The 72,089-nt window shown below is 38.7% G+C and overlaps 1 protein-coding gene across 1 annotated transcript; it reads left to right on the forward strand.

The window, feature by feature from the left end:
• The first annotated feature begins 7,883 nt into the window (after window positions 1-7,883).
• On the forward strand, window positions 7,884-33,614 carry LOC140598730 (rho GTPase-activating protein 20-like). The gene is made up of 12 exons (XM_072757258.1): window positions 7,884-8,006; window positions 8,944-9,111; window positions 16,080-16,229; window positions 17,984-18,025; window positions 18,686-18,770; window positions 22,619-22,696; window positions 24,852-24,912; window positions 27,548-27,736; window positions 29,341-29,513; window positions 30,828-30,989; window positions 32,760-32,869; window positions 33,386-33,614. Exons 1-12 carry the CDS (start codon window positions 7,942-7,944, stop codon window positions 33,612-33,614), a joined length of 1,512 nt encoding a protein of 503 aa, XP_072613359.1. The 5' UTR covers window positions 7,884-7,941.
• Window positions 33,615-72,089: the final 38,475 nt, after the last annotated feature.

Genomic DNA, 72,089 nt, shown 5'->3' on the forward strand with positions numbered 1-72,089 from the left:
GTTAATACTTGATTTCTCCTTTTATCTTGTTTATCAACCTTAGATAGCATCTATTGGAAGATGAGAAACTTATTTCTTTGATCCATCCATGTCTACATTTTTCCAGTTACATTGCTTTGATATTTCTGGTGATTATCATTTTAAAGAGTATATTTAAACTCTATTTTGTTACATCAATTTTACACGGTATATAATTGATTTCTTGCTATATAAATAAATAGGTGAGAAAAATCTGTGACATTATATTCCATATCTCTCTGCTGCTTTAATATTCAGACTTCCAGTATTTCATATTATCAGTGTTAATATTAGTCAGATTCTCTTTTACACTTGTTGTCTTCCAAGCTTTGTTTGTATGTTGATTCTACCAATTAAAATAGCTTTTCTGTTATTCCAATGATTAATTTTCTCCTTACTGAAGGACTAAATAGGTCTAGTTATTGAGGAAAAAAAAGGGTAACCTTAGGTCAGGCAAACTGAAAGATGAATGTTCCAAGTGTCAAGGTCAAATAGGATTCCTTGAACTCAATCTTCAAGACTTTCTATTCAGTTTGGTCGATGATACCTTTAATATACAAGAAATATTTATCTGCCTTTGTTCTTATTTTGTAGCCACCTCTTTTTTGGCTTCTTGACTCTAAAGATGTTTGTTGGTTTTGTTTTCTTAATTTTTTTTTCCGTTCTCTTGTTTTTCTCAGGAGTCTACTGTTATAATATCTGTTCCACTTGCACCTTTTTTTTTTTTTTTTGGTTTATTCTAAATTTTCTGGGTCTTTTTCCCAAATATGCGAATGACGAAAAAGGTTCATCAGCGCTGGTAGCATGATTTTCCACTGTGGTATTAGACCTTTTTCTTGAATGAAAAATGGATGGCAGGGTCTTTGTACATATAAGCTAGTAGTACTGTTTTAGGGTACATTTCGGTATTTTGTTCATCATGTATTTTTTGAAAATTGACTTCTAAAAATATTACATTAAAATATCATATCTTCTTTACTTAGTTTTTTGGTGCATCTCAAATTTTGTGTGCCTGGTTTCACTCACTGCAGTATCTCTATCTGCTTTGGGACAAGGACCTGGAAGGTTAAAAGTAATTTCCAGATATGGTCAGTAGAGGGCAGCAAAGGGTAGTGGCGTGAACACTCAACTGCCAAGGCCTGGGCTTCCCTTTTTTCCCTCTTTATAGAGATCAATTAGTGGTAGTAGAAAATCCAGAGTGCCAGAATCAGGATAGAAATTACTCATAATACTGATCCAGGATGGGTATCAAGCTTAGAAGGCAGTGGAAATGTTTAGCCACAAATTCATAGCCTGGTATCTATCAAAGAGATGTGAACTACTGGACATTAGGAGGGGAATCATTAGACTTTCACAGTCCTGACTCTTACTCCCAGCCTGTCTAAAACCTAAGATCTCGTTCTGTAAAGTATCAGGAGTCTCCTACCCACATTGAGAGCTGATGCAAATTTCCTGTCATTATCTGATACGTCATTTGCAAATATCTTCTCCCACTCTGTAGGTTGTCTTTTAGTTTTGTTGACTGTATCCTTTGCTGTGCAAAAGCTTCTTATCTTGATGAAGTCCCAACTGTTCATTTCTGCTTTTGTTTCTTTTCCCTTCGTGGATGTATCTTGCAAGAAGCCACTGTGGCCGAGTTCAAAAAGGGTGTTGCCTGTGTTCTACTCTAGGATTTTGATGGAATCTTGTCTCACATTTATATCTTTCATTCATTTTGAGTTTATCTTTGTGTATGGTACAAGAGATTGGTCTAGTTTCATTCTTCTGCTTGTGGATGTCCAATTTTCCCAGCACCATTAATTGAAGAGACTGTCTTTCTTCCAGTGGATAGTCTTTCCTCCTTTATCGAATATTAGTTGACCATAAAGTTGAGGGTCCACTTCTAGATTCTCTATTCTGTTCCATTGATCTATGTGTCTGTTTTTGTGCCAGTACCACACTGTCTTGATGACCACAGCTTTGTAGTACAACCTGAGAATTCTCACAGAGGAAGACATAGACATGGCCAACAAGCACATGAGAAAATGCTCTGCATCACTCGCCATCAGGGAAATACAATCAAAACCACAGTGAGATACCACCTCACACCAGTGAGAATGGGGAAAATTAACAAGGCAGGAAACCACAAATGTTGGAGAGGATGAGGAGAAAGGGGAACCCTCTTACACTGTTGGTGGGAATGTGAAATGGTGAAGCCACTCTGGAAAACTGTGTGGAGGTTCCTCAAAGAGTTAAAAATAGACCTGCCCTACGACCCAGCAATTGCGCTGCTGGGATTTACCTCAAAGATGCAGATGGAATGAAATGCCGGGACACCTGCACCCCGATGTTTCTAGCAGCAATGTCCACAATAGCCAAACTGTGGAAGGAGCCTCGGTGTCCATCGAAAGATGAATGGATAAAGAAGATGTGGTTTATATATACAATGGAATACTACTCAGCCATTAGAAATGACAGATACCCACCATTTGCTTCGACGTGGATGGAACTGGAGGGTATTATGCTGAGTGAAATAAGTCAATTGGAGAAGGACAAACATTGTATGGTCTCATTCATTTGGGGAATATAAATAACAGTGAAAGGGACTAGGATGGAACGGAGTAGAAATGGGTAGGAAATATCAGAAAGGGAGGCAGAACATGAAGACTCCTAACCCTGGGAAATGAATAGGGGTGGTGGAAGGGGAGGTGGTCGGGGGGTGGGGGTGACTCGGTGGTGGGCACTGAGGGGGGCACTTGACAGGATGAGCACTGTGTGTTATTCTGTATGTTGGCAAATTGAACACCAATAAAAATAAATTTATTTAAAAAAAGAAATGAAAGAGGAGAAATAACAAACAATACCACAAAAATATAAAGGATTTTAAGAGAATATTATGAAAAAATTATATGCAAAGTCATTGGGCAACCTAGAAGAAATGGATAAATTCCTAGAAACATATAACGTCTCAATGCTGAGTTGGGAAAAAATACAAAATTTGAAAGACTGATTATCAGCAGTGAAATCAAATCAGTAATAAAAAAACTCCCAAGAAAACAAAAGTACAGGACCAGATGGCTTCATAGGTAAATTTCAGCAAACATGTAGGGACGCCTGGGTGGTTCAACAGTTGATCATCTGCCTTTAGGTTGTGATCCTAGAGTCCTGGGATTGAGGCCCACATCGGGCTCCTTGAGTAGACCTTGCTTCTCCTTCTGCCTCTGTCTCTGCCTCTGTCTTTTTCTGTCATGGATAAATAAATAAAATACTTAAAATTTTTTTTTTACCAAACATATAAAGAAGAGTTAACACCTACTTTTCTCAAACTACTTCAAAAAACAAAGAATGAAAGCTTCTATGTATTCTGTGAAGGCAGCATTACCCTGATATCAAAACCAGATGAAGACACTACAGAGAGAGAGAGAGAGAGAGAGAGAGAGAGAGAGAGAAAGAGAGAGAGAGAGAGAGAGAGAACTACAGGCCAATATCTCTGATTAACATACATGCAAAAATCCTCAACAAAGTATTAGCCAACCAAATCCACCAATACATTAAAAAAGTCATTTACCATGATCAAGTGGGATTTATTCTTAGTATGCAAATGTGATTCAATATTCACAAATCCATTAACATAATACATCTCATCAACAAGAGAAGGGTAAAAACGATGATCATTTTAATAGGTGCAGAAAAGCATTTAAAAGTACAACATCCATTCATGATACAAACTCAACAAAGTAGGTTTAGAGGGAACATACCTCAACAGAATGAAGACCATATGTGAAAAAACTACAGCTAATGTCATACTCAATGGTGAAAAAGTGAGAGCTTTTCCCCAAGGTCAAGAACAAAACAAGGATTTCCACTCTCACTACTTTTATTTAGCATAGTACTGGAAGTCCTAGCCCCAGCAATCAGACAAGAAAAAGCAATAAATGGCATCCAAATGGGTAAGGAAGATGTAAAACTTTCACTATTTGCAAGTGCCATGATACTATATGTAGAAAACCCTCAGGATTCTACCAGAAACGGACTAGAACTGATAAATGAGTTCAGGAAAGTCACAGGATACAAACCAATATACAGAAATCCACTGCATTTCTATACACTAATAATGAAGAGCAAAAAAAGAAATTAAGAAACAGTCCCATTAACAATTGTACCAAAAATAATAAGATACCTAGAAATAAGCTTAAACAAGGAAGTGAAAGACCTATATATATATATATACACACTAAAAAACTATAAAACATTGGTGAAAAAAATTGAAGACAACACAAATGGAAAAATATTCCATGCTTATTGATGAGAGAACAAGTATTAATAAAATGTTCCATACTCAAAATGATCTACAGATTTGATGGAATCCCTATCAAAGTACTAATAGTATTTTTCGCAGAACTAAAACAAGTAATTCGTAAGGATGTATGGAACCACAAAAGACCCCAAATAGCCAAAGCAATCTTGAAAAAGAAAAAAACTGGAGGTATCACAGTCCCAGATTACAAGATATATTACAAAGCTGTAATAATCAAAACAGTATGGTATTGACAAAAATGGACAATAGATCAATAATACGGTATTATGGGCATAAAAATCACCTTACAGTATCTCTTCTATTTGATATTTAGGGTGAAAACATAGGTGTTCGGTGAAATAGATGAAAACAGACCCGGGCAGCCCAGGTGGCTCAGTGGTTTAGCGCTGCCTTCAGCCCAGGGCATGATCCTGGAGACCCAGGATGGAGTCCCACGTCAGGCTCCCTGCATGGAGCCTGCTTCTCCCTCTGCCTGTGTCTCTGCCTCTCTCTCTCTCTCTCTCATTCTGTGTCTCTCATGAATAAATACATAAATAAAGTCTTTAAAAAAGAAAACAGACCCCATCATTATTATTCTCTTTAGAGCTCATTCATCAAATTAAAATAAATCACAATGGTATTATGGAAGAAATTAAGCTTTATTACTGCAAAGGTAACTGTGACATGGTAAAAGAAAGCTCCCTTTAGCTTTCTCAGGCAAACTTTTCTCTCCTTTGCTTTACTACAAGGAGAAGATGCTATCAAAAACTGTATCTTTCTCAATTAATTCCTTAAAACCAGTGACTCACCATCCTGGTTACATGTAAGAATCACTCAAAGAGCTTTTTCCAGATCGGATGAATCAGAAGCTCTGGGGGAGGCAGTTTCAGAATGAGTGCCTGAAAAGCCTCCCAAGTGAGTCTGATGCATATCAGAATTGATCAACAGGACGAGATTCTAAAAGGAGAGAAGTTTTCCTGGCCTCTAAATCTCTAACCTCTCTGAAGGGAGACGCAGAGAATGGGACATATTCTGAGAATTGGGGAAGGTGCAGAGAGAAGTCTGCCTATATTTTTTTACCTGAAATAGATTATTTTTTACCTGAAATAGATTTTGACAGGTGCTTGATGGGAGGCCAGAAAGTGTTGCCCAATGAGCCTCCATGGTTCTGAATACAGTCAAGCATGGCCAGACTAGCACTTGTCCTTTAAAAGTGGTGAGAAGGGGCGCCTGGTGGCTTACTTGGTTAAGTTTCTGACTCTTGATTTCCGCTCAGGGTTATGATCTCAGGATCATGAGAGAGAGCCCCAGGTCAGACTCCATACTCAGCACCATTTGTGCTTCTTTCTCTCTCTCTCTCTCTCTCTCTTTCTTTCTCTGCCCCCCCCTCTTGTGCCCATGCACTGTCTCTTTCTCTCTCTCTCTCTCTCAAATACATAAAATAGTTATTCTGTATGTTGGTAAATTGAACACCAATAAAAAATCAACTTATTTAAAAAAATAAATAATAAAAATTTAATAAAAGTGGTTTGAAGCCTGGAGGCCACTATCTACATGCCACTTCTGTGTTAGTTTGGTTTTAAGATGAGAAGCCTTAATAAAGTCTAAAAGGACTACCAGGACTTGTGCTCTCACCTCTACCTAATTTACAGGCCGATTTCACTCTCCTGTACCTTCTGCCTGTGTCTCCAATCCAGCAAAGTCTTCCATGTTTCTGAAACATCAGTTAGTCACATTCTGTCCCTTCAACTGACAAATGTATCTTCCCTCCCTTGCCCCTTTCTTCCTCTTTCTCTCTTCTGTGTAGTCCCAAGTCATTCTTTAAAGGTCATTTCAAATGAGCTCGTCAAAGAAGTCTTCCTCTCCATAATTGAAATCAGGTGTCAAGTCCCTCTCTAAATTTCTCATCTCACTCTTTAATTTTCCTCTGCAGTACTTTCCAGAGGCTGTGTTAGGCAGTTCTTGATGGCATTCTCTGTTTAATATCTGTCTTCCCCCCTCCTCACTTAAATCCTGGTTTTGTGAGACTTGGGCCTGGCTCCCTGTTGCCCAGACCTATCAAGTGCCTTTCTCCTAGTACAGGTTCAAACACTATCCGTTGAATGAATAAAGTAAATAAGACAAAGACTATTTTATGTCATGCCTTTTCCCCTGTCCATCCCTGCCAGAAAACTATTTCATTCACTTGTTCAATACAGAATTTTTTGATTCCTCTGATGCGTCAATGTTTGTGAGAATTTAATGATAAATCAGACATAGACTCCTTCCTTGAGGTCCCTAGAGTCTAGTGGGGCATAAAAGATAGGTTTTCACATGCCTGTTACAGGAGCCTGTAAGAGAAACCACAAACTTTGTCTGTAGGATCAAATTTCAGTCCTCCACAGTTGTCAAAGAAAGACACTGTCCATGTGGGAAGAGTGGGGGTGGGGGGTCCTCACAGGAAGCTGCGTGACCTCCTGAGTCAGCTGGATTTGAATCCTTCATGTTACGTCACGGCTGCTTGGATTCAGAGCCCAACCTGTATGCGCAGGAGCCTCATCATCTGTAAAATCATCAGTTTCCTAGTGGAAAGGGAACACTGTCTTCATGTAACATGTTTTTAACAGGCTCCTGTAGGTGCTTGGACACTGAAGGAGATGTCCAGGTGGCAAATCAATGGTTAGTATCACTAACCATTTGGGAAATGCAAGTGAAATCCACAGTGAGATATCACACTACACAGCTATCAGAATAGCTAAAATAAAAAATGACAACACCAAATGCTCGTGTGGATGGGGGGAAACTGAACGACTCATACAGTACTGGGGAGAATGTGAAATGGCACAGCCATTCTGGAAACCAGTTGGACAGTTCCTAAGAAAAAACTATAAAAACAACAACAACAACAAAATAGCTAGCATATGACCTGGCTCTTCCCGTCCTGGGCATTTAGCCCAGAGAAGTGAAGACTTCACACTGACACAAAAACCTGTACACAGATGTTTATAGTAGCTTTATTAGTGACAGCCAAAACCTGCAGACACTTCGAACTCCTTCAACAGGTAGTTACGCAAACTGTGATACATCCATATCATAATGTACTACTAAGGGACACCAAGAAATGAACTGTGAATCCTTGCAGCCATCTAGATGAATCTCCAGTTACACCAAATGGGAAAAAGCAAATCCCCAAATGTCATAAACTATGTGATCCCATCTGTATAACATTCTTGACATGGCAACCTTTTACACATGGAGAACAGATTTTGTGATTGCCCGGGATTAAGGAGGTGGTGGAGGGGGAAAGAAATTTGTGTGGTTGTAAATGGGGAATAGGAAGGACCCTTGTGGTGATGGAAGTGTCTCTGGAAGACTCCATCTGTAAAAAAAACTGATGTCATCTCCCTGTGTTATTTCTTATAGCTGCAAACGAATCTACAGTTATCTCAAAATAAAATGATTACTTTTAAAAAATCAAAACTTGGAGGCCAAGAAAAGGAAACCAGTATGTCAGTTTGGCAGTTACAGCATGAGCTTTGAATCTGTGACATCATAATGGCAGTGACCGCGGACCGCTGCAGAATCTTGAGGCTTCAAGCAGTTGACAGTACTCTGCCAAGTGCTGTAGACTCCCTTGATTTCCTGTCCCACGAATTGAAGAGAAAAGGATGTTCCCGTCAATCAGAAAGCATGCTGAGCTCACAGGTGGTCATTCAAGGCTTCAGCGCATGAGGTAGTCATCTGATACACTATTTCTGATCATCCAAACAGACCGGCAATAACAGGAACTGTTGTTTTCTTTTGTTTCCTCTAATACATAGAAACTAAGTAGTCACTTCAGCACCAGCTTCCTGAAAAGCTGCTCCTGTTCTTAAGATTCAGTGCTGCTGAGCAGAAGGGAGCAGGCTTTATACATCCTTGGGGGAGGCGGAGACACTTTCTTGGCTCCACGAGAGAGCCAACTCTCTCTCTCCATGAGACAGAATTTTCAGTGGGTCTATGAAAATACCTGTCCTAGTTATGAAAGAATTTTTACATTCTGTTCAATTGTGTTGTTTTAGTACCTATTTTGACCAGGAATTCCTGTCAGAGCTCAGCCAAGGAATAGCTAAACTCTTGTGTTCAGAAACTTTCTGAGGTTTCCAATATTTTTGCTGATCTTTGAGAATTTTTACCCCAATTTTGAATATTGAATTAGATAAGATGGGGGTCAACTTCCAGGATCTTCAGTTATCTTCATTTTATCTTAACATAAAAGCAATTTGTAATTGATTCTTCACACGTTGTTTTATTTTATATTAGGCCACAAGTTGTCCTGTTTATTGTTGTTGTTCATTCACCTTCTTGTAATGTGCTCTACCTTTGGCTTCTTGGCTTTTGCCTACCTAATGGCTCACAATGAGCTTTGCTTCTTTCTCCACCACACCTCTAAGTATTGGCAGGCCCAAGGGCTTTGTCCTTGAAACTGTCCTCCCTCTGCATCAGTTTCCCAAGTGACCTCACCACTTTCTATAGCTTTCGGTAACTCAGGAATCCCTGATTCTGAGCTCTGGAGCTCTGCTTTGGGGGTTGAGACTACATTTTAGTGTTGTGTGAACCTTGAAACTTGGCATTAAACTATATTGTGTATTTGACCAGTAACTAGCTGCTCTGTGTTTGATGTGTTGTAGGAAGAGCTCGTCTGTGGAGGTGGACACCCACAGCGAAAGCACTACATCATCTGAGGGTGCCACTCGTACCCTGCTCATCCATGGTCCCGTTGAGCTCAAGAAAGGCTGGAGGAGGAAGAAGTGGCAGCTTTTCTTGTACAGCGATTTATTACTGATGTCTAATACCAAGTAGGTGTACCATGTTTGGTGCTCTTGTGATTCTCCAAAAAATTGCATTCCCATTAACCCTTACTATACGAAAACATTACATTTTTTCCCTTTTGTGTTTGCCAATGCTTGAATCCTTCATTCCATGAGTACTTCTGGAGGTCTTGTTTTGTGTCATGTCCCTGCAGCAAATACAATTGCCAATGTGACAGGCCAATGTCTCTCCTGCCTGGGACTTACAAATGGCAAAATAAGAGGGGGAATGATAATGATTAGTGCTGCTGATAGAAGGTGGATAGGGGGCTGTGCGGAGAGGGTGGGAACGTGTTAGAGAGGAATAGTCTAGGAGGGCTTCTCTGAGGTGGAGCATTAAAACCAAATCTATGAGAAGAGAAGCAGCCACATTCCCAGACAATGTGCCTGAGCCGTCGAGGCTGAGGGACTTGCAGGCCTACGTGGGTACAATCTGACCCCTCAGAGAGAGGGGCTCAGGGAAGCCTGATTTGACTAGAGCCCAGAGCATAGGCCATGCTATCAGATATGATACTATGCTCAGGGGTCTAGTCACACAGGGTCTTCACAGGCCATGGTAAAAAAGTGGAAATATTTTGCCAAAGGATTTTTAACTAGGGGACTGACCAAATCTGATTTATATTTCTAGCAAATTTTTCTGACTGTTGCTAGATAATAGATGGATGGGTAAGCAAGAGTGGAAGCAGGGAGAGTAGTTAGGGGAGGCCATAGTCCTGATGGATGGTATCAGGGCTCTATCTTAGCAGTTTAGTAAAAAGGAAAGATGGAGCAGGTTAACCCGGGTGGCTCAGGGGTTTATCTTTGCCTTTAGCTCAGGGCGTGATCCTGGAGACCCAGGATTGAGTCCCACATCAGGCTCTCTGCAGGGAGCCTGCTTCTCTCTCTGCCTGTGTCTCTACTTCTCTCTCTCCTCTCTGTGTTTCTCATGAATAAATACATAAATCTTTTAAAAAAAAAAAGATGGAGCAGATAGATGGAATCTAGGAGAAAGAATCGACTGTGTGCACTTTCCTCTCAACCCTGAACACAAATGCATCGAATATCCAGTCTAGAACATGATGATTGCTCAATAAACGTCTGGGAGAAGTTCATGGAAGGTCACCTGTTTACTTACTCCATCTCTGTTTGCATTATTCACAAAACATGGAAGACAAAGAACACTCCCACAAACAAAATATCAAGAAGCTATGGTCTTGCGAAAAAACTAACTCCCTCTTTTTTTTACTGCTTTCACCCTAGATCCCAGTTATGCCATGTCATAGGTAAGACATGCTAGTAATAATTTGGCAAAATGCTATACTCATCTGAGTTACATTAATAGTAATTTATCAGGGGCTTACTACATGTCAGATACTATGCTAAAAAACTTTATGTACCTAATTTTGTCCAACCTTACAACGACCCTGTGAGATGGGAGTATTTTTATATTGGAGAACCTTGATGCTCAGAGGTCTAATGGATCTGCCCAGGTTACCATATTAGTAATGGACAGAGTCTACATTTGAAATCAGGTCTATTTATTTCAAAGCACAGGCTTTTATTCACTATGTGGTGCTACCATTTCTATTCTCTCTTTTTTCCTGAATTTCATACAACATTCCATGAACACCTAGATTCTTTCACTATTGAAAGCAACCCTTCCTTTACATTGAGTGAACAACTAACTCCAGTCTGCTTGGTAACAAATAGATCAGAACGCTTAGCGAATTGAAAAATGAAGGAAATATAGCTATCAAAAAATCAGAGGCAAAGATAGTAGTAAAATATATTTGAGACTAGGGAAATTGCCCATAGATGTAACTTCGAGGGTGGTGATGTCATAAGGAGGCCAAAGAGAAAAAGAATGTCCAGGCCTTGGCATGAGGTCCATATGAAAGACTCTCTTCCTCTTGATAGAGGCCCATGTCATTATTTTAAAAATGCAGACTAGTTACCATTCTCTTTATTTAACCAAAGTGAGTATGGGAGACCAAAATATGCGGGATGCATGCTGGGAACCACACTAGGAACATCACAGATGCCTCACCCACCTGGGTTTCTCAGTGATTGAGCATCTGCCTTTGGCTCAGGTCGTGATCCCTGGGTCCTGGGATCGTGTCCCACATCAGGTTCCCCACAGGGAGCCTGCTTCACCCTCTGCCTATGTCTCTGCCTTTCTCTGTGTATCTCTCATGCATAAAGAAAATTTTTCTCACAGCACTCCAAGGCCCATATTTTTTATCATCAACAGGCTGCAGAGATGAAAATGGGGACAGAGGAAGTCTCAGAAATGGTCCAGTCATACATAGGGAAACCATGCAAGAGATTCCTACCCAGGCCTGCCTTCATCACAAGGCCATGTTCTTCCTCACATACCATGTTGTACCCTTCCATCCTTAGCCCAAGAGACATGCTAACAAATAGCAAACTCATTTCCTGGTTGTTAGGACCTTGCAGACCACTCATATTCAATTTGTAAGGGGAATATGTTCTTTTTTTTTTTTTCATCTTTGTAAGTATTATAGCCTTTAGGGAGAGGAGAAGACTTTCCTTTTCTTACCAGAGCTATTTCTTCTCCTGGGTGCTGCCTACCTCTCAGCGGGTTTTACAGAGCCTACGATATTCTGCTAAAAAGATTTTTATATAAAGATAGTGTTGTTTTTCCACTAGAGAGTTGCCTCTATTGAAGGGCTGAATTTTTATTTCGAATAGTTCATTAAGACAAAACAAGTTGAACATTTTTCATCTTTCACATATTGCTTTTGAGATATGTCCTTATGTCTACTCAAGGGTTTTTATATGACAAAATCTTTATCAATTTATTTGTTAATGTTCTTTGAAAGGGACTCGGTTCCCAAAAGTTTATCTTATATACTTTATATTATACATTGGTAATATTAGAAAATGTAAGTGATCACAGGCATTTGAGTTTCATATTTAAGCCACGGTCTTTGATATAGAGAGAACACAGATTTTAGAATTCCGAGTTCGAGATATCATCATGGTCAGGTTCTGGTGAGAGCTCTTTTTCTGCTTGCACGTGGCTGCCTTCTCACTGTGTGCCCCAAGGCATTACCTCAATGCATGTATGTACACACATACAGATCTCTCCCACTTCTCACAAGACCATCCATCTTACTGGATTAGGACCTTACCTTGATGATCCCATTTAAACTTAATTACCTTCAAAAGCTCTATCTCCAAACATGATGATATTGGCAGAGAGGGCTTTATGGTAAGAAGGCAGGAAAGCAGTGGGAGGGAGACACCATTTCATCCATAGCAGTAGCAGGCAGCACTTAATGCCTGCCACAATCTTTAGAAAACTACTATGAGATCATTCCCATAATAAATATTTGGGTATATTTATGATCACTGTTAATATGAAAAAATTTACCTTTTTTTCTAGAAGGAAAAACTAAAAAGAAATAGCCCCTGAAATAACCAACATATTTAATCCCTGTCATGCCTTGGTCTTACATGGAGGAATCAATACCCTCCATCAATCTATTCAAATGAATAATCTGAGTTTAGTGCCTAATTTTTCCAATTAGCAATAAAAAGGGGGTAGGGTGACCCAGGTTCCATTTTACCTCAGCTCACCCTCAGGCTTCAGCTGGAGACTCTCTCATCTTTAGGTTGACACTACAGAATTTAACAGAAATTGAATAAATACTTGATTAATTTCTACCAATTTTTCGGTCAGAATTAGTGAATTTTGGCTTGTGTGTAACAATGAGGGGAATTAAATGTTTGTTTCTTCACAAAGAAATTCTATTTCTCTAGTTGTACAAGATGTTAATAATAGTGAAAATTGTTTGGGGATTTTTGTCACTTCTTTCATACACTAGAAAGTTGTGTTCGCAAGAATTGAAGTCAAATGGAACCTTCCTTATCACTTTTGATATTCATTAGAATGCTAAATAAGTTATTTTCAAATAAAAATTACTTTAAAAATTAAAGTACTTTAAAGTACTTTAAAAATTGAAATAAAAATTATTTTATTTTTAAGAACAGTATCTACTTGGGGCCCTTGGGTGACTCAGTGGTTGAGTGTCTGCCTTTGGCTTAGGTCATGATCCCGGGGTCCTGGGATCAAGTCCCCCACCAGGCTCCCCAGAGGGAGCCTGCTTTTCCCTCTGCCTATGTCTTTGCCTTCTCTCTGTGTGTGTGTCTCTCATGAATAAATAAATGAAATCTTTAAGAAAGAGAGAATAGTATCTATTTGATAAAATATTAAGATATTTGTACTAGTAGAGACCCGTGAATAATTTAGAAAAAGGGACTGAACTTAGATCACACCCTTTTTATACATCACATTCCTCATCATTAGTTATTAAGGAATGTAGAAATGAAATAAAAAATGAATTTAATTTGGTCAAAAGATGAAGATGACTATTAACTCACTGTCGGTGAAATGACGAATAGTTACAGAATAGACTATGACCCCTTCTCCCAACATTTGTAAGAGAATGCCTCTATCTTAGAACAGAGGAAATCTCCCTAGAATACTGCAAAACTCCACAGTTCACTGGGGCTTACCTTCTGGCATAAAGATTAAGGTAGTGGAAAGCAAGAAGGACATCATGTTAATACAACTATAATAAATGACTATTTTTAGAAATAAAAACTGCAGTTCTCCTCCTCTTCTTCTTGAGTCAGTTTACAGTAGATTAACACTTTCTAATTTCTGCTGAGATAATCCAATTGGGTCAGTGATTGAGAGTAAAGAAACACAGTAAGACCTTAGAAGAATCTATTGAAGTATAAAGCTTAGTTGTACACGTTGTAAATATTTCCAAGCTAGCAACTGGTTTTATTGATATAATGCCTTGAGATTTATCCTCTCACTCCCAGTGTAAATCCCACGAGAAAACCTGATGGCTCTGGGGACAGAAATGAGGATGAGGGTAGGAAAGATGAAAAGGTTACTTCACGGTCAAGTGGTTACAAACATGGGCTTAGGAGTTAGGCTGTCTGGGTTCAAACCCTGTCTCCTGCATTTGACAATTTATTTAAACTTTCTGTGAGTTTCCTTATTTGTAAAATGGAGCTAATAGAGACCATCTAGTGTAGTTGCTTGAGGATTAAATTTTTTATATTTATATTTATAAAATATTTAGAACAGAGCTTGGCATATGATAAGTGTTCAAAACGTTGTAGGAGAGTAGAAACCACACACTGGGCTCTAGGAAAATTCCTTGGTTCAACTAATCCTGGTGCCTTATTGAACTAAGGTTATTGGATGGATTTTTCCAGGTCAATGTATTTGGAAGTTTCCACACAGGATCTTAGGGGTCTGTATATACACAGATACCTATATTAGAAAGAAAAAAATGTGTAAGAACAAGCAGATACCTGTCTATCATTCCCCTTGGCCATATATTTTTGACGTGACAATGCCTTTGGAATTACTATCTAGAAAAATGATTTTATCTGTTAATTGACTATGTTCCATAAAAATCTCCAAGCACAGAGATACAGGCACTTGGGTGTAATGTTGAAATAAAAAAAATGTGGAAAGATGTTGGTATCCATCATATTTATATTCATTGTGTCCTAAGTTTGAATCTAGATTATCCTTCAAGTGGGCTTCCTAAAAGATTTTTTTTTATTTTATAAATCCCACTGAAGAGTTTAGCTCTAATTGTTCCATGAATCAGTGGAACCATAGGGATTTTTGCACATGAGGTGGCTTTCATCTCAGTTTAGTTCAGTGTTTTCCACATGTGTTTCTGAATAGTAAGGAGTTCCAGAGTGGAGGATCCACGTTCCCCAGGCATTCCTTATAGGACTTGTAACTATTTAAATCTCAAGCCCACCTGCGAGTCAAAGTTATGAATTAACCAAATTAATCAATTAATCAACCAAAATAAATCAATGGTGGTTTTCATCTTTGAGGTCAAAGAGGATTAGGCAGAAATTATCAAAAACCCATTTCACCCCTTCTTACTCCTCAGAGAAACGGGAAGTATCCATGACTTACATATAAGACCTCCGGACCACTGATCTTGGATTGATGGATGGACAGATGGATGGATGGATGGATGGATGGATGATTTTTCAGTTGGGCTCAGTCTGTAGGCTAACAATTTTTTTGTTTTAGCCAGAATCTAAGGGAAAATGGTATGGACAAAATTTTAAGAAGGGAAATTGAAAATAACCTATGCTTCAAAGGCTAGAAAATATTTTGTAAATTAACGTTGAAAGTAACTTTTAAATCTTTCTGATCCAAGCTTATGTTTTTGTTTCGATTTCATCTGTCTTCCTCACACTCTTGAAAAGATTATTTATTTATTTATTTATCTATTTATTTATTTATTTATTTATTTTAGAGAGAGAGTAAACATGAGTGGGGGGCAGGGCAGAGGGAGCGAGGAATCCGACTCATTGAATGGGGAGCCCTACACAGGGGCATGATCTCAAGAGCCTGAGGTCGTGGCCCAAGCCAAAACCAAGAGTTGGATGCTTAACTGACAGAGCCACCCAGGTGCCCCTGGTTTGTCTCTCTTAAGAAAAAAAAAAAGCATATAACTGTTTTTATAAGTCATGTATCAGGTACCATTCTTCAGCCCCTCAAACACTTTTTGAAGTATGCAAGTCATAAATGAATAATTAACTGCAATATTAGCCATAAAAATTATCTGTAATAAGTAACAAATCCAGCAATAGAAAATGAATGAATGGTTTTCCTACAAAGCTCTAAAATATACAGTGGTTACTCAATACTCACCATTCAAAAATATGGCTATTTGCTGCCTTTAGAGGAAGTGTTTTCAGGTTTCCAAGCCAGAGTTTGCTCAACACACACATTGCAAAGGCCCATCTAACCATTTTCTGTGTGTGCACAGAGGGTAATAGAGATGCGGGAGACATGATTTGCCCTGGAGCAGTGAGAACTGGTCTCTAAAGAGCACAGCTGCTCCCATAACATTTTTGAAATGAACTAACAGAGGTCTTGTTTGGGATCTTTCTAGGTATAAGAAAAACTTTAAGATAAAAAAGAAAATACCACTGAACACCATGTGGATTGCCAACTGCATGGATACAGTGGGAGATGCCAACATCCGTTCTGGGAGGTCCTTTGTGTTGGGCTGGCCCACGGTGAACTTCGTGGCCACCTTCAGGTAAGACCGATGCCTTGGTGTCCTGTATCTACATGGCTTGAAAAGGATAACATTGTAATCTATTGTCTACCAAGCTGGTGACTCACTTCTTGACCTCCCATGACACTTGTTTTGCCTTGTACTCTGCGTAAGAAGGTGCTTATATCCACAAGGAAACAAGTAGATAATGTATAGTGGGAACTACTGGAGTAATTTCCTTCGGTTTTGATCAATGGTTTTTCAAATTTTGTTGTCTTACCTTTATGATGACCTGCGAGATTTTGGTGGAGTGGGGTGAGGAGAAGAAAGCAGTGTGTTAAGTGCAACTGCGTAAAACAGGAATGAGGCTTGGGGTGTGGATGTTTCAAACAGAGATGCAAGTGTGGCATGATCCCTGTAAACTCAGAGGTGTCTGCTCAGGATATCCAGGGTCGAGAGCCACATTCCCATCCTCATGTCAGCCTAAGAATGTGTCTTACACAACTAAACTCTACTCAATGGAATCAAATGAATAATCTGAGTTTAGTGCCTCAATGGAATCATATTTTGTTTCAGATCGTTACCAACTAAGATAATCTGTACACAGCAATTCAGGCAACCTAGTATTCAATGGCATGATCAATTTATTTGTATAATTACATACTGTTGTTAAGGGAATTAACTTGGGAGTGTAAAAGCAATTTCTCAAATTTAATGGGACCCTTTAATAGTACTTGCTCAAGAAATCTATTCCGGTGATTTAAACATGCAGATACCTCCTGGGAATCAGAGGGCAGGATCTTGGAGAGGAGACCTTGAACCTCACTCTGTTGTAGTTGTCCCAAAAGAAAGAAAGAAAGAAAGAAAGAAAGAAAGAAAGAAAGAAAGAAAGAAGAAACCAAGTTTTTATCAACAATATACAAAATGTGGTACAGGAGCTAGGGACAGGAGGGAAGGGAGAGTGACTGCTTAATAGACACATGTTTGCTTTGGGGTGATAAACATGTTCAGTCACGATCGTTGCACAGAACGATGAATATAGTAAAGGTCACTAATGGTCAATTTTCTTTTATGTGTAATTTACCACAATAAAAAAGAATGCTGGTAAGTGATAAGTCCACGTGTGAATGAGCCTTAAGACATTTGCAACTTTGGATATTAAATGCTGTGAAAATTTTAGCAGAGAAAATATTAATCTTTAGTAATTTTGCATCAGGGGATTGATCTTTCTCAGAAGATCACAGTGATGAAGAATAAGGTTTTTAGGAACTAATTTAACATATTACAATCTGCCATATGCATAAGGAAATAAAACTATTACAGGTGTTTTTTTCCAAAAAAGATATTCTTGTTTCTGAGCCAAGACAGTTCCATCAAATTGCTAAATTTCTTAAATGTGATTTAATTTGAATGGTAATATTCTTTATATCTGAATAGCCCTTGCAGCTGCAGGAACACTCTGAGCTATAATTTAACCCCTTTCCAGTTCTGGAAACTAAATATCAGAGTGGTTAACAACATGCCCGTGATCTCATAGCTTGCATCACATAGTCACAATTAAGTTTTCAGATTTGAAATCAACTTTTCTCCCTCTTTAGGATCTACTTCCCATTGCTTTAATACCACTCACAGAAGAGTGGAGTCCATCAAAACCACTCTAAGGGGAGTACAATTTACACATCCACATCCCTTAACAACGGGCTGCTCATATTTTTAGTCTGGAGTGGTGATCTTAATATGTTAGTAGGAGTATCGTACGTTCCTCAATTTTTTTCTTCTCATTTTTTAAATTGCAGCTCTTCAGAACAAAAGGAAAAATGGCGTTCTTACCTTCAAAGGTATTTTGTCAGTGTAATATTATAAGTCTTTAACCCATGATGAAAAAAATGTAGATCTCTTCAAAGCAGTGCCCCCAAACTATGTTCCCTCCCCTTAGTAGGAATTGTTACACTATCCTCCAATGATTTCTTATTTAATTGTACCCTGCCCATTACTACAAATAACCTGCTCTCCTTTACATCCATATATTGCTTATTTTTTTAATGAAATTCTGGTTATTACTCTCATCTTCCCCCACTTTCCAACCTCATGATTATAGCTAACATTATTCTCAAAACATATATTAAATTTCCATAAGTGCAGTTTACCCTACCAAGTAATGCTCAAAGCAACTTCTCATTCCTACATTTGAAGGTGCTAGTATGACCTCCGGTCTAGGCAGGAAAGCTTTGGTGCCTGGATCTGCTGGTCAAATCTCACATGACGAGAGTGATCTATTGTTTTCCTAGTCACAGCTTATTTTCCTGAAATATTTTTGCATGTTTCCTTCCAACCCCCAATTTTTTTTTGCTGAGCTTATTTATATGCATTTAAAAATAACGAAGTATGTTGAAAATATGATCAACATAAATTGATTTGAAAGTAAGGTAATAATAAAAAAAAATGAAAGTAAGGTAATTTATCCTACTCTCTTTTGGGTTACTATCGAATTGGATTAGGTACATCATGCTAGCCAAAGAGAAGGAGCAGCCAAAAAGCATTCCCCTCAAAATCTTCACTGAGAACATCAAGAACTGTGCCTGTGTAAGTATTTTTAAGACCAACAATTAAATTCTGAGTTCCTAATTCTGACTGAATGAAAAAATGGGATAGAGGTGGAGACACAGAGAGGGAGGAAGCAGTGAGTTGGGGAGAGAGGAAGGAGAGAGCAAAAGGTAGGAAGAGAGAGAGAATATTTAGAAAAGTGCCATGAGGAAAAATGTATTTTCCCCCTCTCCATGTACTTCTTTATAGACCTAAAAACTGTGTCCTAGGTAACATGAAGCAAGAGGAATACATACTACAGTGCTTAAGCAAGGAAAGAGTATTGGATGTTATGTGTCTATGACATTTCTCTGGATCCTTCTAATTGCTTATAGTGGCTTGTAATACAGTGATTTAGAAGGAACCATCATTTTTTCCAAGGGCCACCACTTACATACAGAATGGTCTGGATTGTCTCCACAGTCCTTTTTCCCCTCCAGATATTTTATTTAGTATAACTATAAACTCAGAGAAAAGTTGTAAATATAAAAGTAATACAAAAAACACCCCGTATACTCTTTATCCAGATTCACCTATTGGTAACACTTTATTCCATTTGCTTTATCATTTATTTTCTTTCTCTGTGTCTATTACATGTATGTGTATACATACGTTTGAGGGTCATACATATACTATAGCCCTTTTTCCTTAAACCTAAGCATTTCTTAAGAATAAAGATATTCTACAGTTATCACCTTTAGTGAATTTAACCTTGGCGTAATACTTTACTCTGCCATTCCCATTCTCATTTTGTCAGTTGACCTCAATAATGTCTCCTTTCTAGTACAGGATCCACTTAAGGATCAGGTGTTTTATTGAGTAGTTATGTCAAATGCAGAGGAGTTTCAAAAAGTCTTTTGTTCCAAGGAATATCAGGATTGAATTGAACTAAGAGGGATGACACTTTTAAGGGATCAGCATATTTCTATTTCAATTTCTTTATACTGTGGGGAGGAAAAAATCAAACCAATTGGCCCAGTTTTGTGTGTAAAATTTGATTTCTGAAATTGTAGTACAGTAACCAAGACATTTACAGTGATGAACAAGATACTTTGGGTATCTTTAAATGGTATTTTTTGTGGTTGTTGTTATAGTTCGAAGTAGCTCTAGATCACACAAAACAGCATTTGAAGGTGGAACAAAAAAGGTATTCCTGGCTAAAGCAAAAGCCATGCAAATAGTTTGATCTGTTGTTAAGTGCCAGCTAGATGCACTGCATGAAGGAGAGAGAATTCTCTAGCAGCAGAGCACATTCTTGTCTCTGCCTTTGATATCAATTGTGGCAGTGGTTTACATTCAGAACTTTGCTTGGAAAATTACCTTGAGATTTTTAAAAATCAACTTTATTGAGGTATAGTTTTGGTGAAATAAACATTTCTGATGTTCTTCACCCATTCTTAAAGATCCAAGTTTCCCACTGCACTGTTTCACTTCATCCTAGAAAGATGATTCTTAGCATTCCTTGTGCAGAACTGCTGCAAACAGATTTACTTAATTTCTTTTATCTGAATAGGCTTTATTTCACACTGACTCTTGAAGGATATTTTTGGGGGTGTAGAATTTTGTTTGCAAATTTTTTTCCTTTTAGTCCTTTAGAGATGTTCCAGTCTTTTGGTCTTGATGCTTTCTGATGAGTAGTCTGTGATTAAAAATTAATCCTCAGTAGGTGATTTGTCATTTTTTCTCTAGCTGCTTTCAAGTTTTCTCTTTATTTTTGGTTTTTAGCAGAGTGGCTATGAAGTTCCTAAGCATGGTTGTCTTTGAATCTGTCCTATTTGACATATTCTGAATTTCTTGAATTTGTAAATTTATGTCTTCACCAAATTTGGGAAATTTTTTTTTTAAATTTTTATTTATTTATGATAGTCACAGAGAGAGAGAGAGAGGCAGAGACACAGGCAGAGGGAGAAGCAGGCTCCATGCACCCGGAGCCTGACGTGGGATTCGATCCCGGGTCTCCAGGATCGCGCCCTGGGCCAAAGGCAGGCGCCAAACCGCTGCGCCACCCAGGGATCCCAAATTTGGGAAATTTTAATCATTATTTCATCAAATATTTCCTTCCTCATTATTTCTCTTTCTCTCCTCCTGACAGTTCCATTCTTTCCATATCAGACACTTTCACATTGTTCAGAGATCCCTCAGGCTCTGTAATTTTTTTTCAATCTTTTCCCCCCTTTTCTTCTTCACACTGGATAATTTCTAGTATCTATTTTCAAATCACTGACTTCTTTTCATCATCTCCATTATGCAATGTAGCCTAGTCAATAAATTTTTTAAAAATATTTTTCAAAAAAAATAAATAAATAAAAATATTTTTCCGATAAAAATTTCTATGTTAAATATTTTTCCTCTCAAATAAGGAAAAGTCATTAATACTTCTTATTTCTATACTATGATGCCTCTATTTTTGTTTAATGTGAACATATTTTCATTTGTATCATTGAGCATTATTGTAATAGCTGTGTTTGGCTAATAGTCTAAGCATCGAGATCATCTCAGGTGTGGCTTCAGCTCTTGAAAATTGATCTCATTTTCCTGGTTCTTCATATATTAAGTAACAGTTTTGACTCATGAACATAACCTAAGTTTTCTTTTTCTTTTGAATTATTTCAAAAAATAGTTTATTTTTCTGAAGTTATTTGTTTAGAGAGAGTTCTATCTAATGGAATTTGTCTGTTGGGAGAACCTACAACATGCAGGAAAATATACATACATCCCTTAAATTACTATTTGAATTGCTATTTGAATGATTATTGAATTACTTTGGGACCATCTGTGATATCAAGCAATTGCATTCAATTCATAAGAAGAAAAATACAATGAAAGGACAAGGAGTGATTTATGAAAGAGTTTCTTTTAACTTTGCTTTTAATATTTTCAAGGCCTGTGGGTGTCCACTTGTGCTGTTTCTTCTTTATGCACTGTTTCCCGAAGGACACAGGCCCCATTGCCTAAACATGTTATAAAAACTGTATGCATAGTAAATGTTCTGGTTACATATTCTCTTATATGACTTTCGTAATTTTTGTAATTCAGATAGTTTGTAATTCAGATAGTCTTATAGATCCATCTCAGATTGCTATTAACCCCTTTCAGAAAATTTTCTTTAAACTTTTCCTAGTTGTATGGAGCAGTTTCTCAATGTATGGTCTGATAGAGAGCTATTAGAAGTACCTACTCGCTGGCAGAGTTGTGAATGGAACATCAACTTCTAACATTTCCAGTCTCATTTCCTAGATTCATCAGTCTTAAGAGATTGCAACAATGGAAGTCTTAGTTAACCATGATGCCTGACAAAGAAAATATGGACTAAATAGTAGTTTTTAAAAAGTGTCTTTCATAGCCAGTTCTTACCTGATTTTACTGAAACCGACTATGTAATTACAAAGGAACTAAGCCAAAAAAAAAAAAAACCCAGAAACAAACAAACAAAGGAACTAAGCCATACTATACAAACACAACTCAGTAAGAGAGGAAAGTATCTAGTGCCTTCCTTTAATACTATCCCCCTCCCACCATTTTGGAAATAGCCTTATGGAGCTGAGGGTCACCCCATGTGCCCTCTTAGAATTCTCAATTTTTCTCTTCCTTGCTTCAGCTGCTGTATTTTGTATGCCACAAATTCCTGGAGGGAAATATATGTTTTATTGACATGTTTCCTACTAGCTTCATGTTATATAAAAAAATGAAAATATAATTAAGGGTTCGTGTTCTACACGTGCTTTACTTTGTCATTACCTGGAAACAAGCTTTACTTTTGGAGTATGGATAATAATTTGACAATTATTTGGTCACATGCTTTAAATTTTTAAAAAATTGTAGCAATTTTTCTTATTTATTTTTTACAGTCCGTAACTGTAACAGTGACAAATTCCGACACAGCAAATGACACTATCAACATGTTACTAACAATGCTGGGAATAACCGTAAGTTGCCTACTATCTATTTTTAGTTTACGAACCAACTTTGACTTTTGAGTTTTGTGAGTGTGTGTGTGTGTGTGTGTGTGTGTGTGTGTAGGTGTTGTGCACCTCCCATCATAAGACAGCTGATTATTGTGGATAACATACTCATATTTTTCCTTCCAACTTTAGAAATTGAAGGCAGCGAAGCTATAGTATTAGCTTATACATGAGTGCTATTCTTATATTCCCATTTGAAATTTTCTGCAAATTCAAAGTTATAGCCTAAAATTGGACTATAATTTTAGAGTGCTAATAACAATATGCAGTTTACTGTATATATTTTAAATACAGACAATAAAGATGTTTCTAAGTTTCTTTTTTATTGTTGTTTCTAAATTTCTAAATATTTCCTCCTCTATTGGACTCTTCTTTCTGTGTTTTCAATTCTGATACGTCTCCATCCCTATTGACCCTAGTTATCACACAAGGAAGGACTCAATCCGCTTAATGAATCCTAAATTACATGTTCTGTTGTACATTTTGACATAAAGACTACATGGCTACAAGCTACCTCCTTTTGATGCAGATCCTGAGGATGAAGCAGCTCATACCCTTTAGCAACTGGTCAAGACAAAGACAAGTTCTGAATAAGACCATGGATCTGGGGCTGATCTCTTTTTATGAAAGAGAAAGATATTTGAGGATGAGGTTTTATAAGGGAAAAAAGAGGGACAGTGATAGATGGAGAGAACCAAAGGGAGCACTTGGAAAGCACAGCTTCTTATCCAAAATCCTCTGTAAATGTGATGTGACATAATCATAAGATGGTTTGTAAATTCTATCTGAGCCAATGGTATAATAAAGGCCTTTAAAATTTCAGAGCAACGAGAATTTGGCAGAAGAAATCAATGATTTCTGTACAAACAACATTTAATAATACATCCAAAATAAAATTGAATTTATATGTACTGACTAAAGCACATCTTTACATACGTTTCTAACCTGTATGATATAGAAACCCTAAGTAAGAATTAAATCCTGGAAAAGAGAGTGAGTGGTTTGAGGGATGAAGGTGGGGAGATTGACTAATGATTTAACTCATTTTATTTCATGTTTGTGATTTTCTTTACTTAAAGCGATCAATGTCACTAGGCAAAGAATTTCTATTTTAATGAAGAACTGGGCTTATTTGGCTTTATGTATACCTGATTTAAAGGATTCCAGCATGGCATTTCCAAACCCTACCCTACCTTATTAGCTCTTACTTCTTATTTGCAACACAATCTTGAGCAGATTTAGCTGTGTGTGTGTGTGTGTGTGTGTGTGTGTGTGTATCTGTGTCTGTGCCCATACCTATGACATTCCTTCATAAGGTGAAGGCCATGATTTTTAATCAGGAGTCAAGGGCACATGATAACTATTACCAATAATTCCATTTCAAACGTTTTTTTGCTTTAGTCTCCAGGAAGACTCTTTAAAATAGTTCAGCAATCTTTATAGTTTAGAATTGTTTGTTTCAAACAATTGGGATTTTCAGTATTACTGGGCAATAATTGTGCTGGGAGTAATCATTTTCTGCATCTGACATGCTGCCTAGAGTCCTCATACTTTCTCTCCCTAAAGTGGAGTTTGCCTGCCCCAAAGCCAGTGGCAGACTTCCGTCCACTATCTCCTCAATGTCTCTTGGGCATTTGTCTCCTTTGGCTCAGGGCTGCTGAGCTATTGATGCCTCTCAAGGTACTTTGCTCAGGATTAGTCATAGCAGAGTGTATGGCTCTCTGGACAAAATGCATCTCTGGGCAGGGACATTTGGAGACAAAGGCCAACGCTATCCAAGGAGTCTAGAGACAGCAGAAGAGAGGACTCTGAGATGAGACTTTTACTCCATAGTAAAGGGACACAAATCTCATTTCTTACACCATGGGCCACCCACAAAGTGAGGGGCTGGCTGTACTGTGGTTTCCCGGTCTTTATCAAAAATTACAAGAATCTGGGACAGTCTATTGGAAGCTGTGAGGGGAACTAGTTAACAACTACTATAGCTACCTCCATGGACCAAATACCATTTATCCTGGCCCCAATTCTTTCTTTTTGGAAACACAGATATGCTAAGGAAATGTGTTCTTCAAGTACTGTGAAAGATATGTTTTGACACGTAGTTCTTTTTGTTTCCAAGGGCTCTGAGAACGACTTCCAGCTGTGGGCGAGTTCTGGCAAGGAAAAACTTCCACTAATTGGTAAGTGTCAGGGAAAATCTAAGATGGGATTGATTAGGTTCAAAATTGTAACTCTAAGTTTCAAAGTAATGGTTGTTCTTTCTTAAGCTTCAAAATCCTTAAAAGTGAAAATCACATGCAATATTCACTCACATGTTTAATAAAGAATTACCAGGTACTGTTGCCCAGGCATTGATAACATCTCTTCATTCAGCAGCTATGATTTAGTGAGGGAGAGAAATGTAAATTTTTGTTTCTACTTCTTTTTACCTGACAAACAGAGCTGTCTTGAAAAAGTGTGATTATTTACTATTTACTTACTTATTTACTCATTAGGTATGAAAGCAAAATGGATTGGAATTTTTCCCATACATTTATTTTTCATATGTCAATTTTGAATTCTAGTTCCTAACTGCTAAGAAGCCTCTATTTGTGAGAATTCTCTAAAATCCAGTTATGTCTCTGAATCCAGGTACAGATATGTATTTAACACCCCTGCCCTGTGCCCAGTTTTCTCTGCATCATAAGGAAAATGAGATAATCACATTTAAACTCCTCTCATCTTCACTGATGAAATCGCCTGCACTTTGCTGTTTCTCAGGTTTTTTCCATCACTGTTCTTAAGGTTATTGATAAACAGATTGCACCTCTTCTAAAATAGTTATTAGCACAAGTTCTCTGAAAAAAAAAATCTTTGGATTAGCAAAATTGTTTAATGTTTCCAGTAATGGAAGGGTTTAAAAAAAAAGAAAAAGAAGACAGGATTGGTAGCAGGCCTTGAAGTATAGTAATGGATGGTAATGGTGACAATAATCTCTTCTAGAAATCTTAAAGCATTCCTTCTTACATGAAATTTTTTTATCCTTTTAATAAACCTGTGAAGCTATAACTCTTTTTCAAATAATCTGGAAATCTAAACAACCAATTTCCTTTTTTTAAAAAACAACCAATTTCTTTCTGCAAAATATATATTCCCAGTCTTAGACTATAGAGTCACAAAGCTCATCACTGAGAACAAAACCCCTCAGTACCACTTCCTGTTTTGAATTAATGTTGACATCTTTGTAAAAGTTGGACAGGGGCAGCCCTGGCGGCTCAGTGGTTCAGCGCTGCCTTCAGCCCAGGGTGTGATCCTGGAGAGCTGGGATCGACTCCCACGTTGGGCTCCCTGCATGGAGCCTGCTTCTCCCTCTGCCTGTGTCTCTGCCTCTTTCTCTCTCTCTGTTTCTCATGAATAAATAAATAAAATCTAAAAAAATAGTTGCTTAGCAGTAAAAAGGAAAAAAGTTAAATACTTATATATGTTTTAATAAAGTGCATTAATTTAGATAAAATGATGTAGATGGTAACTTTTGAGACTTTGAATAGCTTCACACACGAACGCAGCTCTAAGGAATCTGAAGAGCCTGTCGTTCATGATGATCCATTACAGCATTCAAAAATGCATTTTTTAAAACATACTCTCAATTCTCAATTGTGGATTAACTCCTGGTTATCTTGGTTTGGTTGTATTGCTGTCATAGAAGCTTCTTTTTCCTTAATGGAGCGAAGTCCCTGTGATTCTTGTGAACATTGCATTCATGACGGATGAAAAGAACAGCAAAAGCTCCTTTAGGTACATTCAGTAATAAATCTGGAATGACAGAATGAGAATTTTCATTCTATTCTTAAAAAACGAAATCCATATCATTTCATAGGGTCTTTGAGAATTCTCTAGAGAGGAAAAACAATTTAAAGCATAAAAGAGCAAAACAAATCACTTGGCAGGCAATTCTGGATAGCTCTGGGTGTGGTTTTCTATTCTCTAACCATCGTTTTACAGTTTGCTTCTGGGTTTCCCACTCTGCACACCCTTCCTTCTGATCATTGCCTGGCAGGACACCCCATAGAGGGAGGGCAGCAGTGGAAGGGAACCATAAAGCATAAGGGCAACCCATCCCATTACTCTAGAGTAGCTCTGGCTGGAGAATTGACAAAAGGAAATGAACAAAAAATCTGTTCGACTGACATTCTGTTGGAGAGAATAGTGAAGATAGCAATTCTTTATATATATACTCCAAATATTTAAAAATTTATTAACCAAAAAATAAAAGTAAAAAATAAGAATATTAACCACCAATGCTTATTAATATATTCACTCTGATAAGTTTGTGTGTGGACAAGCATTTCAAAGAATTAGTGTAAGGCTCGACGGGGTCAAGTAATTTGCCTAAGATGTATAGATGGAGTTAGTGTCAAGGCACAAACTAGAAAACCTTCAACATTCTCAGATAGTTACCCAGCAAAAGTCAGCATTGTTTATTGCACTCATGAATATATGTATTTCAAGCAAAGTAACATGCTTTCAATTGTTTTCTCTTCTTAAAATCTTTCCCTTGGGCACACGCTTTCTGTAAGGTGTTCCCACAAGGGTGCATATGATGCTCACTGAGGAGGCACAGCCTTCTTTATCTAGAAGTCCCAGAAAAATACCAACATATACAAATAGGGTGATGCTTACACTCAGGTTTGGTTTGATGACAAAAATACCAACATATACAAATTTTTTCTTGATGACAAGAATACCAACATATACAAATAGGGTGATGCTTACACTCAGGTAGTTTGATGACAGCCATCACCATCATCCTAAATATTCAGGTTTCTTTCCATACAGGACATGAACATCCCTATGGAATTAAAATGAGCCATCTTCCATCTACTAAAGCACTGCCAAAGGAAGCAGAGGACTCCATCTCTCCTTCCCCAACTCAGGAGGCCCTCCTTCTGGAGCAGAAGATCACAGAGATGCAAATCCATTTCATACTGAAGCCCAGGCACCCAGCCCAGAACAAGCAAGGGAGAGGTGAGCCGCTTGCTTTTCTTCAAGTGCCTTCCCTTGGCTCATGTCTCCATGCTTAAACACAATTCAGACACACAGTTTATTCTTTCTGGGTGAGCTTATTGTCATCAATGAGGAGGAACAGTATAGGAAAGAATGCAAAAACTACCCAAAATCAAGCTTAGAAAAATTCAAAAGTCTGACATCAAGACCCAACTCATTTCTATGAAGGTTGTTTCCTTGTTTTAAATCTTTTGGGAAGACCTTTAACTCCTGTCTTTCTCTATACCCTCAGAGCACTTTCAAGGCTGCCCTGAGCCATGCCTTGTGCTGAGTAGTATATCATATATTTAGTTTAACGAGTTGTAGGTAGCATCATTTATGTTAAAGTTGAGCAAACCGAAGCTTTAAAATGCTGAGCTTCATAAGTGGCAGGACCAGGATGCTTCTGGTGCAGTGCTGGCACCCACATGAGTGGAGGTGGTGATGCACTCACTACATCCCAGAAAATCCAAGTGGCCGGGTGTTCAAGGTTATTTGGTGAAATGTTCCTCATGTGCTTATCCTTCGAAACCTTGGCTCATCTCTGGACTCTTCAAAAATCAGTTATTTAAGCAATGTTAAGGAATCTTCAAAGGAAAACATTCACAGCTGAGCACTAGAAACTTTGAACTCAGCTTTTCACTGCTGGTCACCTTTTCTTTGGAAAGCTCTTCCTTCATAGGGAATGTTGAGTAATTAAAAATCATCTCTGGAAACTGGTGCCTTCGTATATATATATAATATATATATGCATTCATAACCTCTATAAGTGCATTCATAACCTCTCATTGTTTTTTTCGCTTCTATGATTTCTTTCAAGCCTGGGACTTGTGTGTAGATGTATATTTACATATATGTTTGAGTGTGTGTGTGAGGAAGTGGTTTCCACACTTCATTGTGGTTTAGGCTCCTTTCAGTAAATGTTAAACCTATTTAACCAAAAACATCATCTCTGGGTGGGTTAGTGGGATATGACAAGAAAACACAGCCACCACATAGCCAGCATGTAATGACAACATCCCAAGGACCCTGACTGCAGCAAGTCATCCTTGAAGATGGCCCAGAGCAGAGGAACATAGAATAGGGCTCAGGCAGATTGTGTCCTGAGAAGCAGATCCTTTGGATGGTAGAAACTTGAGCACTCAGAAACCAAAGAGGAAATCTGGGGCTGAGGGGAGACTGGCTGTGAAAGCAGAGGATTACCAAACTCAGCCTGATTTGCATACCAAATCCTTCTAGCTTTTAAAATCAGATCTGACACCTGAACCCACTGATCACTCCAGTAGAAAACACATCTACAGGTTCAGTGCCTCCTGATGCCTTGTAACTGGCAGTAACTGATGACACAGGGAGTACTCACCTTGAGTCTGATCCAGTCTCTAGGTTTAACCATCAGTCTGAAGGATATGAGAAGAACTTATCAATGCCATGAGGATGCTGTTAGCCAACATCAGGACGTGGAGAGTTCTACACAACAAATGACTCAGTTTCACTCTTCTAGCCACTACAACGAACACGCTGCAAAATGGCAATGGTGAAAATAATGCTAAGTGAATTAAAATACACTAATCTCCCTTCTTCCTTAGATTCAGGCCAGACCATGAAAAGCACTCCTTTCAGAGACTGGGCCTTTTGGCGGCGCTCTGGCACTTGCCAGAAAAACCAGTGCACAGTTGCACCATCTGCAATACCACGACAGCTCTTTGGGGTTTCACTCACAAATATATGTGATAAGGACAACTTGCCCTTCCCAATACTGGTAGGTCTCAGTTTGGTCTTTTTTTTACCTTCCTGAGGAGAGGGACCTTGGAGAGGCAAAGTGTTCTCATGCAAACCTACCCTCAAATGGAGAAATCATTAGACAGTCCCTGGCTTTGGCTGAGAAGCTTTGCTAGTGTCATTTGATTTACCTACTGAAGAGTCATTTGGCCAATACAGCAGAACAACGTTTTGCCCATTCCACTTGTTTCCACCGAGACCCATGTAGGCCTGTTCAGATCAGTCAAAATGGACTCTGTGTGCATGAATCATCTTCACATTCTGCTGTTGTCTTCCTGAACTCACAGTAGTCTCAGGTCTCCTTCAACGGAGTCTACTTAATCTAACAACTGAAAACATCTTACCTAAGCATAAAGACTCATCCTGAGGCATATATGAATCTGCTAATTCTAAAAGAGGATGTTAAATGACAGCCACAGAGTTTGCCCTTGTTATCTCAAATCGGTGTACTGAATTGTCAGTGTGGAAATTTCCTGAGTACCCAGGAACTCTGCAACCCTACACTAGATTTGGGAATGTTATCCTAGGTGTGAAGAAATTAACCACGTTAGTTCCATGCTTGCTACTACCCCGTCCTTGCATCACATCAATTTTAGGGGGTAGCTAGAACTATCATCCTCCATACTTTACAAATGAATTAGCTTTCAGTACAGTTCACATTTGCCCCAGGTCACACAAATGATCAGAAGCATAATAGGTTTCCGATCCCTTGGTCTATCAGACTCCAGCCCTTATTATCTTTCTACACTGCAGGGAGGGGACATGAAGATAGAGCAAAGGACAGTGAAAGACTCATGAAGGAAATGTAATCAGATAATAAGAAGAGAGCTTTTGAGCTTTTTTTTTTTTTAAGGAAGAAGGGAAATAGAGACAGTTGGAATGGAGGATACAATCACTTAAAGAGGAATCAACAAATGGGAAATGAGTATGGCAAAAAGATTTCCATACTGGGGGAAGAGCATCTATGTAAGAGAATAAGGAGCCAAGACTGGTAAAGTAGGAGACAGGCAAGGATTCCACAAAGGCCTTGAAACACAGAAGTTGGATTTAAAAGGGCAAATTCAATGAAAAAGCTGATTAAAATAAGTGATTACAATGTTTCAGTGTATGACTGTACGGTGGATTTTTGGGTAGAAACTATAGAGAGACATTGACTAAAGAATCTAAATTGACTTTAGTCCTTCCAGCTCTAAAACCGTACACCATCCAATAGCCTAGCTCTTTCTAAAAGGAAGCAAGCTTCTGCTCTGGGCTTGGGATACAAAATGTATATGCTCTTCTTTTTTTCCTACAGGATATGCTTTCCGTGATCAATCGGAAAGGACCACTCCTGGAAGGCATCTTCAGAAAATCAGCCTGTATAAAATCCTGCAGAATCCTAAAAGAGAAACTAAATTCTGGGGACAGAGTTAACTGTTACAGCAAATCTGTTCATGTGGTAGCATGTGTTTTAAAGGTGGGGAAAGTTCTAGCTTTACCACACATGGGTAACTGAAGCTGTGATGGTGTCTTTCATTGATTGCCCAGGAACCAACATAGGCATAACTGATTAAGAACTTGTCAAACTGGAAAACACTTCATGAAATCAAATTTAAGGAAGCTACTGTAGGAGTTAAAAGCCCCATACATTAGAAATACTTTCTGTTTTCACCACAAACAGCCTACCTGAGGACTCCATGCAAAATACTAATACTAATATGATACTATTAATACTAAGAAATTTCAAAATATACACTCACACATACATAATATTTACCAAAGCAAACATCCTGCTTTGGATGACATCCTCACCACGATCCTAATGAAGGCAGTTTCCAAAAGAAAAATCATACGAAAAATTTGAGAATAGGTAGGGAATTTCACAATAGTAAGCAAATGTTTACTTTATGAGGAATCCAAAAAGGCTCAGTGAGGTGACCAAATCATTCTTAACCATCATTGTCGCATTGTCTCCTGTTTCTTGATGCCTTTTACTTTATAAGTCATGGAGGAATGATTTTGCCATTTGTGTCTCCTTTCACCACATCCTAGGCATCCTTTAGTTAATATTTGTGATGTCTAGCCCACCATCCAAGGTTATAACGACATGTTAGCCAGCTCTTGCTACATGCCAGTTTTGATAAACCTAACTTTTGGAGTAGGTGCAACAGACAAAAGTAGATTGGAATTCTGAAAATTCAATAGATCAACTCAAGAACTATATTAATTTGGAAATTATACAGCTACATCACAGATATCCCATTCTATTGCTAAAATGGGAATGGAGAAAGAAGTGAGAACTAGAATAGAGAATTTAATCCATCTACCTTGGCACTTGCTATCAGCTCTCAACAAAACTAAGTTAAGGCAGTAATGATGACACTCTTACAATCAAGGTCCTATGTGGTCCTTCCTTGTCACATTTGGTCTTTTCTTGTCCCTCATTTTCGTTCAACTATATGAAAGATACCAATAGTCCCTGACCACTACTACACTGAGGTCCAGTAAAACACACCACTAAATATATATATAGGCATCAAGAGACAGGGGAAAGAATGATGATACATTAGGTACTCGAATAGCATGATAAGTGTTGCCCTCTTGAAGGTGCACACATGGAATTGATGTTTCTAGCAAGGTTTAATAGGGTCTTTTCTATTCCCGTGTTATAGGCACAGACTAGGAAGATGGTGACCACGTGTGCATAGAGTTCTTAGACATTCCTGAAGCTTTCCCTACTTAAAGTTGACTAATCTTTGTGGAGAATCAGACTCTGCAACCTTGGCCTGAATAGTATCATGCCAAACTATCTGGAGAATTGGCCTACACTAGAAATGAATACATCCTCAGGACCATCACGAGTTTGCCATTAGACTCTCTACTTTTGTATAGTTCAGGAAAGGAAGAATGATACAATTATGAGAGTAGCTTATGTAGTAGTTTGCAGAAAAGCACACAAAAGAGTAAGTGCTATATGATACAAGGGAGCTTTGTCCTCATTTACACTGAAGCCTAGGCTCTGCTTTGATGCTTTCATGTTTGTTGGAGAAAATCCACACACCTGCTTTTGCACGTACAAGTCAATGGAGAATCAGAGCAGAGTTCCATGTGGGTCACAGTTTGGGTATCTATGACGGAAGTAAGACTGAACTGAAGTTTGCAACTAAGTGTTTTCTCTGTAATATTTCCAATATATATTTTGTATATGTGAGTGTGTCTGTGTGTATTTTTCTTTTATCCACATAAGGATTTTCTTGAAAATATTGAAGGCAGTTTACTTTCATCGGACCTCTATGAAAAATGGCTTCGTGTTCTTGACGAAGTGACAGAGAAGAAAAAAATAAATGCAGCCCAGAGGTAATGATGCAATAATTACTCTACTCTGGTCATGGCTCAGAAATACAGCCAATATACTATTAGGAATATATTGGTTTACTTCTTGCCACTTTGACCACTAAAATAACATTCAATGCCACATAGTTTCAATTCTTGTCACCCATGGAGGGCAGTTTCAGAATACAGACATGCCTTATGGCTATTATTGTACTTCTCCTGACCTTATTAACATTGACTCATTAGTCATTGTATAACTTCTGAATATATGAAACTGGTAGACAAAAGTCAGTGGCCAAAGAGATGCCAGTGCATCAACAGCCAGTGGCATAACCTAAAGTTTGTCAAACATTTAAACGGAGTGGGTTAGCTCAGAAATTGAATTCGGTAAAACATTTTTGTATACGTTCATGCCTGGAACTCTGCTACAGCAGGCTGTATACTAGATCTAGAAAGATGTTCTCTGCTCTCCATCTCTATACTTCCAGCTGCTAAGTGCAGTGACTTGCCTTATTTAAAAGTGCATCTTTCTGACTTCAGGCTTCTAGCCCAGCTGCCAAAAGTGAACGTTGTTCTCTTGCGATACCTTTTCGGAGTGCTCTACAACATTGAGCAACAATCCTCATCCAATCAGATGACAGCTTATGAATTATCAGTGTGTATAGCCCCAAGCCTTCTTTGTCCACCTAATTCCTACACGTTGGAATTGGAAGAGAACTACAAAAAAAAGGTAGGGAGAGCTCTCATATGTGTCCCCTCGGGTTTATAATCCAGGCTTTGAATCTGAAATGTGTAGTAGTAAATTGGATGGATCAGTTCTGAAAAGTGCACATCTTCCTAGGCTTTCTTGGAATGGCAGGTTTGTTATGCTTCTCTGGTGGAATATGGGAAGGGGTCTTAACGTGGGAAACGCAGAGCAGTTGAGTCACTTATTTCCCATCCAGGAGATTCAATACTAGACTGACTAAACAAAAGAGAGAGGAGTGATGTAATATGGTAGAAAAGACCTGGGCTCCAGAGTTTGACAAGCCAAGGTTCAAATCTCAGCCTGATCCTTGAGGGAGAGCTTGTAACCTTGCGCAAAGACATGGTTTCCTCATGACACAATGGTAACAACCCCCAGTTCCTGTGGTCGTTACTGGCACATCCTAGGTGGCTTGGGCACTAAGAGCACCCATGGCTCCAAACACATAGCTTTGCTCTGCAAGTTGTGGCTCATTTAGAAAAACACTTGACTACTCTTTTGCCTCCGCTACATCAGACAGAAACTAGTGAGATATTCCAAAACATCCTGATGAAGCCACACATACCTAATAAGATGACAGCTTCCCCAAGCTCATGCCAAGAGCCAGCATTATTCAAAGTAAGACATGAGAAGGGACTGCGGCTAGACAAACATGTTTTCTCCCCAGCCCTGTGAGTTTTTACTCAAAAACAAAACAAAAGAAAACTTCAAAAAAAATCCACAGGAATATCCACTTTCCAAAAAATATTTGTCCATATTTAAGAAATGGATATCATAGGATTTTGTCACTGCTTTATACATCTAAATCAGATATTTTCCTAAGTTACAACCCAATATTTTCTGGAAGCAAAATTTTAGAAAATAAGTAAACTTTTAGAAAGTGGGTTAGTTTGAAAACTATCCTAGTTTTAAAGATGTAACCTTTGGTATCACAATGTTAGGTATTAAATTAGGCCACAAAGTAGGAGTTTAGCCCTCTGTCTAGTAGTATTTTAAAATCTGTACTCAAAGTACAATGGAAAGCATCACTCTATGTTATTTATTAGAGAACATGGGTTTCTATATATTTTTATCAACTCTGAATTTTTCATAGAAGTCTTTCACAGTTTTGGTTAGATCCAAGGTTTATAAACAAAATGTGACCTATAACTCTTCCATATGAAAAAGAGCACCCCACTGTGTTCTTTTTGCATTACAGGCTTCTCTCATACAGTTTTTGATCGAAAATTGCCTGAAGATATATGGCGAAGACATCACTTCTCTCTTGGGAGAGAATTCAAAGAGTTGTCATAACAATGGGAAGGCTGCAGGTACTGTGGATAATTTAATAGGCTTTAGGGAGACACAGGCAGCAAGGTTGCCAGGGGTCATGGCAGATACTTAGCCCTGTTCTGGAGCCCAGAGCATGCCCAGGGCAATGATTCCCAGCTGCTCCTTCTTCTGAAGGCTGGCTAGCAGGTCAAGGGAGGTTTCACACTGTTGGAGACCCACGAAAGCATAGAAACTTCAAGACGTTTTGGCAGTATTAGGAGATAGCATGGTATGATACAGTGTTTGGGGATATTTTTAAACACAATTTTAAATGGATCCCGCATCTATATTATATTTTGTATGTGGGTAAGCATATAATGCATAATTATTTATTTCTACTTATAATATATAAATGTGCTCTGGTTGAAACCATAGCACGGGGCTTTAATTCCTGCTCCATTCTCTTTTTGATCAATGGCTCTTGAGGCACCACAGGATTCCAGTGCTCTTTAAAATGAGTTGAAAATAACCAGCATCATTGAGAGAAAAGGACTTGACTTGATGTCAAACAACCTCTCCAGAGTACAAACTCCAGTGCCCCCATTTATCATCTACATGACCTTTGACCAATTACTCTAGCTCGGTATCACTTTATTCATGCCTAAAATGTGTATAAAAATAATGCCTAAATCTTAGAAGTGTTGTCAAGATTCAATAACATAAAGGATGTAAAAACGTTTCTAAAACACAATTAATAGAACTAGGAGAAGTTCCTCTGAGCCTAGTGCAAGTATTATTGGAGCCTAGCAAATCACAGCTCCCTGGCAACACCCCATTTTTTGTAAATTGGAGTTTAGATTCAGAACCTGGAGACACATATCATCAATCCCTCCATACTTTTGACATGTCTTCGTTTTACGACATATACCTCATTGTGTGGAGGGAAGCTTTTGGATAATCCGTGTCATCAGGAATTAAGATGAGTCTAGTACCATGTCTGAGAATATGCTGGTGCAAGACAAGTGTTTGTTTTTCATGTCGTCCGTGACAGAAAATCAAACTGTTGAATCCAAGCCAGTGAGAGTGATAGTGATTTCCAGAAGAGCACAACTGCAGAATGCTACCAAGTCCCCATGTGGTCCATCCACCTACATGTCTACAGTTTAGTAAGGCACTGAAGACTGGAATCTCCATAATGACCCTTGACACTTCTTTTTCTGTTTTTCCAATGAATGAGGAATGAACCCCTTCCAAGACCCAGCTATTTCCATTTAAAGTTTTTTCCTTGGTCCCATATATTCATATTGAGGAATCTTCCACAAATTATCTCCCCTTTTCACTGCCTACCATATCCTATGACCTACTTTTTGAATTGTATTGTACTGTGTTGTGTTGTATACTTTTATATGGATAATAAAAATCATTCCATAGCTCAGTACATTAGACAACCATTTCTTTGGTTACGATTCACATAACACTTCAGTGGAGACTCATCTGAGCAGTTCTGGTCTCAGACTGGATTTGAAACCAGAGGATTACTAATCTCAGCCTGATTTGCATACAAATCCTTCTGGCTTTTAAAATCATATCTGACAGCTGAACCCACTGATCACTCCAGTAGAAAAGAAACGTCTACAGGTTCAGTGTCTCCTGTTGCATTGCAAAGACAGTAACTGATGGCAGGAAATTCTGACCTTCAATCTGATCAAGTCCCAAGGTTGAACCATCAGTCTGAACGATAGGAGCAAGAACTCATCAATGCCATGAGGACCCTCTTAGCCACATTAGAACATGGAGAGTTTTACACAATAAATGACTCAGTTTCCCTCTTCTAGCCCCTACAATGAACATGCTGTATAATGGCAATGGTGAAAATAAGGCTAAGTGAATTAAAACACACTAATCTCCCTTCTTCCTTAGATTCAGACCAGAAGACGATGAAAAGCACTGCTTTCAGAGACTCGGCCGCTTGCCAGCGCATTGGCCCGTCCCAGAACAACCAGTGCACAGCTGTGCTGTCTGAAAAACCGGGACAGCTCTTTGGAGTTTCCCTTACGGATATCTTTGATAAGGACATCTTGCCCTTACCCATACTGGTAGGTCTCAGTTTGGTCTTTTTTTTTTTTTTTTTACCTTCCTGAGGAGAAGGACCTCGGAGGGGCCAAGTGTTCTCATGCAAACCAACCCTCAAATGGATAAATCATTAGACAGTCCTTCGCTTTGGCTGAGAAGCTTTGCTAGTGTCATTTGATTTACCTACTGCAGAGTCATTTGGCCAATACAGCAGAACAACGTTTTGTCCCTTCCACTTGTTTCCACTGAGACCCATGTAGGCCTGTTCAGATCAGTCAAAATGGACTCTGTGTGCATGAATCATCTTCACATTCTGCTGTTGTCTTCCTGAACTCACAGTAGTCTCAGGTCTCCTTCAACGGAGTCTACTTAATCTAACAACTGAAAACATCTTACCTAAGCATAAAGACTCATCCTGAGGCATATAAGAATCTGCTAATTCTAAAAGAGGATGTTAAATGACAGCCACAGAGTTTGCCCTTGTTATCTCAAATCGGTGTACTGAATTGTCAGTGTGGAAATTTCCTGAGTACCCAGGACCTCTGCAACCCTGCACTAGATTTGGGAATGTTATCCAAGGTGTGAAGAAATTGACCACGTTAGTTCCATGCTTGCTACTACCCCAGTCATTGCATCACATCAATTTTAGGGGGTAGCTAGAACTATCATCCTCCACACTTTACAAATGAATTTGAAAGCTTTCAGTACAGTTCACATTTGCCCCAGGTCACACGAATGATCAGAAGCATAATAGGTTTCCAATCCCTTGGTCTATCAGACTCTAGCCCTTATTATCTTTCTACACTGCAGGGAGAGGACATGAAGATAGAGCAAAGGACAGTGAAAGACTCATGAAGGAAATGTAATCAGTTAATAAGAAGAGAGCATTTGAGCTTTTTTTTTTTTTAAGGAAGAAGGGAAATAGAGATAGTTGCAATGGAGGATACAATCACTTAAAGAAGAATCAACAAATGGGAAATGAGTATGGCAAAAAGATTTCCATACTTGGGGAAGTGCATCTATGTAAGGGAATAAGGAATCAAGACTGATTCCACAAGGAATCAGGCGAGGATTCCACAAGGCCTTGAAACACGGGAGTTCGATTTAAAAGGGTAAATTCAATGAGAAAAAAATCTGATTAAAATAAGTGATTACAATGTTTCAGCGTATGACTGTCAGGTGGATTTTGGGTAGAAACTATAGGGAGACATTGATTAAAGAATCTAAATTGACTTTAGTCCTTCCAGCTCTAACACCGTATACCATCACATCGCCTAGCTCTTTCAAAAAGGTAGCAAGCTTTTACTCTGGGCTTGGGATATGAAATGCCATATACTCTTCTTTTTTTCTCTCAGGATATGCTGTCCTTTATCAATGAGAAAGGACCACTCACGGAAGGCATATTCAGAAAACCAGGTAGTATAAAGGCATGCAGAATCCTAAGGAAGAAACTAAATTCTGGAGACAGAGTGAGGCATTACAGCAAATCTGTTCATGTGGTAGCATTTGTTTTAAAGGTGGGGAAAGTTCTAACTTTATCCGCACATGAGTAAGTCAAGCTGTGATTGGTGTCTTTCATTATGATTGCCCAAGGAGCGACATAGGCAGAACTGATTGAGAACTTCTCAATTCGGAAAACACTTCATGAATTCAAAATTTAAGGAATCTACTGTAGGAGTTAAAAGCCCAATACATTAGAAATACTTTCTTGTTTTCACCACACACCACGCTCCTGAAGACTCCATGCAAAATACTAATACTAATATGATTACTAGTAATAATAAGAAATTTCAAAATATACACTGATACATACATAATGTTTACCAAAGCAAACATCCTGCTTTTGATGACTTCTTCACCACACTCCTAATGAAGGCAGTTTCCAAAAGAAAAATCATATTAAACATTTGAAGATAGGTATGGAAGTTCACAATAGTAAGCAAATGTTTATTTTATGAGGAATCTAAAAAAGGCTCAGTGAGGCAACCAATCATTCTTAACTATCATTGTCGCATTGTCTCCTGTTTCTTAGTGCCTTTTACTTTATAAGTCATGGAGGAAGGATTTCGCCATTTGTGTCTCCTTTCACCACATCCTAGGCATCCTTTAGTTAATGTCTGAGATGTCTATCCCACCATCCAAGGTTATAACGACATGGTAACCAGCTCTAGATACATGCCTGTTTTGATAAATCTAACTTTTGGAGTAGGTGCAAGAGACAAAAGTACTTTTGTATTCTGAAAATTCAGTAGAAGGACTCAAGAACTAGATTAATTTGGAAATTATACAGCTACATCACAGATATCCCATTCTATTGCTAAAATGGGAATGGAGAAAGAAGTGAGAACTAGAACAAAGAATTTAATCCATCTAGCTTGGCACTTGCTAACAGCTCTGAACAAAACTATGTGAAGGCAGTAATGATGACACTCTTAGAATCAAGGTCATATGTGGTCCTTCCTTGCCACATTTGGTCTTTCCTTGTCCCCCATTACTGTTTAACTACACAAAAGATACCAATAGTCTCTGACCACTACTACACTGGGCTAGAGTAAAACACACAGCAAATATATATATAGGCTTCAAGACACAAGGAAAAGAATGATAATCCATTAGGTACTTGAATACCATGGTAAGTGTTGCCCTCTTGAAGGTGCACACATGGAATTGATGTTTCTAGCAAGACTTAGTAGGGTCTTTTCTATTCCCGTGTTATAGGCACAGGCTAGGAAGATGGTGACCACGTGTGCATAGAGTTCTTAGACATTTCTGAAGCTTTCCCTACCTAAAGTTGACTAATCTTTGTGGAGGAACAGAATCTGCAACCTTGGCCTGAATAGTATCATGTCAAACTATCTGGAGAATTGACCTACACTAGAAATGGATACATCCTACACTAGAAATGAATACATCATGAGTTTGCCATTAGATTCTCTACTTTTGTATAGTTCAGGAAAGGAAGAATGATGCAATTATGAGAGTAGCTTTTGTAGTAGTTTGCAGAAAAGCACACAAAAGAGCAAGTGCCCTATGATAGAAGGGAGCTTTGTCTTCCTTTCCACTGAAGGCTATGCTCTGCTTTGATGCTTTCATTTTTGTCAGAGAAAAGCCACACACCTGCTTTTGCACGTGCAAGTCAATGGAGAGTCAGAGCTGAGCCCCATGTGGGTCACAGTTTGGGTATCTATGAAGGAAGTAGGAATCAACTGAAGTTTTCACCTAAGTGTTTTCTCTGTGATATTTCCAATATATATTTTGTATTAAATATACATATGTGTGTGTGTGTGTTTCTGTGTATATTTGTGTGTGTGTGTGTTTTTTTTTATCCACATAAGGATTTTCTTGAAAATATCGAAGGAAGTTTACTTTCATCGGACCTCTACGAAAAATGGCTTTGTGTTCTTGACGAAGTCACTGAGAAGGAAAAAATAAATGCAGCCCGGAGGTAATGATGCAATAATTATTCTACTCTGGTCATGGCTCAGAAATACAGCCAATATACTATTAGGAAAATATTGGCTTCCTTCTTGCCACTTTGACCACTAAAATAACATTCAATGCCAAATGGTTTCTTTTTTTAATAATATATTTAATTGTTATTTATTTGTGTTCAATTTGCCAACATACAGAATAACACCCAGTGCTCATCCCATCAAGTGCCCCCCTCAGTGCCCATCACCCATTCACCCCTACCCCCCACCCTCCTCCCCTTCCATCACCCCTAGTTCATTTCCCAGAGTTAAGAGTCTTTATGTTCTATCTCCCTTTCTGATATTTCCCACACATTTATTCTACCTTCCCTTATATTCCCTTTCACTATTATTTATATTCCCCAAATCAATGAGAACATACAATGCCAAATGGTTTCAATTCTTCTCACCCATGGAGGCCAGTTTCAGAATACAGGCATGCCTTATGGCTATTATTGTACTTCTCCTGACCTTATTAAGTAGAATCCTTAGCCATTGTACAACTTCTCTTATATATGAAACTGGTAGACAAAAGTCAGTGGCCTAAGAGAGATGCCAGAGCATCAACAGCCTGTGGTATAACCTTCAGTTTGTCAAACATTTAACCAGAGAGAGTTAGCTCAGAAATTGAATTCGGTAAAACATATTTCTATACGTTATTGCCTGGAACTCTGCTACAGCAGGTTGTATACTGGATCTAGAGAGATGTTCTCTGCTCTCCGTCTCTATACTTCAAGCTGCTAAGTGCAATGACTTGCCTTATTCAAAAGTGCATCTTTCTGATTTAGGCTTCTAACACAGCTGCCAAAAGCGAATGTTGTCCTCTTGCGATACCTTTTCGGCGTGCTCTACAACATTGAGCAACAATCCTCATCCAATCAGATGACAGCTTATGATTTATCAATGTGTATAGCTCCAAGTCTGCTTTGTCCACCCGTTTCCTGCAGCTTGGAATTGGAAGACAACTTGATTAAGAAGGTAGAGAGATCTCTCATATGTGTCCCCTGTGGTTTAGAATCCATGCTTTGAGTCTGAAATATGTAGTAGTAAATTCGAAGGAACAGTTCTGAAAAGTGCACATCTTCATTGCCTTCCTTGGAATGGCAGACTTCTTTATCCTACTCTGGTGGAATATGGGAAGGGGTGTTGTTAAATTGCGAAATGCAGAGCAGTTGAGTTGCTTCTTTCCCATCCAAGAGATTCAATACTAGACTGACTAAACAAAAGAGAGAGAAGAGTGGCATAATATGATAGAAAAGACCTGGGCTCCGGAGTTTGACAAGCCAAGGTTCAACTCTCAGCCTGATCCTTGAGGAGAGAGATTGGAACTTTGGGCAAAGCCATGGCTTCCTCATGACACCATGGTAACAAACCCCAGCTCCTGTGGTTCTTACTGGCACATCCTAGGTAACTCGGGCACTATGAGTGCCCATGGCTCCAAACACATTGGCCTTGCTCTGCAAGTTGTGGCTCTTTTAGAAAAATACTTGGCTACAGTTTTGCCTCTGCTACATCCGACAGAAACTAGTGAGATATTCCAAAACATCCTAATGAAGCCACACATACCTAATAAGATGACAGCTTTTCCCCAAGCTCATGCTGAGAGCTAGCATTCGGCAAAGCAAGACATGAGTAGGGACTGTGGTTAGACAGACAGACATGTTTTCTCTCCAGACCTGTGATTTTTACTCAAAAACCAAGCAAAAGAAAACATCAAAAAAGAAAAATCCACAGGAATATCCACTTTCCAAAAAACATTCTTCCCTATTTTAGAAATGGATTTCATAGGATTTCATGTATGTTTTACACATTTTAATGAGATATTATCCTAAGTTACAACCCAATATTTTCTAGAAGCAAAATTTTACACAATAAGTAAAGTTTAAGAAGGCAGGTTACTTTGAAAGCTGTCCTAGTTTTAACGATGAAACCATTGGTATCACAATGTTAGGTATTAAACTAGGCCACAAAGTAGGAGTTTAGTCCACTGACTACTAGTATTTTAAAATCTGTACCCAAAGTACAATGGAAAGTATCACTCTAAGTTATCTTATTAGAGAACTTGGGTTTCTATATATTTTTATCAACTCTGAATTTTTCATAGAAGTCTTTCACAGTTTTGGTTAGATCCAAGGTTTATAAACAAAATGTGACCTATAACTCTTCCATATGAAAAAGAGCACCCCATTGTGTTCTTTTTGCATTACAGGCTTCTCTCATACAGTTTTTGATTGAAAATTGTCTGAAGATATTTGGCGAAGACATCACTTCTCTCTTGGGAGAGAATTCAAAGAATTGTCATTACAATGGGAAGGCTGCAGGTACTGTGGATAATTTAATAGGCTTTAGGGAGACACAGGCAGCAAGGTTGCCAGGGGTCATGGCAGATACTTAGCCCTGTTCTGGAGCCCAGAGCATGCCCAGGGCAATGATTCCCAGCTGCTCCTTCTTCTGAAGGCTGGCTAGCAGGTCAAGGGAGGTTTCACCCTGTTGGAGACCCAGGAAAGCTTAGAAACTTCAAGACGTTTTGGCAGGATTAGGAGATAGCATGGTATGATACAGTGTTTGGGGATTTTTTTAAACACAATTATAAATGGATCCCACATCTATATTGTATTATATATGTAGATAAGCATATAATGCATAATTATTTATTTCTACTCTGGTTGAAACCAGAGCACGGGACTTTTATTCCTCCTCCATCCTCTTTTTGATCAGTGGCTCTTGAGGCACCATAGGATTCCAGTGCTCTTTAAAATGAGTTGAAAAGAACCAGCATCATTGAGAGAAAAGGACTTGACTTGATGTCAAACAACCTCTCCAGAATACAAACTCCAGTGCCCCCATTTATTAGCTATAGGACCTTTGGCCAATTACTCTAGCTCCGTATCACTTTATTCATGCCTAAAATGTGGATAAAAATAATGCCTAAATCTTAGAAGTGTTGTCAAGATTCAATAACATAAAGGATGTAAAAACATTTCTAAAATGCAAATAATAAAACTAGGAGAATTTCCCCTGAGACTAGTGTGAGTATTATTGGAGCCTAGCTAATCACAGCTCACTGGCAACACCCCATTTTGTAAATAAAGTTTAGATTCAGAACCTGGAGACACATATCATCAATCCCTCCATAATTTTGATGTCTTCGTTTTACAACATATACTTCATTGTGTTGAGGAAATCTTTAGGGTAATCCATGTCATCAGGAATTAAGATGAGTCTAGTGCCATGTCAGAGAATATGCTGGTGCAAGACAAGTGTTTGTTTTTCATGTCCTCAGTGAGAGAAAAAAAAAACTGTTGAATCCAAGCCACTGAGAGTGATAGTGATTTCCAAAAGAGCACAACTGCAGAATGCTACCAAGTCCCCATGTGGTCCATCCACCTACATGTCTACAGTTTAGTAAGGCACTGAAGACTGGAATCTCCATAATGACACTTGACACCTCCTCTTTATTTTTCCAATGAATGAGAAATGAACCCCTTCCATGACCCAGCTATTTGCATTCAAAAGATTTTCCATGGTCCCATATATTCATATTGAGGATATCTTCCCACATATTATCTCCTCTATCTTCAATGCCGACCATATCCTATGACCTACTTTTTGAATTCTATTGTACTGTGTTGTGTTGTATAATTTTATATGGATAATAAAAATCATTCCATAGCTCAGTAGGTTAGACAACCATTTCTTTGTTTATGCTTCACATAACCCTTCAGTGGAAGCTCATTTGATCAGTTCTGGTTTCAGCTGAGGTCACCTGTGCACTTACAGTTAGCCTGCAGCTCCTGTCGAGCTAACCTAGGTTTCTGTGTATTGGCGCTGGCTCTCGATTGGTCCCCATGTCTTCCATAAGGTAGCTTCTCCTCCTTTCATATGGTGGAGGAAGAGTACCCAGAGGCAAGAGGGACTTTTCAAGAGTTAATGTGGGAGAGGACTGTGCAAAGCACCACGCCAAAGGTGGTGGTTTTCAAGACGAGGAGGCATTATTTCTTGAGACCACACATCATAAAACTCACAGCAGCACCACTACCACACATATCCTTTCCTTCACTGGCTTTTCATCCTCAGTTCTGTACACCAGCATTTCCTAAGGGGTATTCCAAGTAGGGTAGGAAGAATCTTTGAAATACTAATTTTTTTTTTGCCTGAGATATTCCTTCCCTCAACCTTCTTCCTACCTTAAGCTGCCTTTAGAGACAATTAAATCACCTCCTCCGGGCATAGAAGCAAGAGGAGAATATGAGGAAAAGGGATCTCCATGTTGCTTATGAGTTTTACAGTGTTGGCTTTCTAGGAAACAGAAATGATTCATGGCATAGAGTAGAAGATTTGGGTGGCAATCTCACGGGAAAAAAGCCCAAAACCTTTGGTAGGTACATAGGATATCTGCACCATTTCCTGCATGGAAACCAAATGGAAGCAGAAAATCCTCACAGAATAGTGAGCTGACATGTCTAAGAACTATGGGGCCCTCTATGTCCATGCAGAGTTTCTAATACCTCAACATGGAACATGTATCTCCATCAGTCCCAGAATAGTATGGAAGAAATAAAAAGCCACTGGGTGTGAAAGACATGCCTCAGCAATAGGAGTACAGGCCAATTTCCCAGGACCAGAGAGCAGTTTGGACACCTCAGCAACTATTTATATACATCAATGACACAGAGCAATTAGATAAGTGGCACTTCACCATTTTACAACTTGTCCTGCACCAGACGACTCTGGAACATAGACACACTCATGGGGGCAATTAAGAAAACCTAAATCACTACCAGTCTCAGAACAGAGAATCAAACTAGGCATCAAGTGAGCTATTTAGAACTACAGAACTGTACATTTCTGAATCATGCCAGCGTGTAGATGGAGATTGCTATCAGTGCATATAGAATATAGGATCCATGCATTGTTTTCCCTTTCCCAGGAAGGGTTCCCTTGTGAAATAGGTCTAGGAAATTCTTACTTTCCTTTTGGAAGTCAAATGCCCCAGTTTTCTTCCACATATATTTCACATTATTCGACCCTTTTGAAGCGACCCCATTCATTAATGATCCTGGGAACATTTATTGCCTTGTGCCGAATAGTATCTTATATATTTAGTTTAACTTGGTGTAGACAGCATCATTTATGTTAAAGTTGAGCAAACCGAAGCTTTAAAATGCTGAGCTTGCTAAGTGGCAGAACCAGGATGCTTCTGGTGCAGTGCTGGCCCCACATGGGTGGAGGTGCTGATGCACGTACTACATCCCAGAAAAGCCAAGTTGCCCGGTGTTTAAGGTTATTTGTTGAAATGTTCCTCATCTTTTTATCCTTCGACAGCTTGGCTCACCTCTTGACTCTTAAAGCAATCGGTTATTTAAGCAATGTTAAGGTATCTTCAAAGGGAAACATTCACTGCTGAGCAGTAGAAATTTGAACTCAGCTTTTCACTGCTGATCTCCTTTTCTTTGGAAAGTTCTTCCTTCAATAGGGAATGTTGAGTAGTTGAAAATCATCTCTGGAAACTGGTGGTCTATAAATGCATTCCTAACCTCTTATTGTTTTGCATTTTCTATGTTTTCTTTCAAGCCTTGTACTTGTGTGTAGGTGTATATATACATGTATGTTTGAGTGTGTGTGTGAGGAAGTGTGTTTCCACACTTCATTGTGGCTTAGGCTCTTTTCAGTAAATGTTAAACCTATTTAACCAAAAACATCATCTATGGGTGGGTTGGTGGGGTATGACAAGAGAACACAGCCACCACATAGCCAGCATGTGATGACTACTTCCCACGGACCCTGACTGCAGAAAGTCGTCCTTGAAGATGGCCCAGAGCAGAGGAACCAGAGAAGTAGGGGTCAGGCAGATTGTGTCCTGAGAGGCAATTCCTTTGGTTGGTAGAAACTTGAGCACTCAGAAAGCCAAGGAGAGAATCTGAGGCTGAGGGGAGCCTGGCTGTGAAAGCACAGGATTACCAAACTCAGCTTGATTTGCATACCAAAAACTTATAGCTTTTAAAATCAGAAAAAAATAAAAAATAAAAAAATAAAATCAGGTCTGATACCTGAACCCACTGATCACACCAGTAGAAAGCAAACATCTACAGTTTCAGTGCCTCCACATCAGTGTAATGGCAGTAACTGATGGCCAAGGAAATAATCACCTTGAGTCTGATCAAGTCCCAGGTTTACCCATCAGTCTGAATGTTATTGGCAAGAACTCACCAATGCCATGAGGATGCTGTTAGCCAATATCAGAACGTGGAGAGCTCTGCACAAGAAATGACTCAGTTTCCCTCTTCTAGCCTATACAATGAACATGCTGTATAATGGCAATGGTGAAAATATGTCTAAGTGAATTAAAAAAACACTAATCTCCCTTCTTCCTTAGATTCAGACCAGAACACCAAGGAAAGCAGTGCTTCTACGAACTCGGCATTTTGCCACTGTGCTGGCACTTGCCAGAACAACCAGTGCAGAGCTGCACTGTCTGAAAAACCAGGACAGCTCTTTGGAGTTTCCCTCACGGATATCTTTCATAAGGACAACTTCCCCTTCCCAATACTGGTAGGTCTCAGTATGGTCTTTTATTGCCTTCCTGAGGAGAGGGACCTCGGAGAGGCCAAGTGTCCTCATGCAAACCTACCCACAAATGGAGAAATCATTAGACAGCACCTGGCTTTGGCTGAGAACCTTTGCTAGTGTCATTTGATTTACCTCCTACAGAGTCATGAGGCCAATACACAGAACGACGTTTTGTCCATTCCACTTCTTTCCACAGAGACCCATGTAGGCCTGTTCAGATCAGTCAAAATGGACTCTGTGTGCATGAATCATCTTCACATTCTGCTCTTGTCTTCCTGAACTCACAGTAGTCTCAGGTCTCCTTCAATGGAGTCTACTTAATCTAACAACTGAAAACATCTTACCTAAGCATAAAGACTCACCCTGAGGCATATATTAATCTGCTAATTCTAAAAGAGCATGTTAAATGACAGCCACAGAGTTTGGCCTGTGTTATCTGAAATCGGTATACTGAATTGTCGGTATGGAAACTGCGGAGTATCCAGGACCTCTGCAACCCTGCACTAGATTTGGGAATGTTATCCTAGGTGTGAAGAAATTAACCACGTTAGTTCCATGCTTGCTACTACCCCAGTCCTTGCATCACAGCAATTTTAGGGGGTAGCTATAACTGTCATCCTCCACACATTATAAATGGATTAGAAAGTTTTCAGTACAGTTCGCATGTGCCCCAGGTCACACAATAGATCAGAAGCAGAGTAGGTTTCTGAACCCTTGGTCCATCTGACTCCAGCCCTTATTATGTTTCTACACTGCAGGGAGAGGGCATGAAGATAGAGCAAAGGACGGTTGAAAGACTCATGAAGGGAATGTAATCAGAGAATAAGAGAGCATTTGAGCTTTTCTTTTAAAGAGGAAGGGAAATAGAGATAGTAGGATTGGAGGATACAATCACTTAAAGATGAATCAACTAATGGGAAATGAGTATAGAAAAGATTTCCATATATGGGGAAGTGCGTCTATGGAAGGGAATAATGAAAAAAGACTGATAAAGTAGGAGACCGGTGAGGATTCCACAAGACCTTGAATCACGGAAGCTTGATTTAAAAGTAAATTCAATGAAAAAATCTGATTTAAATAAGTGATTAAAAAGTTTCAGTGTATGACTGCAACGTGGATTTTGGGTAGAAACTATAGAGACACATTGACTAAAGAATCTAAATTGACTTTACTTCTGCAGCTCTAAAACTGTATACCATCCAATAGCCTAGCTCTTTCAAAAAGGAAGCAAGCTTTTGCTCTGGGCTTGAGATATGAAATGCCATATACTCTTCTTTTTTTCCTACATTATATGCTTTCCTTTATCAATCAAAAAGGACCACTCATGGAAGGCATCTTCAGAAAATCAGCCAGTATAAAATCATGCAGAATCCTAAAAGAGAAACTAAATTCTAGGCACAGAGTGAACTTGAACAGTGAATCTGATCTTCTGGTAGCATGTGTTTTAAAGGTGGGGAAAGTTCTAGCTTTATCCACATATGAGTTACTCAAGCTGTGATGGTGTCTTTCATTATGATTGCCCAAGAACCAACATAGGCATAACTGATTAAGAACTGGTCAGATGGAAAACACTTCATGAAATAAAAATTTAAGGAAGATACTGTAGAAGGAAAAAGCCCCTTACATTAGAGATACTTTCTGTTTTCACCACACACCTCCCACCTGGTGACTCCATGCAAAATACTAGTACTAATGTGACTACTATAATAATAAGAAATTTCAAAATATACATTGACACATAACGTTTACCAAAGAAAACATCCTGTTCCTGATGATTACCTCACCACACTCCTAATGAAGGCAGTTTCCAAAAGAAAAATCACATGAAAAATTTGAGAATAGATCTAGAAGTTCACAATAGTAAGCAAAAGTTTACTTTATGAGGAATACAAAAAGGCTCAGTGAGGCGACCAAATCATTCTTAGCCATCATTGTCTCCTGTTTCTTAGTGCCTTTTACTTTATAAGTCATGGAGGAAGGATTTCGCCATTTGTGTCTCCTTTCACCAGATCTTAGGTATCCTTTTGTAATATTTGTGATGTCTAGCCCACCATCCAAGGTTATAATGACACGGTAACCAGCTCTAGCTACATGCCTCTTTTGATAAATCTAACTTTTGGAGTAGGTGCAGGAGACAAAAGTACTTTGGTATTCTGAAAATTCAGTAGAATGCCTCAAGAACTAGATTAATTTGGAAATTATACAGCTACATCACAGATATCCCATTCTATTGCTAAAATGGTAATGGAAAAAGAAGTGAGAACTAGAACAAAGAATTTAATCCATCTAGCTTGGCACTTGCTAACAGCTCTGAACAAAACTACGTGAAGGCAGTAATGATGGCACTGTTAGAACCAAGGTCATATGTGGTCCTTCCTTGTCACAAGTGGTCTTTCCTTGTCCCCCATTACTGTCCAACTATATGATAAATAGCAAAAGTCCCTGACCACTACTACACCGGGCTACAGTAAAACACACCAGTAGGCATCAAGACACAGGAGAAAGAATGATGATACATTAGGTACTCGAATAGCATGATAAGTGTTGCCCTCTTGAAGGTGCACACCTGCAATTGATGTTTCTAGCAAGGTTTAGTAGGGTCTTTTCTATTTCCGTGTTATAGGCACAGCCTAGGAGGATGGTGACCACGTGTGCATAGAGTTCTTAGACATTTCTGAAGCTTTCCCTACTTAAAGTTGACTAATCTTTGTGGAGGAACAGACTCTGCAACCTTGGCCTGAATAGTATGATGTCAAACTATCTGGAGAATTGGTCTACACTAGAAATGAATACATCCACAGGAACATCATGAGTTTGCCATTAGACCATCTACTTTTGTATAGTTAAGGAAAGGAAGAATGAAGCAATTATGAGAGTAGCTTTTGTAGTAGTTTGCAAAAAAGCACACAAGAGAGTAAGTGCCATATGATAGAAGGGAGCTTTGTCTTCCTTTCCACTGAAGCGTAGGCTCTGCTTTGATGCTTTCGTTTTTGTTGGAGAAAATCCACAACCTGCTTTTGCACGTGCAAGTCAATGGAGAGTATGAGGTGAACTCCGTGTGGGTCACAGTTCGGGTATCTAGGAAGAAATTAGGGACTGAACTGAAGTTTTGAACTAAGTGTTTTCTCTGTGATATTTCCAATATATACTTTGTATCATATATACCTATATATTTGTGTGTGTGTGTGTGTGTCTGCGTCTGTGTGAGTGTGTCTGTTTGCATGTATTGATTTATTTTTCTATCCACATAAGGATTTTCTTGAAAATATCGAAGGAAGTTTACTTTCATCAGAACTCTACGAAAAATGGCTTGGTGTTCTTGACGAAATGACCGAGGAGGAGAAAATAAATGCAGCCCAGAGGTAATGATGCAATAAGTACTCTACTCTGGTCATGGCTCAGAAATACAGCCAATATACAATTAGGAAAATATTGGCTTCCTTCTTGCCTCTTTGACCACTAAAACAATATTCAATGCCAAATAGTTTCAATTCTTCACACCCATGGAGGCCAGTTTCAGAATACAGGCATGCCTTATGGCTATTATTGCTCTTCTCCAGACCTTATTAACGTGGTGGACTCCTTAGCCATTATACAACTTCTGTATATATGAAACTGGTAAACAAAAGTCAGTGGCCTAAAAGAGATGCCAGAGCATCAACAGTCTGTGGCATAACCTTCAGTTTGTCAATGATTTAAACAGAGTGGGTTATCTCAGAAATTGAATTCGGTAAAACATTTTTGTATACGTTCATGCCTGGAACTCTGCTACAGCAGGCTGTGTACTAGATCTAGAAAGATGTTCTGTGCTCTCCATCTCTATACTTCCAGCTGCTAAGTGCAATGACTTGCCTTATTCAAAAGTACATCTTTCTGACTTTAGGCTTCTAGCTCAGCTGCCAAATGTGAATGTTGTTGTCTTGCGATACCTGTTCGGAGTGCTACGCAACATTGAGCAAGAATCCTCACCCAACCAGATATCAGCTTATGATTTATCAGTGTGTATAGCCCCAAGCATTCTTTGTCCACCTAATTGTGGCAGCTTGGAATTGGAAGAGAACTTCATAAAAAAGGTAGGGAGAGCTCTCATATGTGTCCCCTGAGGTTTAGAATCCATGCTTTGAACCTGAAATGTGTAGTAGTCAATTGGATGGATCAGTTCTGAAAAGTGCACATCTTCATAGGCTTCCTTGGAATTGCAGAGTTTGTTATCCTTCTCTGGTGGAATCTGGGAAGGGGTGTTGTTAAAGTGGGAAACGCAGGGCAGTTGAGTTGCTTCTTTCCCATCCAGGAGATTCAATACTAGACTGACTAAACAAAAGAGAGAGAAGAATGATGTAATATGGTAGAAAAGACCTGGGCTCCAGAGTTTGACAAGCCAAGGTCAGATCTCAGCCTTATCCTTGAGGCGGGAGCTTGTAACCTTGGGCAAAGCCATGGTTTCTTCATGACACAATGATAACAACCCCCGGCTTCCGTGGTCCTTACTGGCACATCCTAGGTGCCTCGGGCACTATGAGCACCCATGGCTCCAAACACATTGGCTTTGCTCTGCAAGTCTTGGCTCATTTAGAAAAATACTTGGCTACTGTTTTGCCTCCGCTACATCAGACAGAAACTAGAGAGATATTCTAGAACATCCTAATGAAGCCACACATGCCTAATAAGATGACAGCTTTTCCCCAAGCTCATGCCAAGAGCCAGCTTTAGGCAAAGCGAGACATGAGAAGGGACTTCGGTTAGAGAGACAGACATGTTTTCTCCCCAGCCCTGTGAGGTTTTACTCAAAAACAAAACAAAAGAAAACATAGAAAAAACATCCACAGGACTATGCACTTTCCAAAAAATATTCTGCCCTATTTAAGAAATTGATTTCATAGGAATTTGTCTCTGCCCTATACATTTTAATCATATATTATACTAAGTTACATCCCAATATTTTCTGGAAGCAAATATTTACAAAATAAGTAAACTTTCAGAAGGTAGATTACTTTGAAAGCTATCCTAGATTTAAGGTGTAACCATTGGTATCACAATATTAGCTATTAAATTATGCCACAAATTAGGACTTTAGCCCACTGACTAGTAGTATTTTAAAATCTGTACTCAAAGTACAATGGAAAGTATCACTCTATGTTATTTTATTAGAGAAATTGGTTTTCTATATATTTTTATCAACTCTGAATTTTTCATAGAAGTCTTTCACAGTTTTGGTTAGATCCAAGGTTTATAAACAAAATGTGACTTATAACTCTTCCATATGAAAAAGAGCACCCCATTGTATTCTTTTTGCATTACAGGCTTCTCTTATACAATTTTTGTATGAAAATTGTCTGAAGATATTGGGTGAAGACATCACTTCTCTCATGGGAGATAATTCAAAGAGTTGTCATTACAATGAGAAGGCTGCAGGTACTGTGGATAATTTAATAAGCTTTAGGGAGACACAGACAGCAAAGTTGCCAGGGGTCATGGCAGATACTTAACCCTGTTCTGGAGCCCAGAGCATCCCCAGGGCAATGATTCCCAGCTGCTCCTTCTTCTGAAGGCTGGCTAGCAGGTCAAGGGAGGTTTCACACACTGGAGACCCACGAAAGCATAGAAACTGCAAGACGTTTTTGGCAGTATTAGGAGATAGCATGGTATGATACAGTGTTTGGGGATTTTTTTAAACACAATTTTAAATGGATCCCACATCTATATTGTATTATATATGTAGGTAAGCATATAATGCATAATTATTTATTTCTAGTAATAATATATAAATGTGCTCTGGTTGAAACCATAGCACGGGACTTTTATTCCTTCTCCATCCTCTTTATGATCAGTGGCTCTTGAGGCACCACAGGATTCCAGTGCTCTTTAAAATAAGTTGAAAAGAACCAGCATCATTGAGAGAAAAGGACTTGACTTGATGTCAAACAACCTCCCCACGGTACAAATTCCAGTGCCCCCATTTATCAGCTATAGGACATTTGGCCAATTACTCTAGCTCCGTATCACTTTATTCATGCCTAAAATGTGGATAAAAATAATGTCTAAATCTTAGAAATGTTGTCAAGTTTCAATAAGATAAAGGGTGTAAAACACATTTCTAAAACGTAATTAATAGAACTAGGAGAAGTTCCCCTGAGACTAGTGCGAGTATTATTGGAGCCTAGCAAATCACAGCTCACTGGTAACACCCCATTTTTTGTAAAATGAAGTTTAGATTCAGAACCTGGAAACACATATCATCAATCCCTCCATACTTTTGACATGTCTTCGTTTTACGACATATACCTCATTGTGTGGAGGGAAGCTTTTGGATAATCCGTGTCATCAGGAATTAAGATGAGTCTAGTACCATGTCTGAGAATATGCTGGTGCAAGACAAGTGTTTGTTTTTCATGTCGTCAGTGACAGAAAATCAAACTGTTGAATCCAAGCCAGTGAGAGTGATAGTGATTTCCAGAAGAGCACAACTGCAGAATGCTACCAAGTCCCCATGTGGTCCATCCACCTACATGTCTACAGTTTAGTAAGGCACTGAAGACTGGACTCCATAATGACCCTTGACACTTCCTCTTTATCTGTTTTTCCAATGAATGAGAAATGAACCCCTTCCAAGACCCAGCTATTTCCATTTAAAGTTTTTTCCTTGGTCCCATATATTCATATTGGAGAAATCTTCCCACAATTTATCTCCTCTATCTTCAATGCCTACCATATCCTATGACCTACTTTTTGAATTGTATTGTACTGTGTTGTGTTGTATACTTTTATATGGATAATAAAAATCATTCCATAGCTCAGTAGGTTAGACAACCATTTCTTTGTTTATGATTCACATAACACTTCAGTGGAAGCTCATTTGAACAGTTCTGGTTTCAGGTGTGGTCACCTGTGCACTTGCAGGTAGCCTGCAGCTCCTGTCGACCTAACCTAGGTGTCTGTGTATTGGCGCTGGCTCTCAATTGGTCCCCATGTCTTCCATAAGGTAGCTTCTCCTCCTTTCATATGGTGGAGGAAGAGTTCCCAGAAGCAAGAGGGACTTTTCAAGAGTTAATGTGCGAGAGGACTGTGCAAAGGACCACGCCAAAGGTGTTGGTTTACAAGTCGAGAGGTCATTATTTCTTGAGACCACACATCATAAAACTCATGGCATCACCACTACCACACATATCCTTTTCTTCACTGGCTTCTCATTCTCAGTTCTGTGCACCAGCATTTCCTATGGGGTATTCCAAGTAGGGTCAGAAGAACCTTTGAAATACTAACTAATTTTTTTACCTCAGGTATTCCTTCCCTCATCCTTCTTCTTGTCTTAAGCTGACTTAAGAGGCAACTGAATCACCTCCTCAGGGCATACAGGCAAGAGGAGAATATGGGGAAAAGGGATCCCCATGTTGCTTATGAGATTTACAGATTTAGCTTTCTAGGAAACAAAAATGATTTGTGGCATAGAGTAGAAGATTTAGGTGGCAATCTCATGGGACAAGCCAAAACCACAAGGTTGGTATATGGGATATCTGCATCTTTCCCTGGATAGATACCAAAAGGAAGCAGAAATTCCTCACAGAATAGCAAGCTGACATGTCTAAGAAAGATGGGGCACTCTATGTCCATGCAGTTTCTTATACCTCAACATGGAACAGATCAGTTAGTAAAAGTATCTCCATCAGTCCCAGAATACTTGGAAGAAATCGAAAGCCACTGGGTGTGAGAGACATGCCTCAGCAACAGGAGTACACACCAATTTCCCAGGACCAGAGAGCTGTTTGGACACCTCAGCGGCTATTAGTGTACATCAATGACACAGAGCAACCAGATAAGTGGCACCTCACCATTTTACAACCTGTCCTGCACCAGAAGACTCCGGAACATAGACACACTCATGGGGGCAATTAAGAAAACCTAAATCACTACCAGTCTTGGAACAGAGAATCAAACTAGACATCAAGTGAGCTATTTAGAGCTACAGAACTGTACATTTCTGAGTCATGCCAGTGTATAGACGGAGATTGCCATCAGTGCATATAGAATATATGATCCATGCGTTGTTTTCCCTTTCCCAGGAACGGTTCCCTTGTTAAACAGGTCTAGGAAATTCTTACTTTCCTTTTGGAAGTCAAATGCCCCAGTTTCCTTCCACATATATTTGACATTATTCCACCCTTTTGAAGTGACCCCTTTAATTAATCATCCTGGGAACATTTATTACCTTGTGCATAGTAGTGGCCAGGTGTTTATGGTTATTTGGTGAAATGTTCCTCATCTGTTTATCCTTCGACACCTTGGCTCATCTGCTGACTCTTAAAGAATTCAGTTATTTAAGCAATGTTAAGGTATCTTCAAAGTGAAACATTCACAGCTGAGCAGTAGAAACTTTGAACTCAGCTTCTCACAGCTGATCACCTTTTCTTTGGAAAGTTCTTCCTTCAATAGGGAATGTTGAGTAATTAAAAATCATCTCTGGAAGCTGTTGGTCAATAAATGCATTCATAAACTCAGGATACCTTATTTTCCTTATTCTATGTTCTCTTTCAAGCCTTGTGCTTGTGTGTAGGTGTATATATACATGTATGTTTGAGTGTGTGTGTGAGGAAGTGTTTCCACACTTCATTGTGGTTTAGGCTCTTTTCAGTAAATGTTAAACCTATTTAACTGAAAACATCATCTCTGGGTGGGTTGGAGTGGTATCACAAGGGAACACAGCCACCACATAGCCAGCATGTGATGACTACTTCCCAAGGACCCTGACTGCAGAAAGTCATCCTTGAAGATGGCCCAGAGCAGAGGAACAGAGAAGTAGGGTCAGCAAGTTTGTTTCCAGAGAGGCAGATCCTTTGGATGGTAGAACTTGAGCACTCAGAAAGCCAAAGAGGAAATCTGAGGCTGAGGGGAGACTGGCTGTGAAAGCAGAGGATCACCACACTCAGTTTGACTTCGTACCAAATCCTTCTAGCCTTTAAAATCAGATCTGACACCTGAACCCACTGATCACTCCAGTAGAAAACAAACATCTCCAGGTTCAGTGTCTCCTTTTGCATTGCAAAGACAGTAACTGATGGCACAGGAAATACTGACCTTCAATCTGATCGAGTCTCTAGGTTTAACCATCAGTCTGAAGGATATGAGGAAGAACTCTTCAACACCATAACGATGGTATTAGCCAACAGCACAACGTGGAGAGTTGTACCCAACAAATGACTCCGTTTCCCTCCTCTAGCCACTACAATGAACACGCTCTAGAATGGCAATGGTGAAAATAAGGCTAAGTGAATGAAAATACACTAACCTCCCTTCTTCCTTAGATTCAGGCCAGAAGACCATTAAAAGAAGTCTTTTCAGAAGTTTAGCCTCTTGGTGCTGCGGTGCTACTTGCTGCAACAACAAGTGCACACCTGAGCCTTCTGCAGATCCCAGACAGCGCTTTGGAGTTCCCGCTCATGGATATCTGTAGTAATGACAACTTGCCCTTCCCAATTCTGGTAGGTCTCAGTTTGGTCTTTTATTGCCTTCCTGAGGAGGGGGACCTCGGAGAGGCCAAGTGTTCTCATGCAAACTTACCCCAAATGGGGAAATCTATAGACAGCCCCTGGCTGTGGCTGAGAAGCTTTGGTAGTGTCATTTGATTTATCTATTGCAGAGTCATGAGGCCAATACAGCAGGACAACTTTTTGTCCATTCCACTTTTTTCCAGAGACCCACGTAGGCCTGTTCAGATCAGTCAAAATGGACTCTGTGCATGAATCATCTTCACATTTTCCCATTGCCTTCTGAACTCACAGTAGTCTCCAGTCTCTTTCAACTGAGTCTACCTAATCTAACAACTGAAAACATCTTACCTAAGACTAAAGACACATCCTGTGCCAAATATGAATCCATGAATCCTAACAGAATTTGTTAAATGACAGTCACAGAGGCATCTTCAAAAAATCAGCCAATATAAAATCATGCAGAATCCTAAAGCAGAAACTAAATTCTGGGGACAGAGTTAACTTGGACTGAGCAATTCATTTCTTAATTTTGAAGAGAAGATCCTGAGAATACTGATAAACTGTAAAAGGATAATTGCATAATCTAGAATGAATGACAGGCAATTAGGTGTTCCCCATTGGCCTTTACCATACCTGGGAGTAAGGTGTGTGTAATCATTAGTTAATATGCACTTAGTGATACAGTTAAGGTTTAACATGTCTAAAAGTAAAACAAAGGTACTTAGAATGACTATCTGACTTTATTCCAGAAAGAAAGTTACTCACAGGCTACCAGTATAAGAAAGCTAATTCTCATAATTGGTGGATCAATTACCATGATGAATCTCTCTCTCTCTCTCTCTCTCTCTCTCTAATAAGACTCAGTTTTTATTCATACGAGGAACATGTAAGAATTTGGTGAATGGAATATATATCAGTACAAGAAACCAGCTTTTTTTTCAGAGAGCACTGAACAATGCCTTTTATATTTTTCTGTAATTCTTTCTATGCTAGTCGAATGGGCCAATAAATACTCTGAAGATTTATAGTGGATGGTAAGTCTTTTCCAGTTTTGTTTTGTTTTACTTACCCATAGCATAACTGGTGCTACGAACAAATTGGTTTCTTCGTAGTCTTGGGCCTCAATGTCAGTATTAATTTAGTTGGCTTGCTCTTTTAAAGAATGAAGTCATTCCTTTGTCAAATAAAAGAAACAAGTAGAAAAACCAAATTGCCAAAGGAAAATTGTAATTTCTTAAAGTGGATAAAGAGAAACTGCTTTATAAGAATGGGAGGTTTTCCAAAATGTAAAAGTGTAAAACTAGTTGGGGAAAAAAAAACATAACAAAGCAACATCATCCTCAGGATAATAATTATCTCTGGGCAAGGAAAGACCAGGATTAGGAGAAAGGAGAAAGAAAGAAACTCCAAGTACACATACATCAATTTAAATTCTTGGAAGATTTCAAAATGCTTACACTTCACCATGTGCTTCATACTAATGAAGAACATGTTGTAGGTAACTTGATCATATAAATATCTACCACATACCCATGCACACACAAACGCACTCATTGAATTGTATATGTAAACATACAAAATACTGTTTAATGAATAAGTAAATAAACGACAGAAATTTTAAGATTTTCTATTTATTCATAAGAGACCGATAGAGAGGCAGAGACACAGACAGAGGGAGAAGCAGGCTCCTCACAGGCAGCCAGATGCGGGACTCGATCCCCAGACCAGGATCACACCCTGAGCCAAAGGCAGGCAGATGCTCAATCGCTGAGTCACCCAGAGGTCCCTAAAAAACAGAATTTCTGATCATTCAGCAATTTTGTCTGTGATTCCTCTGTATTGATGATCTGGTTCACTCAGTCCAAGTGGCTGAACAGTAGTATTCCATTATATGATGATACATTTATGTGTGGGCACATCTTGTCAAACTTTCTAGAGGCTTACCTAGTTTATTAGCTTTCAAAGAAATTGATTTTTTAAATCATCTCCATAAATGTTTTTCCTAGGCTCTTTGTGTTTTGTTTTTATAATTCTGTTGCTTCAACTTTCTTACTCTTTTGATTTCTTCATCTAGCTTCTTGGATTAAATGCTAGCTGATTGTAGTAAATATATTTAAGACTATTCAGAACTTCTAAGTATTGCTTTAGCTATACCTCACAAATTTATTTTTCATATTTTAGTTTGTTGATAAAGCCATTACAGTTTATGATTTTCCTTGTGAAGTCTTTTTTAACCTAGTCATTATTTAAGCATTTGGGTTTTTTTTTTCAGATTTTCTAACCTGTAGGATTTTAATTACTAGTTGTAATAGTTCATTTCTAATTAAACTGCACTGTAATCAGATAATATGGTTTGAATAACTATGACTCTTTGTGACTGAGAGTGTACAGTTGATTTCATAAATATTTACAATGTTGCATGCATGCTTTAGGAGAATGTCTATTCTCTGTTGTATCCTCTTTTGAGTGCAGGGATATGTGAACTCACAATTATGTCATACGTGTTACTCAAATTCTCTATATATTCTTCGAATGTGCAGTTTCTGAGAGAGGTGTTAAATTTTGCCACTATGCTTCTCTGAGCTTTTCACTTTTATTTTGTAATTCTGAGTTTTCGTAGTTGCTGGCTTTTGGTGTTTTATGGTTTAAGTCTATATTATTAGGCACATACAAATTTATAATTTCTATAGCCTTTTCATGAATTATATATTATAGCTTATTTGGTTTATTCACATTAATGCTTCAACTTCATATTCGACTTTGACAGATATTGTTGCACTAGCGTTTTTTTTTTTTTTTGGTTCATATATGCTTAGTCTATTTCTTTTTTTCCCTTTTTATATTTTCTGTTTTAGGTTGTGTGTGTAGCAGTGTCCTCTGTAAGCAGCATATAACTGATTTTTTTATATCCACACTGATAATTTATTTTTTTTTTATTTATGATAGTCACAGAGAGAGAGAGAGGCAGAGACACAGGCAGAGAGAGAAGCAGGCTCCATGCACCGGGAACCCGATGTGGGATTCGATCCCAGGTCTCCAGGACCACGCCCTGGGCCAAAGGCAGGCGCCAAGCCACTTCGCCACCCAGGGATCCCCACACTGATAATTTCTGATGTTTATTAAAGCGATTTAATCTATTACATTTATTGTCATTATAGTGTATTTCGAGTTATACTGACAAACCGTATTTTGTGTTTCTTTTTCATTGAAGATTCCTCCTGGTTCTTTTTTTCTTCTTTCCTAAGTTTTGTTAGATTCATAAATCATATTTTTGTATCCTCTGTGTCAATTTTTATTTATATTAGAATTTCTCAGCTATTATGTCTTTGAACACTTTGTTCCAATATTCCTCTATTATCTTTTACAAGAATCCATTAAAATTTTCTGAAACAATGATTCTCAAAGAACACTCGATACGAACAACCTTTTCACTTTTTCTCCTTGTACTGCATCCTGGGTAAAATTCTCAGTTCTTTTTTCCAGTTTATTAATTCCTTAACCTTGGTCATTCTAGAGTTTATTCTTTTACTTTCCTATTTTTTCTTTTCTCCACACCTATATGTTTTCTGGGATTACTAATCAGATCTTTTTCCTATTCATACAATTTTATATTTTTTCAGTAAAGATCATTTCAGGGGCATGTGAGTAGCTCAGTCGGTTGAGTATACAATTCTTGATTTTGGCTCAGGTCATGAGATGGAGCCCCCACATGGGGCTCCTCACTGGGCAGGGAGTCTGCTTGAGATACCTTCTCTTCTTCTCTCCTTCCCTGCTCTCTCTTGCTCATGTGCTCTCTCTTAATTAAATGAAAATCTTTAAAAAGTTCATTTCATTCATTTTCCCCTCTGATTTTGGTACCAAGAAGTAGGTCTTACTGTGACAAATACCTAAAAATGCCAAAGCAGCTTTAGAACTGGGTAAGGGGGAAGGCTGTAGAAGTTTGGAGGGCCACACTGGGAAAAGCCCCATTGCTGTGAAGGAACTATTGGTAGAAATAATAGATGTTGAAGGCGATTCTGGTAAGAGTTCAGAAATAAAATCAAGAGCTTCAGAGATAGACTGTATCTTTTAGAGAATACATAACTAATCAGAAACAGATTGTTCGAAACATGGATGTTGAAGATCTTTCTGTGAGATCTCAGATGGAAATAAGGAACGTGTTATTGGAAACCATAAACAAGGAGAACCTTGTCATGAAATGGCAGAAACTTGGCTTAACGAGTGTTCTAGTATTTTGTGGAAGTTTGAACTTGGAAGCAATAAAATCAGATATTTATCTGAGTAGATTGCTCAGGAAAGTTTTAAAGGAGCTTGTTTCTTCCTGACTGCTTATACTAAAATGCAAGAAGAGAGAAATGAGTTGAAGAAGGTATTAAGCAAAAAGAAGTCAGGACTCAAAGATGTGGAAAATTCTCAAGTTTCCTAATTTCTCAGTTTGTCATTTCTGCTCTAGCACTTGTGCTCATGCTCTTGCTATCCCTAGACAGTTCCCTTCTTGTCCTCTTCCCATCCATGTCCGACCTATAGAGTCAGCTTCCCAACAAAGTCTGTCTTGATTTGTTCAGTCATGTTGGCATTTTCTCTTGTGAATTTCTGTAACCTTATAATCATTTTCCTGTGATTTTTGTGACATGTAGTCTTTAAGGCACGTTTCATTTTGTAATTTTACATTTTCTGAAATTGAAATTTCAATTTTACTCTCTTGTCTGTGTGTATATCTATATCTTTTTCAGCAATTCTCTGTTTACCCATCAAATGCTTTTTATGGATAACACATATGTAATCCACGGGTTCTAGAATATGAGGAAATAGAAAATGTGACTGCTGAATGGTTCTCAGGTGGTTCTACATGGCACGTACAAGAGCAGGGCTAGAGCAGTGGGAAATTTAAGCAAACCAGTGGAGCCTTGCTCTGGTCACTCCACAGCCTTGAACAAGCAGCTCAACTCTTTTTTTATACTTTTTGCTTTATTACTTCATTTTTGGATCTGAGCAAAAAGTTTTGTGAACCCAAAAATATTGGTATAAATGTGTAGTATGTTTTAGCTTTGTCTCTCTTAGGAGAACACAGGCTTCTGCTCCCAAAGAGACTGGCACAGTTATGTCTAGATAATTGGGTCAGCTTATTCTTGATTGGTTTGTGTGCAAACATGCAGACTACATCCATAGTCATCACTCCTCTTAATCTTTCAAACATCTCTGTGCCAATCTCCTAAATGTTAGTTCCCTTCTAACATTTTCTTTAAAAAATGGTGCCTCAGGCCTCCCAGAATGAACACAAATTTTATAGCATTAATGGTTCTTTGCAGACAGCAAATTTTAGATTTCTTTCCAAAGCACATTAATGGGTGTTAAGAAAATCTGTAAATGGCTATAATTTAAGAAGAAAGTATTATCCTTAAGAGAAGATTAGAATTTGGAGGGAAAAACAACCACAATTTTTATCTAGAAACTTTTTATCTTCTCCCTCTGCCCCTTCTCCTGCATGCTCTCAATCAATCAATCAATCAATCATTCAATAAAATCTTTATTTCAAAAGAGGAAATGGGCTCACACAACTGTGGAGTCTGGCAAGTCTCAAATCTATAGGGCAAGCTTGCAGGCTAGAAATTCAGGTAAAAATTGATGTTATAGTCTTGAGCCCAAATTGCACAGGCAAATGAGACATTCAGGCAAGGTTTCTATGGCACAGTCTTGAGGCTGAATTCCTTCTTCTATTGGAAACTGGTCTTTGCTCTTAAGGCCTTCAACTGTTTGGATGATGCCCCCCCACACACACACACACTACGGAATGTAATCTGCTTTACTCAAAGCCTACTAATTTAAATCTTATTCACATCTAATATATTCACAGTAATGTCTACACTAGTTCTTGACCAAACTATTGGGCACCATAGCATAACCACAATAACACATAAAATTAACCATCACGTTGTGTCATTATCTATTAGGCTCTGTTTTCTACCTCTTTTCCTCACTCAGCTCTACTTCATTTCACCTTACTCCACCAAATAAAATGCAATATGATTTCAGCTTTGTAAGGGTCTCCAATCTGCTACAGACCTAAAACCTCTGAACTAATCAGGAGTTCAAAGAGCTCTCTAGATGACACAGCCACAAAGACCAAATTCCCAACAGCTTTGTGTATCAGAGGTTTTCCTGCATGGTAGGTTTGGTGGAAGAGACAATGAGTGAAAAAAGCAAATGTCTATGAGGCAGGCTGATCTCAAAATGTTAATACACATTTGCCACTGAATTCACATCATGGATGGTGTATCATTTGTGTCATTATTGCTCGAAGTAAATTTTCTTGAAGTCTTTAAACCTGTACCCTGATACATATGTCAAGACTGATGGAGAGTCGCTAGGTAAGGGTGGATCTGAGCTGCTCTTTCATTCTGTATTTGGAATCTCAGCAGTCATCTCCTGGATTTTTTTTAGAGCAGAACTGATACAGCATCAGGGGCATTTCAAACTCTCGAAATGACATTTGAAAGCATTCAAATGAATGCAAGTAGCTGCATAAAGTAAGCACTAAAACGTGAGATTAACTATTGCTATGCTTCATGAGCCCTTTCACGTTTTTCTTCTAGCACCGTGGTAATAATAAAACTTAATCGTAGCAGCCTTGGCAGTTTAAAAACAGCACATATGTATTTCCACATTTGATTCTTCCTCCAAATAGCACCATGGACAAATATTGTTCGACAGATATGAAACTGGGGGCTCAGAATTCAGATTTCACTTGCGGAAAACAAATAGCAAATACTGGGTCAGAAGTAGATCACAGCTTTATCCACTATATCATCTCGTCTGTTAAACATTCTCAATTGCTGTTCTGGGAAATAAAAATCATTATGTTTCCAAAGTAAATTATGAACCAACAGCTCCGAACGACTTGTGTTAGAGGTAACAGTTCTTACACAAGAAAAAAAAAAAGCAACTATTTGTGGCATTACCATGAAAGTCTCTTACTGTGAACTGTCAGAGAAAAAAATTAAATTTACAAGACTCTCATTGATTTAAAATGTAACATAAAAAAACTAGAAGAAAAAAGAAATGGTGTTCTGTGTTATGATAATGAAGTAATTTTCTTTTGTGTCTGGTAATTGCATTGGAAAACATTTTTTTTAAATTAATTTTTATTGGTGTTCAATTTACCAACATACAGAAAAACACCCAGTGCTCATCGCATCAAGTGTCCACCTCAGTACCCGTCACCCATTCCCCTCCAACACCCGCCCTCCTCCCCCCTTCCACCACCCCTAGTTCGTTTCCCCGAGTTTGGAGTCTTTATGTTCTGTCTCCCTGATATTTCCCAACATTTCTTCTCCCTTCCTTTATATTCCCTTTCACTATTATTTATATTCCCCAAATGAATGAGAACATACACTGCTTGTCCTTCTCCGATTGACTTATTTCACTCAGCATAATACCCTCCAGTTCCATCCACGTTGAAGCAAATGGTGGGTATTTGTCGTTTCTAATCGCTGAGTAATATTCAACACCAAAGAAACAAACAATCCAATCATGAAATGGGCAAAAGACATGAAGAGAAATCTCACAGAGGAAGACATGGACATGGCCAACATGCACATGAGAAAATGCTCTGCATCACTTGCCATCAGGGAAATACAAATCAAAACCACAATGAGATACCACCTCACACCAGTGAGAATGGGGAAAATTAACAAGGCAGGAAACAACAAATGTTGGAGAGGAAGCGGAGAAAAGGGAACCCTCTTACACTGTTGGTGGGAATGTGAACTGGTGCAGCCACTCTGGAAAACTGTGTGGAGGTTCCTCAAAGAGTTAAAAATAGACCTGCCCTACGACCCAGCAATTGCACTGTTGGGGATTTACCCCAAAGATTCAGATGCAACGAAACGTCGGGACACCTGCACCCCGATGTTTCTATCAGCAATGGCCACAATAGCCAAACTGTGGAAGGAAAACATTTTTAAAAAATAAGTACAACTCACACTTAACTACATCTTTGAAGAAGTAGAGGAAGGAGGATATTCATTCAGAGGATCAGCTTGATCTTTGCTTCTTTCACAGAGATCAAAAGACTTACTCTTATTTGAGAGGGAAAAGCAGAATTCCATTAGGACTGAGATGAAGGATGCTGGGAGCAGAGTAGCTGCCTTCTCAGTGCTTCCTAATTGGGTATCCTATCTCCAGAAGATACTCTTAATGGATTCTTCAAAATCTTAATTCCAGTAATTAAGCCATTTAGACATTGGAAGGATGTTAAACAGAGTCCAGTAAGAGCAACAGGATTCAAAGTCACTGCAAATGACTAGAGTGGCAAAGAGATAAAGGGATTGGAAAACAGGAAACTTTTTTCCTGGCCCTCTAAAGTTAATCTGCAGTGCCTCAAATGAGTTCATTTATCATTCATGGGCCAGATAATAGGTCTCAGAAATCTCAGAACTGGTTCTCTCTATATAAATCCATCCTTTGTTTTAGAAACAAATCCTAATTTTTCCCATTCTGTCCTCATCAGCACGCTGACTTCCGAGCCCAGCCCAACTCAGAATTTGTGGACTTCAGTGTAGTTAGGGGCCCGAATAATGTGACAAAATGTTCTTAGTTTTACTAAAATCAAACTCATCACACATATTACAGTAAGTTCTGAAGTTGGTTATGTTGTTTTTTTTTTTCTTTAAGCACAACCACAACAAAAGTGATAAAGCCCCAACTGTATTTTCTTTCCAATGACAATGAACAATGAAATGTTCTCTGTTTCTGAGAGGATCATATGTTCTATAGAAAGTAATTTAATAAAAAAAGAACATCATTTAAGAAGGCACATCTTAGAGCAGTACAGACATTTAAAATTTGGGCCACGTATTTATGTTTTAAACTGCAGTTCTTACTCATTCTCTATCTTTTGCCATTTGCTTATCTCATTGGACAAGCATATTCTCAATAGCCGGTATCTCTTTCTCCATATATGGAACACTAATCACATACAGTTGAAAATCAGGAAGAAAATTAGCATTCTGTAAACACCAGTCACTTTCTTTCATGGTGCTTCACTTTATTTACTATAGAGATTTTATCAATATTGCCTGGAGTGACTTGCTCTTTTGTTGAGTTTATGGTTGATTTGTATCTCAACAGACTGTAAGTTCCATGAAAGCAGAGCCATTTTCTGTCACGTGTTCTTCTAGAGCCTGAGCCCCAAGGAGGTGTGCTTGGCACATAGTTTTGTTTTGTTTTTGTTGTTTTAGAGAGGGAGAGAGAAAGCTTATGCATGGGGGTGGGGTGGGGGTGGGCAGAGAGAGGGAGAAAGAAAATCCACGCTCAGCATGGAGCCAATATGGGGCTCCATCTCATGACCCTGAGATTATGACCTGAGCCAAAATCAAGAGTAGGACACTTAACCAATTGACACTTAGCCCACCTGGCTGCCCCAAGGTATTCATGTATTTTAATAAACTCCAGGCACAGGACTAGACACATTGTGGACATTACCTCATTTAATTCTCAGAGTGATCTTGAAATGTAAATATATTAGCCCTTTTTCACAATGAGGAACCAAGGCTTAAAGGAATTAAGTAACTTGTGAAAAATCAAACAATTACGAATTTAGGTGTGCTGTGTGTTCTGTTTGGGGACCATGTTACAAGAAATGTTCCCAAAGTAGGCCATGGCTATAAACAAGATGATATGGGGACTAAACAAAGTGGCCTTAAGTAACAACAGCATCAGACCATAAAAAAATTATTCCCTTTAAAACTTCTTTGTAATTAACTTTATTACATCAAGGACAAAGTCTCAAACTGGTGCCAGTTTGTATGTATTGCTCCCGCAGTAATTGCTACTCTCTTCTTCTCTCTCTCTGTCTCCTTATTTCACTTAAGGGCAGGGAAGAATATAAACCCAGACTTTGTTTGCAGTGTAGAAATCTTCTACAACTTACTTAAGGCAATTAGTTCTGGTTTCTGATTTGCACTAGTAACAGAGTTCCATCATCAATAAAATTTTAGATAAAAGCCTTAAATTTACTTAAGGAAAGTATTAATTAGATAAGAGTACAGGTGGGTAGCCCTGGTGGCTCAGCGGTTTAGCGCCGGCTTTGGCCCAGGTTGTGGTCCTGAAGACACAGGATCAAGTCCCACATTGGGCTCCCTGCATGGAGCCTGCTTCTCCCTCTGCCTGTGTCTCTGCCTCTCTCTCTCTCTCATAAATAAATAAATAAATAAATCTTTAAAATTCAAACAGGGATTTTGTAATTTCTCCAGAGAGGCAACTTTCACATACCCTCTGTTGAATCGGTCTGGAATGTTCTTCTCATTTGCCACTCTCTTCTTTAGCTGGCTAGGAGTTAACATTTAATACAATGCTTGCCCTAATCTTTTTATAGCCACTAACTGCGGCTCCCTGGAAGCTTCCACATTTTGTTTCTGATAAACCACATGTTAGACATTTGCCCAAACAAAACATAAAGAAAGTGTTTGAACTCAGCCTGTGCTATTTTTGCATACTTTTACTTTATAGACAAGTGCTACAATAAAGACAACGTGTAAGTTTAGGGAGATAGAGCATGTAAGACCCCCAGACTTATTGGCCTGTGTACAGAACAAAATGTTTAATCCTTCAGAATATCTATCTGGAGGAAGAATCATTCCTGAAATGTTATAGTTTCAGTTGTGTGCTGAGTGTGAAGCAGGCCCCTAGTGGCTGTAGCCATCTGGCTTTTGGAGAATCAACTGGACCTGAGAAACCGCAGAACTCTTTTCTTTAACTTGTTTTTTTTTTAATTTTTTTATTATTATTTATTTACGATCGTCACAGAGAGAGAGAGAGAGAGAGAGAGAGAGAGGCAGAGACAGGCAGAGGGAGAAGCAGGCTCCATGCACCCGGAGCCCGACGTGGGATTCGATCCCGGGTCTCCAGAATCGCGCCCTGAGCCAAAGACAGGCGCCAAACCGCTGCGCCACCCAGGGTTCCCCTTTAACTTCGTTTTTAGTGGTAAAAGCCTGAGGCTGGATTGTTCAAATCTCCTTAGATTCTCAACATTCCAGAGTCCCCTTATTGTAAATTCCCTCTTGGGGCTTAAGCAATCATAAGTGGGTGTCTGTTACATATATACGAAAGAATCCAACTTTAAAACTGAAATTTTAAAACTTTTAAGGACATTAAACTGGTCACTAATATATTAGGCATCTGTATGTCTTAGTACATTTTTTTTTCACTATAAAAAACTCATCTACTCGTTTCAAGAGCTAACAGGTAGGGTTAACTGCCTCCAAAAAGTATCAGTAAAGAAAAACACTCTTATTCAGTGAATTTATCAATGTAATGGGGCATATAAAACATGCACATACATAGCATTTCAGATTTCATTTTACCTTCACCAAAATTATGTTCTCATTAAAATGACCTAAATCTTTTGAATTAAAAGAACAGGAGTTCCTTAAAATATTCAATATTCTTCTGATATTAGTAATATATATATATATAATATATATAATAATTAGTAATATATATTAGTAATATATTACTATTAGTAATAGATAACATATAAAATATATATTAATAATATATATATATATATAATGTTAACTCTAGGATTTTCGGCAGTAACATATTAGCCAGATTTTCAGGAATTTGTACTGGGAAGTCACAATAGCTGTTTTACTTCTTTTCTTCTTTTTGTAATGTATATCTTGAGAAATTTAGTACCTCTATACTTCCTGAAATTCTTCTCTATTACAATTATCCTTCCAACATACCACACACTTTCCTATGGCTTCATGTTTTTTTTGATGCTATCTCTCCCCTCAAGTAAGTTTGCAAGGAAAACTTCTATTTATCTTGCAGAACCTGATTTAAATACCACCACCTCTGACAAGCATTCCCTATTTACTTTCTATCTCTACCTCTTGGAGTAGAAGCAATTTTTTACTTTCCGTTTATCTTTCATCATATCACTCTGTAAAACCATCTAGTATTTTTATGATCTGCTCTATTAGTAATTTCAGGTCTGTCATCCAAAGTTATCTAGAAGTCCCTTTATGGCAAAAAAACAGGTCTTCTTCATAATTGTGTCTTTCTAGCACACTAGACAATTTCTGATTGTTTAGTACACGTTTGTTGTTGTAAACAAAGAAATTTCAGCTCAGAAAAATGTGATGAAAATTTCAGGTGATCCTAGAGTAATGGTTTTGAGAATTATTAAAAGGTTCTTAAGTACAATATTAAGGCTTTTTGTGGTTTAGATGTATTTTTTTTCCATTTATGATTCTATTAAAGTTTTAAAAGTGTTTCAAAGTAGTTTTATCAATTTCTATTCCAAGCAACAGTGTATGAGAGTTCCAGTTGTTCCATATCTTACCAACACTGAGGGTTTTCAGATTATATTTATATATTTATATACACACACACACATTGCTTTTTAAACTATTTTGTTTTCTTTTTTTTCTTATCTTACAAACAGTAACAGTAGGAAATACTACTAGAAATAATCTTTTTCATGTGTGTATTCTATTTCATTATTAGCTCAGTACTATCACAAAAGCTACGAGAGAAGAATTAAGAAATCAGACAAGTTTCAACGTTATTGGTTGTTACATTCTGGTAAAAAATGTTATTAATCTAAATATATTTCTGAGACCATATACTTTATAGAAAAGTACTCATATATCACACACAACATGTTACTACCCTAAAGGAAAACTGATATAATCCTTATATAACATTTGTATATCATATCCAAATTAGGGTTTTACTTTCTTCCATTCTGATGTTGTCGGTTACTGATATAATTAACCATAGTAGTTCATCCTCAACAGGTAATACTGATTTCCTTTCCTGATTGCCCAAAAGCTCGGACATGAGGCAGAGGCCAAACACTGTTTTTTATAATAAGGTAGGGCAGTTTCACAGCCCCATGAAAAGGACTGTACCAGGAACTCTAATAATGCCTCAAGAAATGGACTCAAAATATAGCACAAAAGCAGCAGCTTTTATTTTTTAAGATTTAATTTATTTATTCATGAGAGACACACATAGAGAGGCAGAGACATAGGCAGAAGAAGAAGCAGGCTCCCTGTGGGGAACCCCATGTGGGGCCCGGTCCAGGACTCTGGGATCACTCCCTGAGTCAAATGCAGATGCTCAACCACTGAACCACCCAGGCATCCCATGGAGCAGCAGTTTGAAACACACCGAGGACAAACATTATATGTTCTCATTCATTTGAGGAATATAAATAATAGTGAAAGGGAATAGAAGGGAAGGGAGAAGAAATGAGTAGGAAATATCAAAAAGGGAGACAGAACATGGAAGACTCCTAACTCTGGGAAACGAACTAGCGGTGGTGGAACGGCAGGAGGGTGGAGGGTGGGGGTAAATGGGTGGCAGGCACTGAGGGGGGCATTGACGGGATGAGCACTGGGTGTTATTATGTATGTTGGCAAATTGAACACCAATAAAAATATATTTATTATTATAAAAAAAAAAGAAAAAAATGAAACACACGGAGGAGATTGATTTCCTGATATCGCAACTTGTGCTGGGGGTGTAGGGATCTTCAGGAGCCTTCTCCAAGAACAAAAGAAATGATGGATGCAACGGCACTCCCCTACCCCTCAGCCTGTATATCTGGACAACTGCAGGATTCAGCATGAGTACTCTCCATTTAGCTTGCTAACACTCCATGCCTTACCCCAGTATTCTCCTGTGGACCTGTCCACTTCAACAAACCCTCAGCAGGAGTCAATCCAAAGCTGTGTCACAAGAGTGGCAGTGTGCAGGCAGCCCTAACAGGGACCAGCACCACTTCATAATGACTCCTGCCCTGGGGAGAGGGAAAGCAACCACACATACCAGTTTGACTGCAGCCGCAGCAGTGGGCTAGGGCCAGACATCTGTTCTGACTATAGGCTCCACCAACCAACCAAAGCTTCACAGGGCACAATGTAGGGAGCCTGCCCTGTAGTTCAGTGAGACTGAAGCTCTGGAAAACTGCTGGTCTGAGTAAACTCAAGCCCAAGGTGGGCCCCAGACTGACCTCTTAACAACACAGAGACCAAGCCCTAGCCACAACAGGCAAAGAGAACCATTGCAGACTACTGGACTAAAGACAAACACGAGTGAGCCTCAATAGTAGGGCACAGACAACCCACATAGGAGACACTTGAGAAGCATCAAGTTCTGGGGAACAGGGGACATTGCATTGCAAGGCACAACAGGACCTCTTTTTCAAAAGGTCACTATCGTTAAGGGCAGGATATGTAGCTGACATTCCAAGCACACAGAATCAGACACAGAGAATTAGACAAAATAAGGAGATAGAGGAATATGTCCCAAATAAAAGAACAGTACAGTATCAAAACAAGAGAGCTAAATGAAATGCAGATAATATGCCTGATAGAGAATTTAAAGAAATAGTCATAGAGATACTCACTAAATTTGAGTAAAGAGTGGAAAACCTCAATGGGACACTCAACAAGGAGATAGAGAACATAAAAAAGAACCAGTCAGAGATGAAGAACTCAGTAACTGAAATTAAAAACACACTGGATAGAAGAGAGGAAGCAGAACTCAAGGAGGCAGAAGAATGAGGTCAGTGACCTGGAAGGCAGAGCTACAGTAAGCAATCGAGCTGAATAAGTAGGAGAAAAAAATAATAATAATAAATGAAAATAGATTTAGGGAACTCAACAACAACATCAAGCATAGTAACATTTGCATACTAGGAATCCCAGAAGAAAGAGAAGAGGGGGTTGAAAATGTATTTGAAGATATAGTAGCTGAACGCTTCCCAAATCTGAAGAAGGAAACAGAAATCCAGATTTAAGAGGTACAGAGAGCCCCCAACAAAATCAACCCATGGAGGTCCACACCAGACACACAGCAATTAAAAACAGCAAAAAGTAGTGGGAAAAAGAATTTTAAAAGCAGCAAGAGAAAAGAAAATAGTCACAAACAAGGGAAACCCCATAACACTATAAGCTGATTTTATTTATTTTTTGTAATATGTTCTTATTCTTTATTGCAATAAAGATAAACCATGTATTCAAACAAAAATGTAGTAAAAGGCCTATCCAAAATGAAATTCTCCTATAGTTAAAATTCTTTTTTTATAATAAATTTATTTTTTATTGGTGTTCAATTTGCCAACATACAGAAAAACACCCAGTGCTCATCCCGTCAAGTGCCCCCCTCAGTGCCCGTCACCCATTCACCCCCACCCCCCGCCCTCCTCCCCTTCCACCACCCCTACTTCGTTTCCCAGAGTTAGGAGTCTTTATGCTCTGTCTCCCTTTCTGATATATCCCCCACATTTCTTCTCCCTTCCCTTATATTCCCTTTCACTATTATTTATATTCCCCAAATGAATGAGACCATATAATGTTTGTCCTTCTCCAATTGACTTACTGCACTCAGCATAATACCCTCCAGTTCCATCCACGTTGAAGCAAATGGTGGGTATTTGTCATTTCTAATGGCTGACTAATATGCCATTGTATACATAAACCACATCTTTATCCATTCATCTTTCGATGGACACCTAGGCTCCTTCCACAGTTTGGCTATTGTGGACATTGCTGCTATAAACATCAGTGTGAAGGTGTCCTGGCGTTTCATTATAAGCTGATTTTAGCAAAAATTTTGTGGGCCAGAAGGGAGTGACA

Source organism: Vulpes vulpes, chromosome 4 (genome assembly GCF_048418805.1).
Source record: "Vulpes vulpes isolate BD-2025 chromosome 4, VulVul3, whole genome shotgun sequence".
NCBI classification, from domain to species: Eukaryota; Metazoa; Chordata; class Mammalia; order Carnivora; family Canidae; genus Vulpes; species Vulpes vulpes.

Bases quoted from the DNA above. Each gene is read 5' to 3' on its own strand.
- LOC140598730 (XM_072757258.1), top strand. From the start codon at position 7,942: ATGTTCCCGTCAATCAGAAAGCATGCTGAGCTCACAGGTGGTCATTCA. The intron at 18,771-22,618 runs GTAAGTATTTTT...TATTTTTTACAG, and splicing joins ACATCAAGAACTGTGCCTGT to TCCGTAACTGTAACAGTGAC. The intron at 29,514-30,827 runs GTAGGTCTCAGT...TTTTTCCTACAG, and splicing joins ACTTGCCCTTCCCAATACTG to GATATGCTTTCCGTGATCAA.